This window comes from Bufo gargarizans, chromosome 2 (genome assembly GCF_014858855.1).
Source record: "Bufo gargarizans isolate SCDJY-AF-19 chromosome 2, ASM1485885v1, whole genome shotgun sequence".
NCBI lineage: Eukaryota > Metazoa > Chordata > Amphibia > Anura > Bufonidae > Bufo > Bufo gargarizans.
Window position 1 is genome coordinate 646,167,900 of NC_058081.1, and position 72,089 is coordinate 646,239,988.

General features: G+C 43.7%; 1 protein-coding gene across 3 annotated transcripts; it reads right to left on the minus strand.

Moving 5' to 3' along the window:
* Positions 1 to 24,202: 24,202 nt before the first annotated feature.
* On the minus strand, positions 24,203 to 53,723 carry ERRFI1 (ERBB receptor feedback inhibitor 1). 3 transcript variants are annotated; one of them, XM_044282183.1, is made up of 5 exons: positions 53,614 to 53,629; positions 47,047 to 47,150; positions 30,791 to 30,986; positions 29,901 to 29,971; positions 24,203 to 29,262 (listed from the first exon to the last, which is right to left on the minus strand). In XM_044282183.1, the coding sequence occupies exons 3-5, from the start codon at positions 30,904 to 30,906 to the stop codon at positions 28,097 to 28,099; spliced, it is 1,353 nt and encodes a 450-aa protein (XP_044138118.1). In that variant the 5' UTR covers positions 30,907 to 30,986; positions 47,047 to 47,150; positions 53,614 to 53,629; the 3' UTR covers positions 24,203 to 28,096. The 3 variants fall into 3 exon arrangements, with proteins under 3 accessions (XP_044138118.1, XP_044138119.1, XP_044138117.1); XM_044282184.1 differs by lacking the exon at positions 47,047 to 47,150 and having other exon boundaries at positions 53,614 to 53,723; XM_044282182.1 differs by lacking the exon at positions 53,614 to 53,629 and having other exon boundaries at positions 47,047 to 47,705.
* Between the last annotated feature and the right edge of the window lie 18,366 nt (positions 53,724 to 72,089).

The window sequence follows — 72,089 nt, forward strand, 5'->3', positions numbered from 1 at the left end:
TTTGCTGTGGGGCCCAGTGAGTTATAGTTATGCCACTTTCTATGGGCTTGCTGTGGAGTAACTCCAGGTTGAAACCTTTCATTGTATATGCTGGTGGAGCAGTCAGAGTCCATGCCATACAAGTGAAATCTAGAGCCAAAAGAATAGCCAGAGAGTGTTCTGGGCCACAGGTGACCTAGTCAGATGAGGACACAATGAAGGAATGCACACACCGAACCAGAACAATGCTATATTAAGCTACAGACATGTATTACTTTTATTTTTTTTCCCATTTTATTATGGTTTTCCAATTTGTCCACAAAAATATTGTCTGTCTAAGAATTTAGGGATAAGTTGTCTTGGAAAAAATAAAATAAAATTCTGTTTGGCAACCCTGGTGAGGGGCCAGCATTTTTCTCTACTGCTCCTTCTGTGCAGAGAGCAGTGTACGGTTCATCGATAGTGTAGCAGCGCCATCTAGTGACCAGATCTCCCCACTGCAATTCATTTCCTCACTCTCTTCAGCTAAGGGTAGGTCCTCAATATCGGTAAGGCCCCGTTCACATCTCAGTTTGGAGATGCACCAGGCTGTTCTGACACAGAGCAGCCCGCCGGATCTCCTGGATCCTCTACTTCACCTCCGGATCCCTATTGACTACATTACATTCTTTTGATAAATAGCCGGCAAAAGAAAGACAGGTGTCTAATTGAAAGCCTATAAACAGGGGAGCTTGATAAATGTGCCTTGTTACATAGCTAGAAATCGTGGGGATGTCGGGACTTGGACCCCGCTAATGTGATAATGATGACCTATCCTAAGAATGTCATCATTATTTTTCCAGGATAACCCATTTAACACCTATACATAGCTAGAGATGGCCTTGCGGTTCACCCGTCGGCTGTTTTGCGTCTAATTTTTGCTCGTTTGCAGTTCCCCGACGGGCGAACATATGGCGATGTCCGCCGGCGCCATATTCTTTTACATGGTGAAGAACTTTGACCCATGACACATCCATCAGGTGGTACAGGACAGCCAATTGAGACATTTCAGCACATGGACATACCCCCTACCTTATAAATAAACCTGATCTGGCAGCCATTTTACATTTGTGTTTTGCCAGTGTAGGGAGAGGGTGCTGTGTGGATCAGACAGACTGTTAGGGACACAAAATGCTAGCTAATAGGGCCACACAAGTCATTTTAAGGATTGGTATAGGTGTACTATCGATAGGTGCGACTTACTGAGGGGTGTAATATACTTATAATATACTTTCTAACATAGAGGGTACATTATAGTACATTTGTATTGTGCAGCAGTTGTGTGCGGTTCTGCTTTAAGACGCATAAAAATGTCCCCTGATTAAGATATATATTTTTTGTTGGAATTTTTGTCATTGATCCCCCTCTGGTATGTCACTGTCCATGTTGTGGGACTATTTGTGCACTTCTTGTAATTATTTGGTGGCTGCAAATATGACCTGAAGGTTTTTCAGGTTCGCCTGCCATTAAAGTGAATGGGGCCCGCCACAAACTTGCGGTTCACAAACATTTGGTTTTTGCGCGTTCGCGAACTGTCCAGGCTGATGTTCGTCCATCACTATTCATAGCACTGCTATTCCATTAGATGGCCATGGAGCCTGTACCCGCTATAGTTATGCCATGACTTAGATGTGCTTATATACCGTTGAGTCACATTATTATGACCACTTCCTGCTTTCAATGTGAGTCGGCTTGGTGAGTATATAAGGTGTGAGACGCTGTCATGGGTATAGGGGCGATTTAGCAGGGCTGTAACAAGGGATGATGATTGGCTTCTGGGCCAGGGGTGACAGGATTTCTGAACCTGCGCAGTTTGTGAACTGTTCTCGTGCTGCTGCGGTGAAAGAGTATGGTGAGAGGACAAATGGCACCATTGGGAATAAGCGACGTGGAAACCGCAGAACCCCATGTGCCATTGATGTGAGAGGTGAACGTTGGAAACAAAGGTGGACTGAGACTTCAGTGCAGCAGACCACCACCAAAATGAACCAGGGGGCTACCAGACATGTCTAAAACAGTTCAGCGAACCGTACTGTGTATGGGGCCCCGAAGCAGACGGATGATCCCTGCACCTCTTTTAAATGAAGTTGCATCGGCAGAAAAGGTTTCAAGTTTCGCTGCAGTATCGGAATTGGACCTCCGCTGACTAGATGGGCCAAATGGTTCTTATCTGCCGACACATTCTATGTTTCCATGATTGGCATAGGGTGGCCTTGTCCAATAAGTCATGTTTTCTTCTTCATCGAATATATGGACGTTGTGTGTCAGGCGAGAAACATCAGAGAACAAACCCCCTGCAACCATTGCTGAAAGAACACAAGCTGGTGGTGGCAGTGTTATAGTCTGGGGAATATGTTTGTGGCATTCTCTGGGCCTGCTCATCCGAAGGCTCTCCAACCAATCTGGGTATGAATCCAGGCTTGCAGTACAGACCATGTACACCCCTGTGGGTGGGGATGGGATCTTCCAGCAAGACAATGGGGCACATTTACTACAGTGTCTGTGCCTGTTTTAGGCGTAAAGATGCTGGTTTAGACTTTTTTTTTTTTTTTTTTTATATATTTATTTTTTTGTGTTGCATTTACTACTGAAAATGTGCCTGTTTTGGAGGCATTTGCACCTTGTTTGCCACTTTTAGATATTTTTTTTTTTTACCAATTCAGAAGTTTTCTAACTTTTGCACCTACTTTCTGACCTATTAATATAGGAGTACCTTATTTTTCTACTCCACTCCAGGGCATGGTGTTCTTTTCTACATCTGGTTTGAGTTGCGCCACATTTTGCCTCAAAAGTCACCTTTTCAAGGAGACATGCGCCTACTTTCAGCTCCCTTGCACCACATTGTCATGCGCGTACTAATTAGTCCAATTTTGGTGACTATGAACCTGTCATACTGATAAAGACCCACTAGAGGTCAGACTAATATGCCTAGCCTAATTTATGAAGTGCTGTGAGACTTTTGATAAATGGCCAGCATAAGAAAGACAGGTGAAGCAAATACACTTGTCTAATTGAAAGCCTAAAAACAGGCGAGCTTGAAAAATGTGCCCGATGCGTCTCGCACAGCTAAAAATGTCAGACATTGGTTGGAAGAGCATGACTAAGACTTCAAAGTACTACCCTGCCCCCTTAGGCTAGGTCTACACTACGACATTTGTCACACCAATGTCGCGCGACAGTTTTTATAATTGCAGTCTATGGTGTCGCATTGCAACATGCTGCGACCGACGCAACAGTCGCAGAAAATACATTCGAGATGGATTTTTCTGCGACTGTTGAGTCGCAGTCGCAGCATGTTGCAGTGCGACACCATAGACTGCAATTATAAAAATTGGCGTGTGACATTAGTGCAACAAAATGTTGCGCTACAACTGTTGCAGTGTAGTTGTGAAGTCGCGCGACAAATGTCGTCGTGTAGACCTAGCCTAATTCTCCTGGCTTTAAAGGGATTCTGTCACCTCCCCTCAGCCAAAAAACGATTTAAAAGCAGCCATGCAGCACAGCTTACCTGGATTAGGCTGTGCTGTTTTATCTTGAAATCCGTCCAGCAGTTACTGCAAAAAACGACTTTGATCAATAAGGAAATGCGTCCTGAAGGTGCCCAGAGGGGCGTTTTATTTCTTCTGAGAGAGCCCAGTACCGCCCCTCTTTCAGTGCCCAGCCCGCCTTCCTTGTATTTTCTAACTGCCGCCCCCAGCCTGCCACAGCCTCCCCTCCCTCTCCTCCCCCTCCCTCACGCCGAACGAAGTCTCGCACAGGCGCAGTACCCACTGAGGGCTGCGCCTGTGCGATCATCAGGAGACTGAGGGCGGCAGCTTCATCTTCGTCACTGGGCATGCGCCGAGCCCAGTGACGTCCGATGCTCGCTCTTCCCTGCTGACTGAGGGAAGAGCGAGCATCGGACGTCACTGGGCTCGGCGCATGCCCAGTGATGAAGATGAAGCTGCCGCCCTCAGTCTCCTGATGATCGCACAGGCGCAGCCCTCAGTGGGTACTGCGCCTGTGCGAGACTTCGTTCGGCGTGAGGGAGGGGGAGGAGAGGGAGGAGAGGCTGTGGCAGGCTGGGGGCGGTTAGACAGTACAAGGAAGGCGGGCTGGGCACTGAAAGAGGGGCGGTACTGGGCTCACTAGGAAGAAAAAAACGCCCCTCTGGGCACCTTCAGGACGCATTTCCTTATTGATCAAAGTCGTTTTTTGAAGTAACTGCTGGACGGATTTCAAGATAAAACAGCACAGCCTAATCCAGGTAAGCTGTGCTGCATGGCTGCTTTTAAATTGTTTTTTGGCTGAGGGGAGGTGACAGAATCCCTTTAAGGGTATTTTCACACTTGCGGCAGAGGATTCTGGCAGGCAGTTCCGTCAAAACGTATGCAAACTGATGGCATTTGTAAGACGGATCGGGATCCTGATACTTCTGACAAATGCATTGAAATGCCGGATCCGTCTCCCCGGTGTAATCCAGAAAATTGGGTCTGGCGTTTATTTTCTTCACATTTTTTTGCGGTCTGAGCATGCGCAGACCGCAAAAACGCATCCGTTTTGCTGGAATACTCGGGGCCGGATCTGGCATTAATGCATGTTAATGGAAAAAAATGCCAGATCCGGCATTCCGGCAAGTGTTCCGGAATTTTGGACGGAGATAAAACCGTAGCATGCTGTGGTATTATCTCCGTCCTAAAAAGGCAAATAGACTGAACTGAAGAGATCCTGATGCATCCTGAACGGATTGTGCTCCTTTCAGAATGCACAGGGATAAAACTGATCAGTTCTTTTCGAGTATTGAGCCCCTAGGACGGAACTCAGTGCCGGAAAAGAATAACGCTAGTGTGAAAGTACCCTAACCCAATTAAGCATCCATGGGACCACCCCGATAGTAGTGTTCACTCTATAGATCCTCCCCCACAGACGCGCCAGCAGCTGTGGGATGCACTGGTACCTGCGCCAACCTACCAGGACCTTACTGAGTCTCTCCCGGCCCATCTAGCTGCTGTCAGTGCTGCACAGGGCGGTTACTCCGGATGGTGGGGTCACTGTCAACAGATGCCAAGTGTGGAATATCTATGAAACTAGCACTCGCCGGCTCAAACTAGTTCACGTGTTGGAAAAAAAAATGCTGTAAAAATATCAGTTTCTGCAGTGGTGTAAAAATTCTAAAAGAAATAGACTAAAAGTAATAACTAACAGGTTATAGGCAGCAAGTAAAGCTAGAAGGTGACAGGGCTGCAAGGTGCGGGAGGGAAGGGACTTTATCAAGTTAATGAAAGTGAGTAATTATCTGGGAGTTGTGTGCTGCAGATAGGCCCTCATAAAGCGGCCCAATCTAGATAGCAATGAGCGCCTCCTGCTGTCATTGGATGGCGCTTATCGCGCAGTGCTAAGGTTTACCATGCCTTATCTCTGCTTTATATAAATGACGGTTTATAAAAAGATAAATCTTAGCAACTGTGATATACTGCAAACACATAATGGCCTTGTAAGGGCGGTTTCCCTCCAGGCTTTTTGGAGAAACGCCCCTGCAGTTTTTGATATGTTTTTTTTTTTTTTTTTTTTAAGCCAAAGCCAGGAGTGGATTCAAAAGGAATGGGAAACATAAGGGAAGGACTGCTACTTCTCCTTCCTGCTGGATCCGCTTCTGACTCAAAAATCTGCATTAAAAGCTTGATGCAGAGAAAATTAACATTTTCAGGAGTGGGGGAGGGGGTTGACTCCTACAGCTCCCCATCATAGTATATAGACGTTATACAGTGATCCCTCAGGATACAATATTTTCAGCATACCATGGTCTTTTCTGACTCAACATACAATGCCTCAGACTCAGAGCCAACCAATCCAGGCCTCTTCTCTGGTGAAATAGCTGCATTAGTTGCTAGTTAGCAGCTATTCCTGACTGTTATATGTAAGGACTTGTTTATCTGTCTTAGTTATTTGCTTATTTTTCTTAAATCTTCATTTGCTCTGATCTTGGGTGACATTTTACTTGATTGATTACTCAACTTACAATGATCGTCCTGGAACTAATTAATAATGCAACTCAATCCTATTCGGAGCTTTAAAAGGGCCATCCAGGGGTCGAGTGGAGGGGGAACGCATGGGAACGGCGTTCCTGCACTTTTTTCATGGCAGGAACGCCGTTCCCTTTCAGCCTCAAGCCAGGAGAACGCGGCTGAATCAGAATCAGATTCACAGGGGGAGACGGAGCGCACTGTGCAGGGCAGGCTAAGGGAGGAGGGGCGGCTTCAGTTGAGAGGAAGCTGTCTGTGCAGTGCTGCTGCCTGCGACTCCTCTCATGGCACCCCGCCCCCCTAATGACATCATCTCCTTCACTACGAGATCATTTCAAATGTCTTTCAGAAAAGTTTGTCCTGGGATTCGAACTCACAACCTCTACACATCAGAGGAAGGCATTTACCCTCACAGCCATGAAAGCTGTCTAGGTAGTTGCTTTAAAAAAAAAATAAAAAAATAAATAAAAATAAATATAAGACTTCTACTTATACCTAGTGTACTGCTACCTAGTGTACAACTATACACATGACAGCTGCCCACTGTGTATTGATGTAGCAGAGCTGGGTGTGTTGGGGCAGCTGTCATGTGTATGGTTGTACACTAGGTATCAGTACACTAGGTATAAGTAGAAGTCTTATATTTTTTTTTTTAAGCAACTACCTAGACAGCTTTTATGGCTGTGAGGATAAATGCCTTGCCTCTGATGTGTAGAGGTCATGAGTTCGAATCCCAGGACAAACTTTTCTAAAAGTGTGTTTTTTTATTTTATAAGACTTCTACTGATACCTAGTTTACTGATACCTAGTGTACAACCATACACATGACAGCTGCCCACTGTGTATGGATGTAGCAGAGCTGGGTGTGTTGGGGCAGCTGTCATGTGTATGGTTGTACACTAGGTATCAGTACACTAGGTATAAGTAGAAGTCTTATTTTATTTTTTTTTTAAGCAACTATCTAGACAGCTTTTATGGCTGTGAGGGTAAATGCCTTGCATCTAATGTGTAGAGGTCATGAGTTCGAATCCCAGGACAAACTTTTCTAAAAGTGTGTTTTTTTTTTTTTTCTGATACTTCTACTGATACCTAGTTTACTGATACCTAGTGTACAACCATACACATGACAGCTGCCCCAACACACCCAGCTCTGCTACATCCATACACAGTGGGCAAAGTTACCTACAGTAGAAGTCTTATATATTTTTTTTTTTAAAGCACCTAGCTAGACAGCTTTCATAGCTGTGAGGGCATATGCCTTGCCTCTGATGTGTAGAGGTCATGAGATTGAATCCCAGGACAAACTTTTCTGAAAGTGTTTTTTTTTTTTTTTTTTTAGTCCGCAGCGACACAAATTACAGCATGCAGATTTTCTGTGCTTTTTTATTTTTTGGGGGGGGGGGGTTGCAGTGGATCTTGGGTGAGTTCCCACACTTTTTTTCCCAGGACTTGACCCCTGGGGCCATCAGACTGATGGACAAGATGTCACCGGCTGAGGAAGAGGCCACTGTGCTTGTCTGATCCCCCCCCATCCATCTGATATTGATAACCAGAGATGAGTGAATTTCTTGAAATTGGTAAAAAGATTTGATTCGGATATGAAAAAATTCTGTCTGAATCTAAAGTGTTCCAAATGGCCTGAACATTGGTGTGTGAAATCCTGAGGTCTCCTAGAATTTTTTTTTTTTTTGAAGTTTCTCTTTCTCCTCTCCCTCCCTAAGCTCTTGAACACAATGACAGGAATAGAAAATACTGTCAGACTGACACTGACATACGTAGCTATGTTTAAAAAGCGTGTTAAAAACCACAACACGCCATCAGATTTGTTATGCCTTTTAAAATTTAAAATAATTCAAAAAATGTTCATTATTGGGGGCAGATACCTGTCCATGTTCATAAATATGGTAACAAAAAGGGGGCATTGTACAGCCTCTGGGGCCAAAACACCCAGCCATCTGGGCCGGACTGGGAACCTAAAGTGGTCCTGGAAAAAAACTAAAAGCACCATGTTGTACGTGGGTCCAAAATGGCAGAAAGCAGGACAACACAAGTAGGCAGGGTCGACAGAACTAGGTGGGGCTAGCAATAGCATAATGCTGCCCAAGCAGAACCAAATACCATAGTGCAGCACAAAATGCTGCCCAAGCAGAACCAAATACCATAGTGCAGCACAAAATACAGCCTCAGTTGCACCAAATACCACGATGCAACAGAAAATACTGCCCAAGCAGAACCAAATACCATAGTGCAGCTCAAAATACTGCCCAAGCAGAACCAAATACCATAGTGCAGCACAAAATACAGCCTCAGTTGCACCAAATACCACGATGCAACAGAAAATACTGCCACCCACGCCAAAGTATTCAACTGTATCACCGTCCTGAGGACGGCCATATAGTTGAACTCGGCAGAGCATCTGTGGATGCTGGCCAGGCGCATTAGTATCTGTTGCGCCTACATTAATAATTGCTGAGCACAACAGATCGTTATGTACCTGGCCGATGGCCATGTAGCCCTTCCCTAGCCATTGGGCCACCGGGAAACTTCCCTGTATAGTCTAGGGCCAGTCCACCACTGCCTGCCATGACCTATACCAGGCAGAATCAAGCCTTCATTGTCACTGCCATCAAGGGAATGACTGCAGGGCAGAGTTGTCATCACCCATTGCATTGGGTGTTGCGCCAGTATTAGAGCTCAATGTCTAAAGTAATCCTGTTGCCCCAGTAGAGACTTTGAGACCACTAAGCTTGTTGCCCCTATATGTGTTCAGTTAAAACGCTGTTCCAGATCACAACTGTGTCCCCCTGATTCCTTTACCACCTTCGACTGTGGAGTCACGTATACCACTCTTGGAGCTATAAGATCTTGGGTGAGGCCTGACTCCCCTTTAGGCCTCTTGCACACAACCGTGCCGTGTTTTGCGGTCCTCAAATTGCGGCTCCGCGAAACACGTATGCTGCCCGTGTTCCTTCCGCAATTTGCGGAACGGAACAGACGGCCATTATAGAAATGTCTATTCTTGTCCGCAAAACGGACAAGAATAGGACATAATCTATATTTTTTTGTGGGGCCACGGAATTAAGCAAAAGATGCGGACAGCACACTGAGTGCGGTCCGCATCTTTTGCGGCTCTATTGAAGTGAATGGGTCCGCACCCGAGCCGCAAAAAAATGCGGAACCATACCATGGTCGTGTGCAAAAGGCCTTACAAAGAGCCGCCAATACAGGAGTGATGGTGGTGGTGGGAGAGTGGATCCAACAAACCTCAAGGGGCACTGGTGTCAAAAGAACCTAGCAGCAGTACTGCATCCATGCCACTAACTTATTGGTCGGGGAGAACACTCATGACACTGCATAACCTCTTGAAATATTCATATGGTCCTGCACATCTTCATGGTAACTTGCTGTAGACAAGACAGCAAGCAGACTATATTGTATCTGATGTAAAGATTATAGGGGTTGTTCAGGAATAGAAAAACTTGGCTACTTCTTTCCAAAAGCAGTGCCACTCTTGCCCATGGGATGTGTATGGTATTACATCTCTGCTCTATTGAAATGAATGAGGGTTAGTTGAAATACCGCAAACAACCTGTGGACAAGTGGGATGCTGTTTTTGGAAGAAAGACTGGACAATTCCTTAAGGGCTCGTGCCCACAAACGTAAGGGCTCCGTGCCTGTGCTGCGGACCGCAATGCACGGACACTGACCGTAGGGAAGCCGCATGCGGATTACGGACCCATTCACTTGAATGGGGTTCGCGATCCACATACGACGTTCCGCACCGCAAAAAAGTAATGCATGCACTACTTTTTTGCGGTGCGGAGGCACGGACAGAAACGCCACAGAAGCACTTCGTAGTGCTTCCGTGGGGTTCCGATCCGTGCTTCCGCACCGCATCTCCAGATTTGCTGACCCATTCAAGTGAATGGGTCCGCATCCCCGATGCGGAATGCACACGGCTGGTGACCTGTGTATTGCAGAACCGCCTTATGCGTGCGTAGGCACGGAGCCCTTACGTTTGTGGGCATGAGCCCTTAAGCTACATGGCTGAGCTGTTGTTGCTCCTAGGGATTTCTGCTTTGTTAAATAATAATGGATTATTCACTGGAGAGGACTGCTACGTCCTATAGCCGCACCACACAGAAAGTCCTTGAACAGGACAGGAATGATGCGTCTGTACCTCTAAATTAGAATGGATGTCCACATGCAGGGAGTACGTCAGCATTACAAACCACACATTTTTCTATGGCTTGTCTCAATATATTTTAGTTAACACCTCCTATGTGATGACCTAATTCCTGGCAGCCATTAAAGTTACCACACCCAGTATAATTACTCCCAAATCCTCAGTGTGAAATTAAGCATGTTTTCCACCAGTCAATGAGGAGCAGTAATGCCTTCTTTGGCAGTTTTCGACAGTCACTTATCCCTCCTGAAGTTAGGATATTTCTCACATACAGTCTATATGGGAATATGTTTACCGTAATTACACCGTAGATATATTTATATATTACATAATTTGGGCTGAGATTTAGGACCCATATGGGTCGCACTTTTACCATGGCTCATTTTTATAGGGTATTATTCCAGTTAAACTCAGTTGACTGAGTGGGAATAGTTGAAAGAACTGCATTCGTTGCCTCAGAGCCATCTAGCATTGGGTGTTTGCACTCGGCATGTTGGGTGACACCAATGGGCCTTCATCTGCAAAGGTCTGGTGGTGGAGAAAAAAACTGACCCTCAATGCTAAATCTGTACCAGTGCCCCCACTTACGATGTGCCATTTATAATACTGGCATCTTCCCATGTAGCAGAGGGTTGGACTGTCCCACCAGAATACTAGAGGATCCTTGGATGGGCCCAGGCTCTGATATCATTGTGGGCTCCAAAGGTCCAGGAGATGATCGTTTGCCACTAGGGTCTATTTCTTTGTTTTAAAATGTATTGCACTTTATTGATGATATAGGGGTTCAGCCCCAATAATAATTTTCTCTGGTGGGCCTAAGGAACCCCAGTCTGACATTGCTAGGTACAACTGCTACTTTTGCTCTCTCTATAGATGCACCCCTGAGCAATGGTACTTGATTTTCCATCCTGTAATAATTATAGCTTTCTTAAATGCTGGGGATGTTACGTAAGAGAACCACACACCTAAGGTGAATTGCAAGACAGGTCATAAAATATGGAATTAATAAGTAGCGCCCACACCCAAAACACGAGTCCAAGGTAAAGCATAGTGTACTTTATAATCCCCACTATTCCTATGCATCTGTTTCTGGAAGAGTTTGGTGACCATGAACCTGGTGGCCATTACAGTATTTCCAGCCTTGTCTTCCATCTTGCAGTATGCAGGCATATTTGCTTTTCAGAACTCTAGGAAAGCTGTGAGACAGTCCCTGTAGTTGTCACAAACTTTCCCAGAAAGAGATAAGCTGTATAGAAATTCTAACTTAAAGGGGTTGTCCTACAACATTTATCACATACTTGCAGATAATCACTGTGTGATTGTCGAGGGTCTGACCGCTGGGACCACCAAGGAGTTCCTAAGTCCCCTGTGTGCACATGTGACTACTGTACAGAGCTTGCCTATCTCCATCTATTCCATAGAAGTGACTGGAGCGGTGATGACTCATGCACACTTCTGCTCCATTTACAAAGGGAACTCGGAGAACCCTTCTCTCTTGATTGACAGAGGTCCCATCGGTCCCTCTCTCAGGGATCATGCATTCATCATCCATTCAGGAAAACCCCTTAATGAAGCAAGGAACATATTAAACAGAGAATATATGCATTCATTAATCCACAATATTTGATAATCCAGCAGCGATCAGTAGTGTTGAGCGTGAATATTCGTATTACGAATTTCTATTGCGAATATCGGCACTTTGAGAATTCGCTGTAGTTTACTGTACATCATTAGATGGTATTAGGAAATAAAGGAGCTGTGCTGCCCTCTCGCTCATTCATTTGAATTCCTTCTTTCAGGGAGTGCACAACTTTAATTTCATGTGTGAATAAGTTCCGAGGAAACTCCACCCAATGTTAATTAAACAGAGGAACGAATAATAACAGTGATTTCAAAATGGCATCACGTAAAGGTATAGGTGTATTTCCCCTTTAAAACCTTGTAAAGTACGTTATAAAATAGAGATTATCATCATCTATCTATCTATCGTCTATCTATCTACATAGAGATGACTCGTGTACATACCAACATTCTTGTGGTCAATTCAGTGAATGATCAAACTGCATCAAGGACTGACCCTTCCTTTAATGGCCTGAGACAGCCCAAATTTTGGGATTTCTCTGTGAAAATTAAGGCCGGTCCCTGCAAAGTCAGGACTGTTAGCATTGTTAGGCATTGGCTGCAGCAGAGTATGTGACCATGCCCATGCTGCGCCAGATGTCAACACTGCAAGGACCAGAACATGGAGACATCGGAGTTAGCGTGGAGGACGGGAATGGCGGGGAACAGGTAAGTATAAATCCTTAGCTTAGTCAGGGCCGGCGCCACCAGTAAGGCGAATTAGGCAGTCGTTGCGGTTTAAAAAAAAAAAAAAGTTGATTATATAAGTTCGGGCGGCCGGCCGGTGGCGCCCCTCATGCTGCGCCGCCTGAGCGGCTGAGGCTGAGCGCTTGTCGCTCTAAAGAATCCTGCCTGCTGTGTCTGCTCTGTGCTGTTGTTAACATAGAAATGTATGGGTCCGCAATTCCGTTCCGCAAAAAGAGACAGCTACAAGAAGCTGGATTAACCCTAAGGGAAACATCGCAGTTCTTTTAATTTAAAAGCTGAGAAAGGGGTGGAACATGATATGGGCAGATCATCTGATAAGGCGGGGGGGCGGCAATTTTTTATCTTGCCTAGGGCGGCAAAAATCCTTGCACTGGCCCTGAGTGGGGCAGGCTGATGGCATTAATAAAATGTCATTATTATCGGAGAACCCCTTTAACAGGTGCTCCAGGTTGCATGTTTGGTGTTGTTAGGGGAGGTGCTGGAGCCGTGACAGAGAAAGGAGAAATGCATTATGGGTTTGGTTGGATACAACAGGAAGTGCTACATACAGGATGGAAACTAGAGCGATTTGTGTACAAAAGGGGCCAAAATTGGGAAAAAAATGAGCATGGCGAATATGTACATGAGTTGTTAAATATGTGTAAAAATAACCATAGTAATCCTGGAAAACCCCTTTAACCACTTCCAGACTGAGACACTTTTCGCCTCCCTAACCAAGCCCAATTTTGAAAATCTGACGTGCGTCACTTTATGTGGTAATAACTTTGGCACGCTTTTACTTATCCAAGCCATTCTGATATTGTACTTTTTGTTACACATTGCAATTCACTTTAGTGGTAATTTTGGGTTGAAATGTTTCTTGTTTAAAAAAAATTAAAATGTACAGAAAACTTAAATTTCTGTGTTTTTAAGACATACATGAGCTGATACCTCAAAATTATTAACATTCACCATATGTCTCCTTATACCTAAAGTTTACTTACTTATACCTATGAACATAAGACTAACACTAACATAGGACTAAGGCCTCATGCACATGACCGTTTTTCGGGTCCGCATCCGAGCCACAGTTTTTGCGGCAATTACATAGCATGTCCTATTCTTGTCCGTTTTGCGGACAAGAATAGGCATGTCTACAATGGGCCGCCCGTTCCGTTCCGTAAATTGCACGACACGGTCGTGTGCATATAGCCTAACTCCGATGCCTTCAGCTGCCAATCGCACATGCAACAGGTCAGGCAGTGTCATAGGTACAAATCTGATGACAGATGCCCTTTAAACCAAGTTAATTTTCCATACCACTATCTATATTGGGGAAAAAAATCATAAAATCCTGCAGTTTTTACACTTACCACAGAGCTTATTATTAGGCCTCATGCACACGACCGTTGTGTGTTTTGCGGTCCGCGGACCCGCAAAACACGGATGGCGTCCATGTGCATTCCGCAATTTGCGGAACGGCATGGACAGCCATCAATATAACTGCCTATTCTTGTCTGCAAAACGCAGACAAGAATAGAACAGGTTATATTTTTTGGGGCGGACCACGGAACGGAGCAACGGATGCGGACAGCACACGGAGTGCTGTCCGCATCTTTTGCGGCCTCACTGAAGTGAATGGGTCCGCATCCGAGCTGCAAAAACTGCGGCTCAGATGCGGACCAAAACAACGGCCGTGTGCTGTCCGCCTCCGTTGCTCTATTCCGTGGTCCGCAAAAAAAAATAACCTGTCCTATTCTTGTCCGCGTTTTGTGGACAAGAATAGGCAGTTATAGTAATGGCTGTCCGTGCCGTTCCACAAATTGCGGAACAGACGCCATCCGTCTTTTGCGGACCGCAAAACACACAACGGTCGTGTGCATGAGGCCTTAGGCTGACAATTCCTGTTCTGTAGATGTTAATTCTCAGCAATCATGTCACTATCTTTACAGGCAAAATTACAATGATAAAACCTACAGAATATTTACAGCATATCTACTTCCCTTCCCTGCACAATGACTTTTCTCCATAGGTCACATAGTATGCCTGTAAAACTCTCCCACAGAAGTCAAGAAACAGCTCATATACACTCACCTAAAGAATTATTAGGAACACCTGTTCTATTTCTCATTAATGCGATTATCTAGTCAACCAATCACATGGCAGTTGCTTCAGTGCATGTAGGGTTGTGGTCCTGGTCAAGACAATCTCCTGAACTCCAAACTGAATGTCAGAATGGGAAAGAAAGGTGGCTACAACAGCAGAAGACCCCACCGGGTACCACTCATCTCCACTACAGATAGGAAAAAGAGGCTACAATTTGCACGAGCTCACCAAAATTGGACTGTTGAAGACTGGAAAAATGTTGCCTGGTCTGATGAGTCTCGATTTCTGTTGAGACATTCAAATGGTAGAGTCCGAATTTGGCGTAAACAGAATGAGAACATGTATCCATCATGCCTTGTTACCACTGTGCAGGCTGGTGGTGGTGGTGTAATGGTGTGGGGGATGTTTTCTGGGCACACTTTAGGCCCCTTAGTGCCAATTGGCCATCGTTTAAATGCCACGGGCTACCTGAGCATTGTTTCTGACCATGTCCATCTCTTCATGACCACCATGTACCCATCCTCTGATGGCTACTTCCAGCAGGATAATGCACCATGTCACAAAGCTCGAATCATTTCAAATTGGTTTCTTGAACATGACAATGAGTTCACTGTACTAAAATGGCCCCCACAGTCACCAGATCTCAACCCAATAGAGCATCTTTGGGATGTGGTGGAACGGGAGCTTCGTGCCGTGGATGTGCATCCCTCAAATCTCCATCAACTGCAAGATGCTATCCTATCAATTTGGGCCAACATTTCTAAAGAATGCTATCAGCACCTTGTTGAATCAATGCCACGTAGAATTAAGGCAGTTCTGAAGGCAAAAGGGGGTCCAACACCGTATTAGTATGGTGTTCCTAATAATTCTTTAGGTGAGTGTGTATGATGTCTTTGGTCCATGCTGATAACATAGAAACATAGAATGTGTCGGCAGATAAGAACCATTTGGCCCATCTAGTCTGCCCAATATACTGAATACTATGGATAGCCCCTGGCCCTATCTTATATGAAGGATGGCCTTATGCCTATCCCATGCATGCTTAAACTCCTTCACTGTACTTGCAGCTACCACTTCTGCAGGAAGGCTATTCCATGCATCCACTACTCTCTCAGTGAAGTAATACTTCCTGATATTACTTTTAAACCTTTGCCCCTCTAATTTACAACTATGTTCTCTTGTAGCAGTTTTTCTTCTTTTAAATATTCTCTCCTCTTTTACCTTGTTGATTCCCTTTATGTATTTAAAAGTTTCTATCATATCCCCTCTGTCTTGTCTTTCTTCCAAGCTATACATGTTAAGGTCCTTTAATCTTTCCTGGTAAGTTTTATCCTGCAATCCATGTACCAGTTTAGTAGCTCTTCTCTGAACTCTCTCCAAACAGAGAACTCTCACCAACAGCAGCTCAGGAAGGATATCCACTCTCAAAATCATGTACAGAAAAAAAATACATACAATTAGAAAATAAAAACAGATTACAAATTTGGTTTTAATTAGTAAAAAGGGTTCGTTGTAAGATTCGCTGCAGATTCTCATCACCCATGAAAATAACCTACCTTTCTTGTGAAAATCCAGTCCTGTAATCATAAAAAATGCTTCTATATTTTCAGTGCACCGTGGACTGCTCCATTCACCATCACTAGCCAGCACTTCCATCTCTTGTTTGATTGCAGTGCCTGAGATTTCAGACCGGGCAGCATCGATAAAGGGGAAGCCACAGAATGGAGCAGCCCCACCCACGGCGCAGAGTCCTCAAACTCTGACCAAGTATTGGTCAGAGTTTGAGGACTGGATTTTCACAAGAAATTCTGGCTGTATATTTTGGGTCACTTGCCCTAACCGGCGATATGCTTACTTTGAAACTGATTTTGGAGGGGACAGACTCTCTTTAAAAACAAATCAAGTCCTTATTCGATTATTCATAGTATTGCTATTACTGGAGAGATGGAAGGCCTCTGCCATAGAACATGTCCATGTTACCTAATCTGCTACAACCGGTTCAGGCTGCTCCCATCCTTTCCTCCCCCTTAAAGAAAGAATATGGTCCATTATATGGAATGACAGGAAGCCAGGAATTAGTCCCAGACCCTGACCCTTAGCTGCAGCCTGGGAGGTCTCACCAGCTACAGAGAATCACTATTCTGCACATCGCCATCATCTGTCATTGTCAAACAGCCCTGGCTGGCAAAGATGGTGACAGATGCTGTCAGTTGGAGGGGCCTTTGTTGTTTCACTTGGTGCCATTTTGTGTCACAATAGTTCTTTCTCAACCGATCCAATGAAATGTCTAGGAAACTATTGACCGGGGAGGAGTCCTGAGTAGGTTTTTCTCCCAGATTACTGTGGGTAAAATGGAGGTTCAATGAGAGCTGGGACTGGCACTTGTCTCTGAACAGCAGAATGCATAGCCCCTATGAGCGGCCATCACTCATCAACAAATGTCGTCATGAAAGCCATGGTATGGTGGCACTGGTATGGTGGCACTGGCCACGTTATATGTTTAGGAACCTATATATAGCCTAAAATAAATTCAGGGCCCACCCCTGATTAAAGTATGAAAACCGACCAAAAGGAGTGAGTCAATAGAGTACAGAAAACACAGAAAGACATGATTGACACAAGTCACACAAAGACATTTAATACAGGTCACAATACATGAACAAATTTAAAAACCAAGAGGACCGATGGTGGACTGCTGGTATATATTAGTAAAGTGCACGTGCAATAATCTTGATTGGTCATCAGTATAAGGTGTGTAACACCTAACCACTATGGCTACAAATTACATAATCCAACCCATATGCAAATATAGTACAATAAATACCAACAAAAAAAATATATTTTTTTGGGGGGGGAGTGGACCGGTGGTGTTCCCGTGAGGTATACTAAGCTGCTTGGTCAGTATCTTCTATGTGCCTATTACAGCTGTAGTCACCATTTGCCTCAGCTTGCCTTTGTGGTGTTACTTCCACCCCTAAAAATGTTTTGGTATTTGTTGTACTATATTTGCATATGGGTTGGATTATGTAATTTGTAGCCATAGTGGTTAGGTGTTACACACCTTATACTGATGACCAATCAAGATGTTTGCACGTGCACTTTACTAATATATACCAGCAGTCCACCATCGGTCCTCTTGGTTTTTAATTTGTTCATGTATTGTGACCTGTATTAAATGTCTTTGTGTGACTTGTGTCAATCATGTCTTTCTGTGATTTTCTAAAAAAATGATGTTACTTTTGGATTACCTTGGTACTATAAGTGTTTTTTGTACTCTATTGACCCACTGCTTTTGGTCGGTTTTCATACTGTTATATGTTTGAAAGGGTTGTTCAACCACCACAGCAATTTTAGTTATGGCTCAGGCAAATTTTTTTTTTAAAAACTAAGCCGTTTTACCTAGTCACCGGTGCTAAAGGTCCCACCCTTGTTGTTTCCAGACCCCTGCGGACTGGAAGTGTGATTTCCTGAGCATATTCACATGTACCGCTGCAGCCATTTATTTGTCTCTGTCTCTCATACACACAACCACTGAGACCAGTGAATGGCTGCAGTGGTGCACGTGATAGCAGACAGAACATCGCCCATTCTGGTCCACAGGGGACCAAAAGCAAAGGGGACAGGACGGGACCCTCTTTGCTGGGATGCAGCACCCTGATTTAGTGAGTGGCTTTGTTTTCTTAACCTGAGCACAGGACATGACATAACTGAATATGCTGGGAGGGTCAGACAGCCATTTTAAGAGCATTCTGGTGTGTGGCCAGTATTTTAAGGGGTCTACAGATTAGATTTTATCCGTTTCCGTCCCTTTTTTTTTTTTTTGCGGCTCCGTGTTTTGCGATCTGCAAAATACATACGGTCGAGTGCATGAGCCCTAATTCAGCAATGCAACATTTCATTCCTCTTACTGGGACTTTTCTCAAACCAAAAGAAAGTCCCAGTAAAAAGGGTCCATTCACACGTCCGTGAATGTGTGCGGAACAGGTCCCATTCATTCTCTATGGGGGCAGGAATGGATGCGGACAGCACTCAGTGTGCTGTCCTCATCCGCATTTCCGGAGCGCGCCCACGATCTTCCGGTCCGCGGCTCCCGAAAAAAAATAGAACATGTTCTATTCTTGTCTGCAATTGTGGACAAGAATAGGCAGTTCTATGGGGATCCGCAATACACTACGGACGTGTGAATGGACCCTAAAATGACTAAAAGGTCACATTGGTGAATAAAGGACACCTTCGTTGACCACATTTTGGTAGTGCTGCAGAATTTTTTTAAATATATTGTTTGGACTCCGGATCGGTGTCACAGCTGCTTTCAAATTCATACAATTCTAGTTAGTAGTATTCTGCAAATGTTGGCAAAAAAATAAAACGTGTAGTTTTATAAAAAGACACATTGAGCAGAAACATTAAAAAAAACAAAAAACAAATTTGGTTTCCTCGGTCTGGAGCTGTGCCCGAGTGAGTGAGGACAGCTCATAGAGTAGAAAAGGCTCATTGCACTGCACAGGAAATGAATGGAATATCTGGAAAATGAACGTGGGCTGACACCATAGTATAAACATAGCTCACCGGACTGGGTGGAGGCTCCATTACTCGCTCACAGATCCTACACACAACAGGAGAGACTCATGCAATAACAGGTGAACACACCCGAGGTCAGGACAAAAAGTACAGACCAGTCCAGGGACATCCAGAATCTCCCCCGAACACCATAACAGAGCCACAGTCAGTGCTTGAGTAATTCTCAAGTTCTTAAAGGGGTTGTCTCACTTCAATGAATAGCATTCATCATGTAGGCAAAGGCACTTACTAATGTATTGTGATTGCCCATATTGCCTCCTTTGTTGGCTTCATTCATTTACTTTGGCCACCGCTGCCATGCAGATACGAGGCGGCCAGGACAGGAGCTGCTGCGCATGCGTGCCTATGCACACTCCTGCAGTCTCGACCACTAGAGAGAGTGCCACTTTTTCCCATAACGTGCAAGGGCGGCCACCACTGCTGGATTGTAGGTGCTCATAACCCCGGGAATAGAGTAGTGGATAATGTGATGGAAAAATGAATCAAGCCTTACCAATACATTAGTAAGTGCCTTGTATTCACTTTCTCTACATGATAAATGCCATTTGCTAAACTACAACTCCCAGCACGATTGGTACCAAAAGGCCCCTCTAAATAAGGCTACTTTCACACTGGCGTTTCTGGGTCCTCTTGTGAGATCCGTTTCAGGGCTCTCACAAGTGGTCCAAAACGGATCAGTTCAGCCCCAATGCATTCTGAGTGGACAAGGATCCGTTTAGAATGCATCAGTTTGGCTGCGTTTGGTGTCCGTTGCGCTTTTCAGGCAGTCACTAAAATGCAGCTTGCAGCGTTTTGGTGTCCGCCTGACGATGCAGAGCCAAACGGATCCGTCCTGACTTACAATGTAAGTTAATGGGGACGGATCCGTTTTCACTGACACAATATGGTGCAATTGAAAACGGATCCGTCCCCCATTGACTTTCATTGTAAGTCAGGACGGATCCGTTTTGACTTAGACTTTTTTTTTGAATGAATAATGCAAACGGATCTGTTCTGAACAGATACAAGCGTTTGCATTATCGGTGCGGATCCGTCTGTGCAGATACAAGACGGATCCGCACTGAACGCGAGTGTGAAAGTAGCCTAACTGCAACTCTCACCAACTTTGCCGGCCAGAAAGATTTGGCAATCACAAATGATAACTATATGCAGAACAGTAGCTATCTGCAGCTGATGTACCTGGAGCTAATGGATACGATGAGCTCTGGTAGCCTGATCCTCAGCAAGATCAGGCTACTGGAATTCAAATGTAACTGTGAACAGGGCCCAAGAGTCATGATCAGTTCCCCTCTGGACAGTACATGAGCCCCCGATCTTATTTCTGTATTCAGAATTTTAGGAAATGTCATGCATAGAAGTCAAGGAAATGTCATGCATAGAAGTCATTGCTCGACAACACTGGTTGCCAGGTAGCAACAAATGAACCTGATGGCTCCTAATAAGTGCTGTGTATCTGTAAAATGAGATAAAACTAATGGAACTGATTTTATTTGCCGACCATGGTAAAAATGGAATGATAAACTTGTCTCTTGTACTGATCTGAACTGTCTGGTTGCTTGGCTACTCTTCACGATTACACGCTGCTGAGCGAATTATCTCTAGCATGCTATAAAGTTATGGGCGTTGGTATCTCCAGGGACCATGCGGTCAGACTCAAGTGATGAGATACAAAGAACAATAAACCAGCTTGTTTTTTTTCTATGAACAGATGGTGCAAGACAAGGTGGGATCAAGGTTTGTAGCGGTCATGGATAAAAAAACAGGGGTAATGGTACCTTGTTCCAAACTATCATACTAATGCCAATTGAATGCCATAATGTGCCAACTAATATCATCATGTACTGCCCACACAATACGGTCATACAATGAACACATTACATAGAGTGGCTAAAGAACAGTGCTACGTTTCCATAAGTGCCATAGAGAAGACATGTGGGTACGGACTAGGAGAAAATCATGAAAATATGACCCGTTGAGGATACTTCAGTTCTGGAGTTGCTCTATAGATAAATATATAACATATGGTACTAATTATTAGCAGATGCGTTTATGTGAGTTTACAAATTCTACTATAAAGATGGTTAGACCGTGCATGGCTTGGGTGGTGAAGGCCTCTAAATAGTTGAAGAACAAGGCTAATGCCACTTTTGCTCACCCATTATGCAGAGCACCTTGAGATGTTCTCTAAACCCCCAGGACAGATCCTGAATGTCTAGCTTTGAAGCAAAAATATATTTTGGAATTGAATTAAGAGGGTTTGAATTTGTTAACATATACATTTGATAGAGCTTTTTCTCTGTTGAGCAGATGCATCTGTGTTCATAAATAGGTAGAAGTAGCTCCTGGCCCTGGTGCCCGAGGTTCTCAAGAGCTCCTCTACCATACAAAAAGACGCCTCTGAATGGTTGGACCCATAAAAATCCCATCCATAAATAATATCTGACTGTAGCCATGTTAGAGCGGACTTAATATCTCTCTGGCCTTGTTCAGGAGAGGTGTATGCTCCAACACAATTGCAGCACTTTTGGGAGGAACCAGGGGTTTGTCATAGAAGTGACACCCATTCTGGTGTAATGTCATTAAGTGTCTACACCCCTAAGTGTATAATTGTGATGACAAAATGATCCTGCTTTTGTGTAAGCATTAAGAGATGAGTGTCTTAGGTGTGTGGTTGTAAATTAGATAATGTAAATAAATTGCATCTGACTGCATTCGATTTTCAGATTTTCCATCAGAAGGACATACATGGCCAGGTGTCCGTGAGACCCATGCTTGCAATTAACTATTCAGTGATGCACTATAGGCCTAACCAATCTCTTCTATATCTATTTGACATAGATGTATCTTGTGAAGAGATTTACTGTTGTCTGTCCTATTAGGACATCTGAAATAAATAAAAAAAAAAAAAAGTATTCTATAAGCAAAATGAGACCAGAGTAGATCACCGCACTAGAGGACATCAGGGACGGTCCCTGTAAACCATCAATGACATAATGCACATTCACTATAATGGAGCCCACTAACTAGTGCAGCCATCCATTTCTAGTGTGGAACTGGAGTTCCTTGGTCCCCAAGAAGTTTGTCTGATACTCTGGTGGACAGCTGAACCCTGTCTGTGTATACATTTCCTTATAATATAGTAAGGCCTAGTTCACATTTCAGCCATTTGTTCAGTGATTGTGAGCCAAAACCAGTGCGGGTCAAAAACACAGAACAAGTGCAAAATCTTTCCATTACACCTTATCTCTGTATAGGCTCCACTTCTGGTTTTGGCTCACAATCAGTGATTTAGTGAACTAGGCTTAGGTCCCTTTCACATGGGCGAGAATCCCGTGCGGGTGCAATGCGTGAGGTGAACGCATTGCACCCGCACTGAATCCGGACCTATTAACTTCAATGGGGCTGTACAAATGAGCTGTGATTTTTACGCATCACTTGTGCGTTGCGTGAAAATCGCAGCATATTCTATATTATTATGTGTTTTTCACGCAACACCGGCCCCATAGAAATGAATGGGTCTTCGTGAAAATCGCATAGCGTCCGCAAGCAAGTGCAATTTTCACGCATGGTTGCTAGGAGAGGATGCAATTAAATTGATAAGTCAACTCACTGTATTATTTTCCCTTATAACATGGTTATAAGGGAAAATAATAGCATTCTTAATACAGAATACTTACTAAAATATGGATTTAGGGGGTTAAAAAAATAAATTATTAACTCACCTCATCCTGTTCGCGCAGCCGGCATATTCTTCTTTCAGGACCTTTGACGTAATTGCGCTCACCATGTGGTGAGTGCGGTGACGTCAGCACAGGTCCTGCTGAATGAAGATAGAAATTTTCTATCTTCATTCAGCAGGACCTGCACTGACGTCACTGCACTCACCACATGTGGTGAGCGCGATTACGTCAAAGGTCCTTTTGCGGGTCCTGAAAGAAGAAGGAGGATGCCGGCTGCGCGAACAAGTGGATGAGGAGAGTTAATTTTTAACACCTCAATCGACATTTTAGCAAGTATTCTGTATTGAGAATGCTATTTTCTCTTATAACTATGTTATAAGGGAAAACAATAAAATCTACAGGACACCTAACCCAAACCTGAACGTCAGTTAAGAAATCCAGGTTCGGGGCTGGGTACCACATTCAGTTTTTTTATCACGCGCGTGCAAAACGCATTGGAACTGAACTGAACATCGGAACGCAATCGCAGTCAAAACTGACTGTAATTGTGTACCTACTCGCACGATTTTCCCTGATCGCAGACGCAACGCATCTGGACATGCTCGTCTGCAAGGGGCCCTTAGGCCCCTTGCACACGAGTGAGTTTTCTGCACGGGTGCAATGCGTAACGTGAACGCATAGCACCCGCACTGAATCCTGACCCATTCATTTCAATGGGTCTGTGTATGTGTTTTTTTTATTTTATTTTTTTCACGCATCAGTTCTACGTTGCTTGAAAAATGCAGCATGTTCTATATTCTGCGTTTTTCATGCAGCCCCATAGAAGTGAATCGGGCTTCAGCAAAAATGCCTTGCAACCAGAAGCAAGTGCGGATGCAATGCGTTTTTCACTGATGGTTGCCAAGAGATGTTGTTTGTAAACCTTCAGCTTTTTATCACACGCGTGAAAAAAAAGGCATCAAAACGCATTGCACTCGCGTGATAAAAACTGAACGCAATCGCAGACAACACTTGCAAAATGGTGCGATTTTCACTAAATGCACCCTGAACGCATCCGGACCTAATCAGTCACGCTCGTGTGAAAGGGGCCTTAAAGTTGAGAACAAAACGGATCATTTGGAACATGTTAGAGTGTCATAATTTCTACGCTTTGGTAGGAGTTGTTCCTTTCCACCCTTTCTAAGGATGGGTTTACAACAGCTGATGGTCCCCAATGGCTTCTGATAAAATAATGTTGTATGGTGCGCAATTTTTTCAGCTTTTTAGTGGAATCTACAATGGAGCCTCCAACTGTCAATAATAAAGTGGCATCATAAGCAATGTCATAAATAAGTATATTATAGCTTTATTAATTTCAAAGACATGATAACACACAGTATTATCCAAAAATAACAAAATGAACAGAATCATTCTTTGTCAAATACTGTACATATGCCGGAATATCAGTGCATTTTATGCTAATATTTATACCTTCATTTAGTCTGTATTTAAAAAAAAAAAAATGTAACTTAAATAGTTAATTATACATCAGTTTCTAACTGTAAACAGCATGTGTATCACTGGATTATGAAGAGGCAGATACAGGGGCCGATATATAAACACTAGTGCAAAACTAAGTCGGGGGTGTTACCCTCAGCAGCCAATCAGGTTACTGCTTTCATTGTCCCTTGTGGACAAATCAGTTGTCATCCAATTGGTTGCTATGAGCAACACCACTGTTCAGTCTCGCCCTAGCTTTTATAAACCTTCCCAACAGTGTTGTATCTTTTTTTTTTTCCCCAGCAGCACCTCCTTTCCTTTATTAACATTCTAAAAACAGGGAAGTCTATCAAAAAGCGCTCATAGGGACACAACTCCTTCTGCCCTTGGGAGAGGGTGTTGCACCATTTTAGACTTGGAGCATGCCTATCCCTGTATAAGATTGACATTGAAAACTGCTAACACATCTCAGTTTTTGCTAAACATTTAAAAATTATGGAAAACAAGCCTTTAAAATAGATGAGTTAAGAATCTTTACGTATAAAAAAAAAAAAAAAAAAAAAAAAAAAGGCACAAACATAAATCTTCTGGTAGCCTGAGGGAAGATAATCCACTGTCCTACTGTGGTTTCTGAATTAATACTCCTGGTATATGTCAGTTACTGCTGGGTATCTTGGCCTAGGTCTAAGTTCCCCTTAAATGGAACACGTTGGCTATACCATAGGTAGCCAGTTCAGAAATGAAGAGCTTGAGGGTACCTAAACTTCGCTGGCCGCCTTAGAATGTCTAGAGTATATGGACCTACTAGTGGTCACCACATGATGGTCACCTCTTAATGCAGCTCTGTTAAATAGAAGCAAAATACACCACTACTTCATTGTGAAGCATTTCAGCCCCATGCACCAGTTGTAATCTTCCGTGCTAAACTCAATGTGGTCTTCCACTTGGCCACCAATATGCAGAATTGAGGAAATGTGAGGCGTCAGAGCTTCCAGCTAACTTCTAGGTTTTATTTCACCATAACAATTATTCACAGGCAGCAACATTTTGGCTTGTGTCTTTCTGCTTACCCTTGTGTTTGTCTTGGCATGAGAAGATTTTGTCTGAACAATGTTATACGACAAGATAACTACATGCAACTTTTTATCTGGTTCTTTAGGTTTCTTCAGTACCAGTACTCAATCATATCGCCTTCAGGTCCATGTATATGGATCACTCTGCTGTCTGGACAGGTTGATTTACTCCGAAATGCTGCCTACTTCACTTAGGACCAGCAATGAGGTGCCTCAGTGATATCACTGGTTCTGTGTGACTAGAATAGATTTCTTAATCTTGGTAATAGCTAATTGAATAATAAGTCAAGATGGCTGCCTCTTGTGCATGTAAAAGGTTTAGCTGAACTTTAAAGTGGATGTCCAGATTTGAATCAATTTTTAGCAGCCCCCTTCCTCAGTGGATTAATAGACGGAAGATTAAGTACCTGCTCCCCGGCGTTCGGTTTGAAACACTCCGATTCCCTGCTTGTCAACTTTGAGTTAATGAAGGTCACGAATGCCACTGCAGCCGACTTGACACAGGAGTGATGTGTCTTCCAAATGACATAACTCTGGGTCACATGCAACTTGGGCAGGCATGTCCTCACTATTGGCAGTCATTGGCTGCAGCGGCACAAGTGACCCCCGTCCACTGTGGAAGCTGAAAAGAAAAGAAACGAAGAGCAGAGAACTGAAGGAGCTTCAACTGAGTGGCAGGAAGCAGGTAAGTATACTTCCCTCCCCCCCCCCCCCCCCACAGGTTGACCAGGGAGGGAGTGGGCTGCTGAAACTTGTAACATGGAGAACCTCTTTAACATTACTTTTGGCCAAACTAAAATTTTCAGGTGCTGGAAAAAAAAAAAAAAAAAAAAAGGCAAGAGATGTATGTCATGTTCTTCTAACTGAAATATACTTTTTAGCTAAGCTTTGGAAGACTGTCAATAATTAAGAATTATGATACATAGCATTAGGGGCCCGTTGAAGATAAATGAAAAACCCAATTGCCTTTTCACTGCCCCAAATCAGGACTCCAATGCTGTTTGGTAAGGAATATTTTTGGAACTCGGATGAGTTTTCTGCCCAGGTTCGGAGAACTTAATTCCTAATCAATGCTGTGTATCTGGGGGATGGAGCGGGATGAAAAGTGACAACTATAATGGGCACATTTCAGTTGTCACAGTTTGTAGCTCACCAAGCCATTACCAGGGGCCTGCGCTGTTGAAATTATAGCCCAGTGTAATAAATCAGAACCAAAATACAGTAGTCCGTTTTCCAGACTTGTTCATTGGACCTCAATTGGACACCCTGTATGGCACACCTGATGTAAAGCATTGTTGACGAGTGCCATTGGCCTGCTCAATGGTAAATTTGTTTTCTGTCCTCTACACAACATATCAATTATATGCTCATACAATTTTTAGCTCTCCGCTTGTCTGAAACAAAGAGTCCTTCGGATCAGGAAAAAAAAATAAAAAATCCATACATGTGTACACACAGACTGTACATACTACCACGCACTCTGACTCCTCTATTGACCTTGGCAAAAAGTTTGATGCCATGTCACTCACTCCCGGTAAGTTTGTGCATAACTTCCTGCAGAGCGATTGTGCCATGTACTACCTATTAGGATATTTGTTATAGATTTATTCAACGCACAAGGAAAAAAAAATTAAAAATACTGAATAGATAGCATTAACACAAGGCCAGCTCGTGCTTCAGATCTATTAATATATTAGAAAAGTGAAAAAGAACAAACAGAAAGAACTTACTGGCAATCTAGAATAAAACACTTCACTAGAACTACAAAGAACACTGGGTTTTCTTCATTTCACTCTTTGGAACATAAGAGGAAGGCAAAGCACAATCTGACAAAATGAATCCAAGTATATGAACAAAGGTTATTCGTTCCAGTCATTCTACATAGTAGAGGCAGCCATTTTGTCAATCACTTGCCTTGAGAATCTAGCCCATGAAAACCAGTGACAGACACACAAGGCACTCAGTGGACCTTAGTGGCGTCATAGGTTTTACTGACGGTTTTGGTCCCACTAGAGGTTGGTATGGACAACCCCATCTCAAATTGGTTGCCTCCACTACCTTTAGCTTGGTTGACAAGTCAATAGGAAGATTTCTCATTCAGAACATCTCAGAAATTACATTTGTTTGTGCTTTTTTTTTTACTATCTAGAAATCAATAAAATGAAAAAGGTGTCCTAATCTAACAGAACACACAGCTAGCAGCTTGTTGCGCTTCAGCCTATGTTTAAGTCCAGAAGTTAAGAGGCAAACTTTTGAGGAAGGTAAAAAGTAGGATACACAAATACTGCACTATTCTTCCTAAAACCATTCAATTTTCATACAATATCAGCAGTAGACAGTCACAAGGTCATCTTCTCAAATGTAACTGCTCAAACTTTTTTTACTATGGTCTACAGTACAGGACTGTTCAGCAGTGACTAAGGCCTCGCCCACCCATCACATTGACACAATTACAAAATTATACCTCACATTTTAATAAGGAGATCATTCATAGACTCCATAGGTGTTCAGTTTTTGCTTCATGGCAAATGGAAAGGATCACTTAGAACTGAGAAAGTAACCTTAGTCTTTGTTTCTTTAGTTCAGTTTGTCCTACCTCTGAACCAGCCATATAGGCATAAAGTAACATCCCGCAGTATGCTAATGACCTACTCATTCCATACGTTACAGAGAAACTACATCCTGAAAGTTTTTACGCTTGGTATGGCTATTGTCCAATTTAGCCTTGGCATCTGGCTTTGTAGAAGCTGAAGATAGGCTACTGTCACTAGACCATGATTCAGAGCAAGCGTCTTTAGATTCTGTGAAATACTTTTCATATCGATAAAGGTATGGGGGCTTTTCTGGTAAAAGATAATAATGTGTTGAACTGGCCTTCTTTCCGTTTTCTATAATAGGCAAAATACAAGGGATCTTATTGGTAGAGCCTTCACTGTTTTGTCTTTGAAGAGCTTTACTGCTAACATATTTTGGGTCTGGTGCAAAACTCTGAGTTGGGGGCATTACACCATTGAGGTATGAAGGCAGACTCTTTGGGCTTGGTGTACGAGAGTTGCTCCTGGACAAAGGTTCCCTTGGTGGTACCTTTGGAGGTCGGTCCTCATCACTATATGTGTTTGAGGAAACTTCTGCTGACCACCTTCTGTAATCTGGCTTTATTGGCCTAGGGGGTATTGGAATCCTAGGTGGAACTTCAGGTTTGTCGTCATCTGAATTAGGAGAAGTCCTGTTTGCATGTATCCGAATAGTAGGTTTATTATATGATCCAGCTGGCCCAGAATGGGACCTTCTTAGTCTCCTGTGACACTGTTCAGGTTTCTGAGGTTTTAAGTTTTGTACACATCCATTCTCTTGACATGTTGGGATTTCATCTGCTTTTTTGGGTGTAGATACCGACTCAAAATAGGCATAATTGATCTGCCCACATCCCCTGAAGCTTCGTCTGCTTGGAACACCATATTTAAATGCCAAAGGTCTTCCATCTTGTATGAGCAAGTCAGTCTCGGAACTTGTAATAAATTCAACTTCACTATCTGCCTCATCTAAAGAATGATCTTCCGAAATTGGTAGAGGTGGTAAAGGCCTAGAGCTCCGATCACTAGGAGGAATTGCATAAAATTGTGGTGGCCCACTTTTGACAGGCGTTAAAGGAGGGGTCCTTTCCACCACGCCATTCATTGACAGTTTCTTAAAGGAGGGAACAACTTGGTCATCTTCACAGTTTGTAGAATGTTCTATGATAGGCATTCCAAGATGAAGAAAGTTAGATTTCTTCATGCAGTTTTCAGAGCAGCAATGTCCATTCACGGTGGCCGACCTAGAATGTTGACCTGGAAAAGACAACCATAAAATTTACTGTCTTGTCTACATCTACAAGCAATATGTGCTAACATTATTGAGAATTGTTGCATGGGCTTCAATTACAGAACAGCTAATCCATATGCAAATTATGTTATATAAAAGGAGTCTTAGAAGATTCAAGATACTGTATTATTTGCCCTATAAAAGGGGGGGCCGAGGGGGGGGGAGAATGTCAGTGCATCTTATGGGGCGAATACTAATGAGCGCTTCCATTACAGAAGTGCTCATTAGTACAGGAGGACTGGGAAGCAGTGAACACTGCGCGTTGGGTCACAGCACAGCTCGCGGCAGGAAGAAAGCTGGATGTGAGGAGCGGCCACAGTCTTCCGGAGCAGGAGAGGTAAGTTGATCTTTTTTTTCCCATCTGATCTGAGAATGATTTGAGTTCTGATTGCAGAACTTAAGTTCTGATCTGAGGTCTGAATAGGGGGTCAGAGCCGAGATCTGATGAAAGTTTTTTTTTTTTATTCTCCTCTTCTAAAACTTAGTAGCATCTTATAGGGTGAAAAATACGGTAGTTATAGTAATACTTTCACTTTGTCTACAGCTAGATAAGAGGCCTATATATTTTTGAATACACTTCCTGGATTTCTAAGACACTACTTACCAATAGAGGAAGTTTGCTGTTGAGCAGAAGATTTTATAACATAGGGCATAGAATCCATCCCATAGAATGTACTGCAACAGAAAAAAAAAATATTATTAACACCAGAGTTAAAATTATGATAGGCCATATTAATACTGCCACAATTATACATGTAAGCTAGCCCTTTAGGGGAAACCAACTTGTCTACAGAACTTCTAAAATGGATAGTGCCTATAGTCCGATTCACACATTTATGCCATTACAGCCGTCATCTAGTCTTGAATGGAAAAATTGCCATGTTATGTGGCTATAGAGAATAGTTATGTCGTTTCTTTCAGGAATAGCACAAGATTAGTCTATAGGTTGTGTCTGGTCGCTTGTAGCTCAGCTGCAACTAGGTGAATGCAATTACAGACACAACCTGTAGACAGCCCCTTTAAGGGTCAAGGAATACTGGTTGACAACACCTGTGGGAGCTAAAATAGTGTCTATACTGGTTTTACCTAGCCTTTACAAAAGTAGGTATAACTAAGAAATGCCGTAACAGAATTTTGAGCAGCACATGTTCTCTTACTGGGTAAATTTTGATTTAAAAAAGGCACCAACAGTATTTTATAGTTAAAAAAAAAACAAAAAAACTGTGGAAACCAACTGGACACAATCAGAAGTAAAAGACATGAGTCACGATACGTTCAAATGTAAACTGGAATTGTGGTCATGACGCCATTATGAATGGCCGCCATGATGCTAATATGATCAGAGCCTTGAAGGAACCAAAGACTAGTCTAAAAAAACTCGGTCACCCAACCCCAGTTTTTTGTTTGTTTTTTACCTAGGCTGAACATTACACCCGATTTTAACTGGAAGATTTGGCTTTAATGTGTGGAAGGTTATCAGATCCCATTACTTACTTTTCATACTCGTTATGATTTGCCCAACATGATTTGCCGCACATTAAACCCTGTGCACTGTGCATAAAGCTGTTTTTCAATGAAACGTCTTGAGATGCAAGCCCAGCTGTTGTCATTGTGTCTTGTTCCTTGTATACATCAGCTATTCACAAAGAGCTCCAGACATGGGATCTATGAGCAGCTGTCATTCCTTTAACTGCAAGAAAGAAAAAAGAAAAAGAAAATGATTATTCAAAGATATAAGAGTCTAAACACATGGCGGATATAGGATGGGTGTGATATCACCGCGCCAACATACTTATGCAATTTTATGCAGATTTCTAAGTCACACAAGCCTAGTATTCTTCATTATCAAGAAGTGCCTGGCACTTAAATTACATATAATTAGAGCTGGTTGCACATCCAAGGACATTTCTCATGAAGATGATCATGCCTAGGAATATTACTGATCTACATTAGATACACTATGGCCTGGATCTGAATTCCAGTTGTTAACAACCTGATATGGCCCACAGATGGAGGACATTAGGAGGCCCATTGTTGGAGGACATTAAGAAGCACTGTCCAATATGTTCTCAAACTGCTCTGCAAGCCCTACAGACATCTGAAGTGTGTCAGACACCTACTCAGTATTTAGACATAACACAGCTAGACAAACAGATGGCCGCTGTAGATTTGTGTATAACCAGTCCCTTCAATAAGAAGCAGAACTGGAGGAGGATTGAATTTTCCTGGTCAATCTTGGCAGCTACATAACATTACATCTTCCTGAATGCAACCTTGTTCCCCCGTCCATCAACCTGATAGACAACATCCAAACAGAGCAATCTGATTCAAGATGAATAAATGAAGCTTAGCGTTTACATACATTGCTTAGAAATTTTTGTATCATACGGGTCATATATTCAAAATGGTTTCTAGAAACTCTTTGAACCCAAGGTAAAATAGGCCATTTAAAATACCAGGGAACTTATGTGGAAAAGGGGACAACGGCCCTCCTCAGGCACCAGGGTTTGATAGCGACTGCTACCTCTGTATCCCCTAAAGTTACATCCCATGCTTGGACAGTGAAATTATTGCTATTATTCCTTTTGAGGACATCATGGTAAGGACTGAAATGCTTTTGAATAAGCTGTGTGGTAGCTTGTTAGAAAGGGCAGCAGATTGGGGAACCTGTTGCTGGGATCCCTAGTGATCGGCAAGTGTTCCATTCCCCTATAGCACCACCACAGGGGAAATTAAACATTACATAGTTTTCATCGAAATCCCATTGTTGTAGTCCCTTGACGTCATAGGTCCTCCAGAGCATGAGACACTCTTGTTACTGTAGTTGCTCCATGCTCTGTCCAATAGGTGGGGGGTCCTCAGAATAGGAACCCCCACCCCCTGTTATTAACTCTTGAGTTCCTCAATAGAATATTTCAAAATAGGCTTTTTAAAGTTACATGAAACTAATTGGGCAAAGTGGTCATTCATTCTGCTACCAAGCTTCCCCAATGTGACCACATTAGTTGCTGTGTAGCAGTACGACATTGCAATATTATATCGCCCTGCTGCAAGTCGCCATGTAGTCCTAGCCTTAGGCTGCTTTCACACTAGCGTTTGGGGCGGATCCGTCATGGATCTGCACAGACGGATCCGTTCAGATAATACAAACGTCTGCATCCGTTCAGAACGGATCAGTTTGTATCATCTTTAACATAGCCAAGACGGATCCGTCTTCAATACCATTGAAAGTCAATGGAGGACGGATCCGTTTTCTATTGTGCCAGATTGTGTCAGTGATCCGTTTGGCTCCAGCAGTGTTTTGGTGTCCGCCTCCAGAGCGGAATGGAGACTGATCGGAGGCAAACTGATGCATTCTGAGCGGATCCTTTTCCATTCAGAATGCATTAGGGCAGGCATGCTCAACCTGCGGCCCTCCAGCTGTTGTAAAACTACAACTCCCACAATGCTCTGCTGTAGGCTGATAGCTGTAGGCTGTTTGGGCATGCTGGGAGTTGTAGTTTTGCAACAGCTGGAGGGCCGCAGGTTGAGCATGCCTGCATTAGGGCAAAACTGATCCGTTTCGGACAGATTGTGAGAGCCCTGAATGGATCTCAAACGGAAATCCAAAAAGCCAGTGTGAAAGTAGCCTTACTTGCTTCAAGGCATAAATCAAAGAGCTCAACTTCTGTCTATTATATCCTGCTCCAGATAGTGTGCACAAATCGCCCCAGAGGTTCACTTTTATACTTTATTTGGACATTTTAGAAGATGCAAAAAAAAAGTTTGCACTTGATCCACTGCATTAGGCCAGATTTTTATTTTGAAGGGGAATTGCCATTAAAAATACCAGAGTGCTGTTCCAGTGTGTACAGGCGTTTCTAGGAGACTCTGATGGAAAGCATAATTGGTTCTGACCATTTATCATCAAGTCTCTTGTTTTGACTGCTGGCATCAGACTTCATCTGCGTTTTCTTCCATGTATGGGCTTCTAAGACCATGGTTTGTTTTTGTGACAAGCACAGAGTCCTGAGCACAAAATGTTCTATTCATCATCCTAATGGTGAAGCTGATGCTCAAGATAACATTCTATATGTAGAACCAGTAGATAGAAAGATCTGTTCACACTTTGTGAATTACTATGAGTGTATGCGCCAAAAGAGCTGCCAGCGCAAACACCGAACATATCCCTACAGCCCCAATTACGGCATGATGTTTTTGGATACATTTTTCCTTCTAGGAAATAGTGTTGTAAACTACTATGGGGTCACTGCATGCCTCTATAATGGTGTACATTGCATTCTTGCATTAGGAGGTGCACTTCTAGCTCTAAAGGAGGTCTCAAGTGAAAGCCCTAGTCATTGAGTGGTCCTCTTCTGCCACGTAGCTCTGGGAAAGCTAGGTAAGCTGATCACCAAGCTTGAAAAAGGGGGCAGAATACGGCATATACAGAAAGATTGGCCATGCGGTAATGGCCATTTAGCTTGCCAAAGCAGATCAAAGCTTGACAATAGGCAACATGTCATGGAGATGTTTTTTTTTTGTTGAGGTGTAAGTCCCTGTTAACCTTATTAAACCCGGCAGGTTCTAGCCTACTACCAGGCTTTTTGGTGATGGAAAGGTTTGGTAACCTAACCTGTTTTCAGGAGAAACGAGTCCAAATTACATGTGTCCACCCCTCCCTAGTCTAGGAGGCTGACCAGAGTCCATGCCTGCATGAATCATCATGCTGCTGTAAAGACTGGAGGAAATAATATTTTGTCTTCAGTGTTATAATATGGGAATGTGTAACTCTGGAGCGTTAACGTTTCACATTGTAGGTTGTAAAGTCCAACCGGTGAAGTCTCTTTGGAAAGCCTTGAGAGTACACATAGGTTATGAATTAAAGGGGCTATATGGTCCTGAAACAGTGCCCCCCCCCCCCCCTTGCCCATGGGCTGTCCCGGCTATTGCAGCACCAGACAGTCCATGGACAAGGTTCTCTTTCCAGAAGAAAAAAAAAAAAACATTTATTTCAGTACCCAATTTTCTAAACCAAAGCTTTGCTTGTACATTAGGGATTATGACTTTATAGCAATTCCCTGCAATATCTCTATTATCAGAAACATTCGAGAGACCAATATAAATGTCCAGGTCTTCTGTGGTAGCTCACAGTAGATTTCAGTACTGCCGCTTAATATATTTTGTATAATCACATACCTAACCCTAGTCTTAGGGGCAATAAAAAGGCATTTTTTGGATGATCTGCATTCACTACGGCCTAGAAGATCCATGTTCGCCCCTCATTGTCTGAAGAAAGGAACATAGCACTTAGTGGTCCATGGCTGGTGTATGCTGGTTGATCCAGCAACACCGGCCCCATGTTATATGATCCGTATTACCCACCAATATATTTATCACCTGGGAAACCATACTACTACACATTCCTGCATCCTGCGATATCCACAGAAGATCCTGGTAGATGTTACTGGAAGTCTACACTAAGCTGCGCTTTCTATACCTTATACTAAGTGGATTATAAAGCACCGGATATAATAAAACAATATAAACACGGAGGATTTTCCATCTACTCCTCCCCGCTATGCACAGCCAGACACCAGGAATTTACTGTGATGACAAAGTGGTCACTTACATTCCCAGCTATGTACTCACAGGTTACCACACACACAAAAAAGCCGCATCATGGATGGAAGTGTCTGCTGCAAAAAGCCCGCCACCGCCATATTCAGACCGGGACAGAAAAACAGATGTGTGAATGGAGAATAAAGTCCTTAAATGAGTCAGACATGCATTAGTGTTCTAGCTGCACTTAGATGAGCCAAGAAAGGAAGTCAGATAAGAAGTATTGGTAAGTGCTTAATGCCTAGTAACTGACGGGTCTCACGGGAAGTCTAGAAGACGTCCATTAGTGAGCATGAAGAGTCTTGGCTGGAAGATCAGGAAAGCCTAAAGACATGGGTGAGTGCGCTGATCCTTAAGTCTAGACCCATGCTCTCAAACCAGTGGTAAAAATACAACTTCTTGCAGGTCCTGTTGGCCAAAGACATGCTGGTTGATGTAGTTTTTAAACATATGGAGAAAGAGGTCACATCAGGTTGGAGACCACTAATGTAAGTGATGCTAGGAATCACATGAGTTGTAGTTCAATAGCTGGGGGGGGGGGGGGGGGGGGTATTCTCAAATCGTGACCGGCAGGTGGGCACTGAGGACTGGAGTTGAGGAACACTGATGCAGAAGGCCTAATGAGGACCTAGGTGTGTGCGCAATAGGTTGGAGGCCACTTCTAGAGCTCAAAGCTGGTCACATCAGGCTGGAGACTACTACTGTAGACAGAGTCCCTCCCTCCACAGTTATGTGCAATGCTTGGCTAAAAAGCTGCTCATGATTGGCAGACAAGGACCAAATATATTTTTGGTCCCAAGTATGCTTATTTGTCCCACCAGTCACAAGACAAATCAGTGGGATAGCTGTAGTCTCTTGGAACCTTACACAAAGATTATACTTGAGTTTAACACTTAAAGGGGCTGTCCAGGATTTACTATATTGTTGGCCTATCCTCAGGCTGTTTGAAGAGGCCATGGTGTTTTGGGGAGTGCTGTGGCCTCCTTAAAGCTGACCCAGTACAGTGCCGTACATTGTATAGTGGTTGTGCTCGGTATTGCTGCTCAGGCCCATTCATTCGAATAGGACTGAGCTGCATATAGGCCCTGTGACCAATGAACGCAACGCCACTGGTCTAGAAGAGGCTGCAGCACTCACCGGAGAGCCAAGGCCTCTTCAAACCGCTGATCAGGGAAGGTGCCGGCAGTAGGAACCCCCTGGTCAGATATTAATGTGCTATCCTAAAGGATAGATCAACAGTAAATTCTCGGACAATCCCTTTAACCACCAATGTCTTGCTTTTGTGTTGTACCTGTATACACTAAAATGAAACATTCTTTTATGTAGCTAGTTAGGTTCATACAGACATCGTATTATTGCATACTGAGCCTACCCCTTCACTGTGCCCCCATGAAATAATAGTCGGGTTGCAACTTTTGAACACCTGCATTTGTGTTTCGATCTCAATACCGGGATTTTTTATATTTTTTACTTTGTGAAAATATTTATTCAATTAGACACTTTGCACCACACTGTCATTTGCCCACTAGGTGGCACTGTTCCACTGTTATCTACTGAAGTAATAATGCATGTCGCTACTCCCAATCAAATGAAAGAGTGAAAGACAATATAAGATATGTCTTATTATATATTATATAATATTTTAATGTTATGTCTTATTATATATTCTATAATATTTTAATGTTATGTCGTATTAAGCAGTCCCCATAGCCTCATACGATAGGCCTTTCTCCATAAAAAGATATGTTGCCATGTACCAGCAGCGGCCTTATGGGTCTTCGATGTGTCCCAACCCCCCACCTGCACCACTGCTTTGAGGCCCCCACTCATAATCAGTACACAGATCTCAGTAAAGCTCATCTGTCAGCGATTGTGTAACTCGGGTCTGCTCCAAATTCACTGTGGAATTCCAAAGTTTTAATGAACACTTAAAATATTTATACTTGCTCTAAAAAAAAAGATTATTTTTGTTACTCTTTTAAAAATTTTGCTTGCTTCCAAGCGTAGGGGGGAGAAACATCTCCAGCCTTGCCTATGACAGACAAACGAAGCCTTTGTGTCAAACGAGGTGACCTGCCTTGAGTTTCTGCGGAGAATTGTGAATGGCCGGTATTATGAATGTGGGGAACGCTGCATGGACAGGAAAGAAAAGAGAGGGGCGGGCGGGGGAGAGGATACAAAGTAATTATATACTGTTGACAAATCAACATGAGAAGATTCGTGGGAAGCAAAATAAAAGCCCTAAAAACGCGTTAATACATCTCAGTTAGGTGGTCGTGTGTGAAATGCGGGATCGAATACGAGTAGCTGCTGAAGACTATCCGGTCGCTGAAACCCCTGCGGCATAGTACAGGTCAAATAACGTAAATACGCCATGTCAAAGGCAGCCAATCAATATGGGTTTGGACGCCGGGAGCTGAGCCATGAATGGAAGTGCCTATTGGGTTGCAGGATGCTTGTGTCAGTTGTGCAATGGTAGTAAATAGACAATACGGCACCACTGGTAACTATAGGGATTGGGGAGGTAGAAACACTCTGGAAAACATATATGATGATAATAAAAAAGGAGTATAAATACTGTAGATTTTCTGTAATATCACGGAAAAGTGAGGCGCTAAAACTAATAAACTTTATTAAAGCTATTAAAAACAAGGGATTGTGTTAACACGTATACACAGATACACACAAGACACTTGGTGCCCAATGTATCGACTCAACTTGTGATTGTGAGGTCGAATACAAAGTGCAACATTGAAACAATTGTTACAGGGTGTGTATCTGTGTATACGGGTTGACACAATCCCTTGTTTGTAATAGCTTTAATAAAGTTTTATTAGTTTTAGCGCCTCACTTTTCCGTGATATTAGCAATTGTAGAGACGTTTACCTAACAAATTTCAACATTTTTGTTTTTAGATTTTCTGTAATAGTTTAATACAGCAATAATTGCCAATTATTTATTCCCATCGCCCCCTTCTTACATTGTAACTTCTATGGGCCAGATTTATCATTAGCTCAAGTCAGAATAATGGAGTGAAAAAGTTGCAAATTTTTGGCGCAATCGCTTAGACTGCGCAAAAATTAGCGACTTATTGGCTCTGCACTACGCTCGCCAGTTTTCTGAAAGTGGGCGTGTTTTCTTATTTAAATTAATCTCTAGACAGATTTACTATTGCGACTATTTAAAAAGTCGCAAAAAAATGCGCAATTTCACTCCAGTGAGGACCATGCTTATCTTATGAGACTTTTTAATAGAACATGCGACTTTTTCATAAAGACGCGCAACTTTTGTAAAGCTGCTTACTGACGGATAAACTGCTACAGTCAAACCACATGTATTACAGTCTTAAAGGGCCGGTCATAAATCTGACTTGGCTAAAACTGACTTATGCCATATGTGAAAGTGGAGTGAGCTGTCAGAGTCGTGATAAATCTGGCCCTATATCTGTAACATCTTATACGTGTTCCGCCTTTCTCACAGTCATTCACGTGTATGCGACGAAGGAGCCTCTGTGCTCTGAAAGCTTGCAAACAGAATTTTTTGGGTTAGCCAATAAAGGTATCACCGCTACAATACTTTTATGCCTTTTTTAACACAAAAGTATTTAATAATCACAATATCCACAATGAATACATGTCATACCACGATACAGCTTTATTCCATCTCATCACAGCATTTGGCAACTTTAGATTCTCTCTTCTCCAAGGGTGTACATAACATAGAAACAGGGGTCCCAGCCCTGGTCGACCCTCTTTGCTACAGTGTGCGCAGGAGTCCTCTCTTCAGAGGAATCGTGTCATTAGCAAATTAGCCCTCTTTCCGAGCCTCTAATGCCACCAGATGTAAGGTGACAATCCTATAAGTTAATGTTAAATCTTTTGAACAGGCCTTGAGACATAATTTAGGATTATAGCTAAGCCAGTACCCCATCTTCAGACAGCTGTTTCGGGGGTAATTGGTCCTCATTAGTGCAGAGCGAACTGGCCTACCTGGGCGAGAGTGATTTGTAAGGATTTTTCCTAATGAAAAGTGCCCTGTAGGTGTTCTTAGCAGGCACAGGGGTAAGTAGTTGGGCCAAGGGTCATGGAACAGTATGGGGGAGGAAACTAAGACCAGATACTTCAGGTTTAGGTGGCAACAATCAAGCTTGGGGCTTCATCTTCTGTGCATGTCACTGTATTGGTTAGAAAGACATACCGATACGTCAGACGGCGGTGGGCTCCATAAAGCTAGACCCTGCATGGACATGATGTCAATAAATCTTCAAACATGGTTACAAATTGCAAAAACCAAAATGTTTAGCTTGCATTTTTCCCCCCAGACACGGTCACCCCTAAGCTTACTTTCGTCATATAGCCACGATGAAGGGAAGGATCCATAATTAAAAGGTATCACCTTGTCCTAGGTCGCTGGCATATTATTAATGAAAGACAGTAGTCAATTTAAGGAGGAGCAGCACAATTCTGTGACACACATATCATTATCATGCACTGCCCTTCTTAAGCGTCATCTCACTGCAGGCAGTTCTTAAAGGGGAAACCACAATTCTGCAATGCACACTCGCATATGAAGGGAATACAATACTAAGCACAGTTACAAGGTAACAGGTTTTAAAAAATAAATAAAAAAATGTATGCATTTACAATATATTTGGCAGAAACCCACAAATACAAAGAAGGAGAAAATATATGCTCATCTATACAAGTTGAGTAATATTGTTAGAATGACAATGTATTGTATCCTGTCCTTCACTAGTAACCAGTAAATGGGAGGTGTTATATGAATACAGTTGCCATATTAATCAATAAGTCATTATATAGTGCTAAACAGTGACAAAATTGAATAAGGGTTGGGTAATCTGGCATTGGTGGGGGCTCAGTTAGCCCCATGGCAGTGCCCAGTGATTTACAATGATCACTTCATTCCTGATCCTAAACAAGATTCCTCAAGTATCAACGTATAAAAAAACCAGAAGGGTTACAAACCAGAAAACCTTAGTTCCTAGTGGAAATCAAGCCAAACCACTCCAAGAACTCCATACAGTAATTGCCCTGGTTGAGACTTATGGATCTAAAGCCACAAGCCTCCAGGAATTCACCTTTTTTCTGGGTGCCCACTTCCAGTTTACAAATAGAGCCTCATTTTTATGTGTGCCCCAGATGGCGCTAACCACCAAAATGCCCCATCATGTGTTATTTTGGAATACATACAGAACAAGCCCCCAACCAGATATTTGTTTCTACAAAAAGACACTTTTTTTTTTTTGGGCTTTTTTCAGTTTTATATGAAACTAGCTGAAGGACCCGGCTTTGCTCGGGTATATTTAATCCATTTCATTTAATGTTTGTGTGTGTCGTTAAAAGATAAACACTATGCACTAAAACAGTGACATCTACAGCCCCCCCTTAACACTGACCCCCCCACAGTTCCCCGTCCCTTAAAATTGGACCTCCACAGCAGCCCACCCCCTTAACTTTGACCTTTACAGCAGCCGTCCCCTTTAACAGTGTTTTTTATAGCATACCACCCCCTTGACAGTAATCTCCACAGGGGCCCGCCCCCTTAACAGTGGCCTTTACTGGATCGGTGGCGTGTCCATTTGAAAGGCTCACTCTAAGACAGCAGCACTGTACTGTCTGAGTGTGAGCTGCAGGGACAAATGGTGAATTTGTCCCTCCCACCTCTGCAGCTGACAAGTTGATTTTTACCTTCTTTTTTTATCCCTGTCGGTTGAGGAGTTGGAGGGGGCGGATCAGGGTGTGGCTTAGTGGAACCTGGGGCGGGGTTTTAAGTATTTTGAGGGTGGACACATTGTGGCAGGGGGCGAGTTTGGGCTCCTTCCTGCAAGAGTGACGCCCCTCTGGGCACCTTACTGGATTTTCAGAGGATAAAAACATCTATTGCTGGAACAAAGACACATCTGGAAATAAGGTACTAAGTGCTATTAGGCCATGGCTTTACTTCAATAGCGATTATCCTGGTGACAGATTTCCTTTAAAGCTCTCCTACAGCAGTGAAGAAAAATGGCTGGGTTGTTATGGAAACTTAGAGTAAAACTATATGTGGAGGATGGAGGACTTGCGAGATTCTATTGGCTGATAATGGTCATGTGACCACGCTTCTATGGGCTAATACAATTTTTGGGAATCTCTCAGAAACAGTACGTCGAAGAGAGCCGAGACCTGGTCTAAAACCTTCCCGGACACCTGATGTACCTGTGCCAAATTTCATGATTGTAAATGCAACGGTGCAGATTCCTTTAGCGGACATACACACAGCTTTATAGATAAGATTCAGCAGTGCCATCTTCTAATCCAGGCATCTCAAACTCGCGGCCCTCCAGCTGTTGTAAAACTACAACTCCCACAATGCCCTGCTGTAGGCTGATACCTGTAGGCTGTCCGGGCATGCTGGGAGTTGTAGTTTTGCAACAGCTGGAGGGCCGCGAGTTTGAGATGCCTGTAAAAATATCACTTTGCTGCCGTTCCTACAACTCTGCATTAGTTTCATTATTACTAAATGGGAGAACTGGAGATGAAGGCAGCAGAAAATTGGAAAGAGTTGCCAAACTAAGATTCCCTGGATTAAAATAAATAAATTGTATATGGTCAATATTAGCAGACAGAAATAGAAGCTGTCAGTCTCGTGGTAGGTTTTGAGGTGCCTTGGAGGGACCTCCATAACATGCTCAATCTTTGTTAAGCCAAGGGTGAGGAACAGTAGATATGGAATATTATGGTCTTGAGTAGCTAGGATTTGTAGTATTGTCCCAAACAAACTGTCTAGTTAAATTGGAAAAAAAGGCGGCAGGACCTTTAAATGAGCTATAAATTTGATTGGTTGCTATGGACAAGCAAGAAAGGCGGTCATCTTTCCCATAGCAACTAGAGTTCCTGTTTCACTATTCCAGTACAGCCCAGCTCTGATTGGTTGCTATGGGTAACAAGGCCTTCATTTCTTTTGAGTGGTTTAGGGGCCCAGTGTTGTCCTCAGCGACCAATCAGATGGCAGCTCTCATTTCTGTCACCAACAACTCCTCCACTTTCCTTCATGTTTTCTTGAGGGTCTGCCCAGCACTTGATCAATTCAAGCAGGAATTTCATTGAGCTTTAGCCGTTCTGAGATAAAAGACGGATACTCGGGGCTGCGTGCAGGAAGGACAGCAAAAATAAAGAGAAACAGTGACATTGGGAGATCGGAAAACACATCTTTTTTGTTATTCTGCAGACAGGGGCACTTGGCAGCCTCAAGTCGCTGAAAAGTCAAAACATGACATTTTCTTTTGGAACGCAATGTACTTGGCTTTAGAATTTCACCCACCTCACATACAATTCTGACTATAGCCTGGCACCACATCTTACCCAGAGCCGTGGTATATGTATTCAAGGCAAGCAAATCCTTTCCTCCCCAGATTCATGATCTGCCCTCCATTCAGCAAACTGATTCATGGTCTCGTCACCCACTTTCATCAGTCTGTCAGCTCATGTGTCCATTGTATTCTAGGGGCTGGGAAACTGGCAGAAATCTTTGCCTCTAATTCACGTTTTTTTCCTGGAGACTTTGAGGTCTGAAGGTTTCATACACCATAGAGCAGCTCTTAAAAGCATATTTTTAGCTCACCTATATCACCCTGTTTAAACACACCCAGGACTTGCTGTAGTATTTTTATGACTAATGGGGAGGAAATACTGTACTAAATGAATGAGCAAGGGGTTATTTCGACTATTTGAATCTAATGGACGTGAAGGTAGAAAACAATGACACAATAGACTCCGATGATGCATGCATCCTCCTGCAAACTTGTTTTTGCGGTCGGAGTTATGTGACCTATTTGCACGCAGTTAATGTAGCAGGCATACTATAGTAATATACAGGTGAGCCACGAGGGCAAAATGGGGAAACAGAGGTGGAAGTCAATGGCCCAGAACCCAAAAACTACAGCTGTGCCCATCAGTCAGCGGTGGCATGAAACAACCTGTAGGACCTATAGGCGCTATAAAATGTATACAATATCATCGCTCTGTCTAACAGTATTACATGAGGAGTTGTCCGCACAACTTCATTTTCAACATGGCTAGTAGTAGGAAATCTGTAGGACATTACATTCTCTTTTGGTGGTAGGGAGCATGTGGGACCCCATTGCAGTTCTTGAGGCTGTTAAAATTGTTGGTATGAGACCTGTAGGTTTCTGCTGTTACTTTATGTGTCAGGTGCTAATGGGACCCCACTACTATTATGTGACAAAGGCCATAAGGTGGCCACACAGTGCTCTTTTTTATAACAGGGGGTATGAGAGACCCCATTGCTGTTCTCTAATGTAGCAGGAGGCTCGTTCTGATATAGCATTCCTTCCTGTATCAATTTTGCTATGCTGCTGTACATGAAGGGTATTAATTCTTTGCGTCTATGGAAATTGACATTTTCTTGGCTTTTGCCAGAAGAAGAATCATCTTCATTCATTTATCAGCGGTTATGCAATCGCTGCTTACAGTATTCCAACACACCAGTACAGTGTTGTGCCCTTGGTATGAATCCAACCAGGCTGCTGCTATGTGCAAGTTGATTGTATGGTCTTATCAAGTTCAGATGGGTTTCCTTGACTAGTCTCAAACCAAAGTGATAGCTTATATTTAAAAGCTCTGTTGTGTGATGGCAACAGGAGGAAATGTGATCGTAAGCTCTTGTGTGACAATTAATAGGGATCAGATTGTAGGGGACTGCGGAGTACTACTGGGGTAATAATAGGGCTATTGTACAAGTCTGGAGCCATCAGTCACATCCAGGAGCCATCAACTGCTTGCGCTTACAGGACATTTCTAAGGTGCATTCATCGCATCTCACTTATAAAAAAAACTCATTTTTGGGGTTATGGCAGAAGAAAAAACCTAAAGTATAAAATGTGCAAATTATAGTTCTATCTAATCTATTTCCAGAATCTTCATGGAAACTCCACATCCAACCAAAAATTAAATCAGAAAGTAACGTAATAGTGAGTAGTCCGTGGCCTCGCATTTTTAGGTGCTACTGGTGGAGTCTTGATCCTGTAATACATATCCTAATTGGAGACCAATTTGGGTTCAGAACCAGGATCTGACCTTCTAAGAGGGTTGTTATGGATATACACAGATGTTTATGGATTTTACATGAAGCCTATTAGTCTCTACTTTCTTAGGAAATGAAGATACTGGGACAGAAGTTCCACAGAACCTTCAAAAATTCTTCCAGGTCTACAGTATTAGTAGCTGAAAACTTGAAGATGCCTCTGCCACTTGTTATTGTAGATGTCTTAACATTCAACCAAACTTAAATTTACCCGCGTCTCAAAGATGATGCAACACATGCCCATCAGCTGATGGACAAATCGAAGGAACTAGGTGCATGGCAGCACCTACAGTAGGCAACCAAGTGCCCATTCTCTCACCACCACACAAAGGACCCAATCCTTCTCTTTTAGAGCATACTAGCAATGAGTTTCAACTGCATTATTCAGTTCATTCAATCTCACACATCACTAGAGGACTACCCTATTAAGCACCAGCTCGAAGACAGGTAGCGTTTTAAGACGTTCTGGATAAGTACTCGAGGATGGTCTACTATTAAGAACTACTAAGAACCTCAACACTTTGCATGCCATTTACTGAATGAATAAATTAGCAATGACAACATGACTAGGTCCAAGCCTCCAAGATTACGACACATTTACAATCTCCACCACCAGCAAGATAATGATCAGTGAGTCACCATTATGGCTAACCTATGTTCCAGTCCTATCATGCGAACACGGCTCCGCTATCAATTTTATAAGCGGTCAGAATGGGGGGGGGGGGGGGGAAATAAAAAAATCTCAGTCCTAAATGGGACCTAAAAAAACAGAGTTAGATTTACATTTCTCTAACTACTACTCCCGCCACGCACAGGAGTTAAAAGTTGGACAGGTATTTTGCTGGCGGGTGCAGTCATGACCACAGTGGGTTAAACCAATGACATCAGACTCTTAACATAAGGGGAACCTGTACATAATATCAGTGTGTGTATACAGCGCCGGGCAGGATCATAGTCCAGGTCCTATGTTTGCAGTGCTGATTACTTTAGAATACGTCCTGAAATAAACAGGGTTGTCGCCTGTAAAAAAAAAAAAAACCCAACCTCACCTTTCTTCACCCCTGACAGTTGCCTCGCAACCGTTCCTGTCATACCTGTGTGGCAGGTGCACCTCTCGCCAGTGACACACCTCCTTAAAGTGACACTTCCAGCCCTAAATCTACCCGATATTTGGAATTCATTACAGATCATATTGCTGTCCTTGCACAACGGCCTCCATAGAGTAGTGAAGCAAATATGCGGCGTTCATTGGGTTCTGCTACCTGTATCTTTACATCACACATATCCCGACACTGGACTGCGGCGGCAGAGTAGTTGGTATGCGTTGTCTGCAGGCCCTCTTCCCACCAGGGCATAATCCAGAATTTCTGTTTTTCCAGATTAGTGGAATTGTATTGCATATTGTCTCTCTATGGATATACCCTAATCCCTATAATCACTCTATATACATACTCCATATGTAGTAGTATATAGGTGCCAGCGGCATGCTGGGAACTCTAGTCCCCCAACATCTGAAGAAGGCCAGGTTGTACACCTTTAGACCCACGTACTGCAGAACCATGAACGGTTATTATACATACTGTCCATACCCATAGGGTGGAGTTGTAACCCGATTATAGGGCCATTTATTGAACTCTGCATAGGGAACAAGTACAGGAAAATCTCTTAGAATTTGTACCCCTAGAAAGATCCAGAAGGATTGTAATAGTTCTAAATGGTAATAACATCAGATAACGGCAGCAACAACCCCTGCAAGACTAGAGCTACCATAGAACCAAATGTATACTATGTGTAGGGTATCAGACAGTGTGTGTACCTATGTGTAGGGTATCAGACAGTGTGTGTACCTATGTGTAGGGTATCAGACAGTGTGTGTGTATACCTATGTGTAGGGGGGTATCAGACAGTGTGTGTGTGTGTGTGTGTGTGTGTGTGTGTATATACCTATGTGTAGGGGGGTATCAGACAGTGTGTGTGTGTATATACCTATGTGTAGGGGGGTATCAGACAGTGTGTGTGTGTATACACCTATGTGTAGGGTATCAGACAGTGTGTGTGTGTATATACCTATGTGTAGGGGGGTATCAGACTCTGTGTGTGTGTGTGTATATACCTATGTGTAGGGGGGTATCAGACAGTGTGTGTGTGTATATACACCTATGTGTAGGGGGGTATCAGACAGTGTGTGTGTATATACCTATGTGTAGGGGGGTATCAGACAGTGTGTGTGTGTGTGTGTATATACCCATGTGTAGGGGGGTATCAGACAGTGTGTGTGTATATACCTATGTGTAGGGGGGTATCAGACAGTGTGTGTATATACACCTATGTGTAGGGGGGTATCAGACAGTGTGTGTGTGTGTGTGTATATACACCTATGTGTAGGGGGGTATTAGACAGTGTGTGAGTGTGTGTATATACCTATGTGTAGGGGGGTATCAGACAGTGTGTGTGTGTGTATATACACCTATGTGTAGGGGGGTATTAGACAGTGTGTGTGTGTGTGTGTGTATATATACCTATGTGTAGGGGGGTATCAGACAGTGTGTGTATACACCTATGTGTAGGGGGGTATCAGACAGTGTGTGTATACACCTATGTGTAGGGTATCAGACAGTGTCTAGAACTATGTGTAGGGTGTAGGGGGTATCAGACAGTGTGTGTGTATATATCTCTATCCACACATACAGAGGTGCCCCTGGCCCTTTGGCTGCCCCCTCTCTGGTGCTGCCTGAGGCCTCATTGGTGGTGCCCCCTGTATATATACATATACACACACAGCATATATCATCAGCTATAGTGTCAGTTGATATTCTGTGAGTGCTCCTTCAGCTGTAAAGCACTGTGGTGGTGGTAATATCACACCAGGGAAATACATGCATATATAGCATGCTCTTGTACATACAACTGCAGGTAAAACCTACAGTGTAATCTCAAAGTAACACTTCAATGACAAACTCAGCTCTGCTACATCTGTTAGTATGTACATGCTCTAGTGCACATGTACAGTGTTATTGACTGTCCATCTGCAGTGTCCGGGGTCCTACCTGTGCACGCAGGGTGGGCTCAGCTCATCTTCAGTTCTCCGGGGGGATACACGCGTTTCCTGGGGGCTCCGGTTCTAGAGTCCTGATCATTCCAGGCGGTTCTCCTGCGGTACAGAGCGCTGCTCGTTATGTCCTGTGCGTGCCGGGCGCCACATCCACCAGGCAGTGTGTAATTCCTCCAGCCTGCAAGCCGGAGCTCGGTTATATGAATGGGCTGGGCGGTGACGTCACACAGGACGCCTACCACTAGGCTGAGCCTCTTAAAAGGGCAACATCCTGGGCAGGGGAGGGGGTGGGTCCGAGAAAGAACACACTGTGTATGTGCTATATCGTGTCAGAGTGTCTGCAGACCCCGACACAGCAAGAAGTGTCATCTATGTATCCAAATAGAAAAGAAGAACTTTCTTTCCTTTCTTCTTTTTCTTTATTCCTTCCCAATCTTTCTTTCTTTCTCCTTCCTTTCATACATTCATTTATCCTTCTTTCCAACCATTCATCTTATTCTTTCTTCAATTCATTCTTCCTTCCTTCCATTTATCGTTCCTTCCATTTATCTTTCCTTTCTACCATTTATTGTTATGTTTGTCATTCCTACCTTCCATTTATCCTTCCTTCAGTTTATCCTTCCTTGCTTCTTCTCCTTCCTTCCATGTATCCCTCCTTCCTTTCATCCTTCCTCTCTTCTTCTCCTTCCTTCCATTTATCCTTTCTTCCTACCTTCCATTTATCCACCTCCCTTCTTCCCTTTCCATCCATTCATCCTTCCTCTCTTCTTCTTCTTCCTTCCATTTATCGTTCCTCTCTTCTTCTCCTTCCTTCCATTTATCCTTTCTTCCTACCTTCCATTTATCCACCGCCCTGCTTCCCTTTCCATCCATTCATCCTTCCTTTCTTCTTCTCCTTCCTTCCATCTATCCTTCCTCTCTTCTTCTCCTTCCTTCCATTTATCTATCCTTCCATTTATCCTTTCTTCCTACCTTCCATTTATCCACCTCCCTTCTTCCCTTTCCATCCATTCGTCCTTCCTTTCTTCTTCCCCTTCCTTCCATTTATCCTTCCTCTCTTCTTCTCCTTCCTTCCATTTATCCTTTCTTCCTACCTTCCATTTATCCACCTCCCTTCTTCCCTTTCCATCCATTCATCCTTTCTTCCTTCTTCTCCTTCCTTCCATTTATCCTTCCTCTCTTCTTCTCCTTCCTTCCATTTATCCTTCCTCTCTTCTTCTCCTTCCTTCCATTTATCTATCCTTCCATTTAACCACCTCCCTTCTTCCCTTTCCATCCATTCATCCTACCTTCTTCTCCTTCCTTCCATTTATCCTTCCTCTCTTCTTCTCCTTCCTTCCATTTATATATCCTTCCATTTATCCTTTCTTCCTACCTTCCATTTATCCACCTCCCTTCTTCCATCCATTCATCCTTCCTTGCTGGGTAGCCTGTGTCTCAGTGAATGGCTGCCCATGTGATGCTCAGGAGAACTGACATGTATGGTGGTTGATGGGCTCTTTTCAGATCTGACAGCCGCTTCTAGTGAATGGTGGGGATCTGACAGGAGCTGATGCCCGCTTCTAGTGAATGGTGGGGATCTGACAGGAGCTGATGCCCGCTTCTAGTGAATGGTGGGGATCTGACAGGAGCTGATGCCCGCTTCTAGTGAATGGTGGGGATCTGACAGGAGCTGATGCCCGCTTCTAGTGAATGGTGGGGATCTGACAGGAGCTGATGCCCGCTTCTAGTGAATGGTGGGGATCTGACAGGAGCTGATGCCTGCTTCTAGTGAATGGTGGGGATCTGACAGGAGCTGATGCCCGCTTCTAGTGAATGGTGGGGATCTGACAGGAGCTGATGCCCGCTTCTAGTGAATGGTGGGGATCTGACAGGAGCTGATGCCCGCTTCTAGTGAATGGTGGGGATCTGACAGGAGCTGATGCCCGCTTCTAGTGAATGGTGGGGATCTGACAGGAGCTGATGCCCGCTTCTAGTGAATGGTGGGGATCTGACAGGAGCTGATGCCCGCTTCTAGTGAATGGTGGGGATCTGACAGGAGCTGATGCCCGCTTCTAGTGAATGGTGGGGATCTGACAGGAGCTGATGCCCGCTTCTAGTAAATGGTGGGGATCTGACAGGAGCTGATGCCCGCTTCTAGTGAATGGTGGGGATCTGACAGCCGCTACCCCACTTCTCAGATGTCTCTGCAGATTTGTCACCCCATTGAGCTGGTAAGAAGTGCTGTCAGCAGGCCCCAGGAGGGTGGAATCCATGGTGAGTTTGCTATTAGCCCCTCGGTCCTAGGCCGCTGGAGCAATGGAGGTCCCAGAATAATGCTGTGGATGGCCTCGGCAGAGATGCCGGCCGGCTCCCATCACTGGAGACATGACCTCACAGCACTTGACGCTTTTGTTTGAAATTCATCAGGGAACATTCATCTCCCTAGGACTTGTTTACCAGCACTGGCATCATGGCTTAAAGGGATTGTTGATTCTTAAGTGTCTCACAAGGGAAGCCCTTAAGGTTATATCAGGTGAAGCTCAGCAGGTCTGCTTTACATCTTCTCCAGTCAGGCCGAGCCGTTGGCACCGCTGAACCGCTTCATGTAAAGTAAAAATACGGTAAATGACTCCCTTGCAGGTTTGATGGGGTCAGCGCAGGAGTGTTTGTGTACTGCACGGTTATCACACAAAAAGATGGAGACAAAAGGCTACAAGTCACAGTACACACGGCGGCATGGATCAAGTCACGCGGGAGGTTACCAGAGCGGAGGCAAATACATAATGTACACACAGGGCGCAGGCCGGATGTATGGAGCCGACATCACATGGGCCCCACCGCTCCTCTGTCACACCAGACACCAGTATCAGAAATGGCACATGGTAGGTGGAGACCGGATACATGTTCTGCACTGGGGCCTAATAACATACCGTTTAAATATATAGATGAGTATTATAAAACTCAACTGACTCATCCATCTCATATCTATCTATCCATCCATCCATCCAATATATATGTGTTTTTCTATCTATGATGTTAATTATTGAAGATCTTTGCTCTCTTTATGTCTGTGTTTATAAATAGGGTCGGACCGAGTGGCATGCCTAGGTTGTTTGGCACCCAGGGCGGGTCCTTTCTCTGGCAATCCCCCACCCCCCCAAAACTTAAAAAAAAAATTGTACCCCCTTAGAGTAGTATTGCCCTCGGTGTACAACCTTCACAGTAGTTTTATACAGATGTGTGCCCCCTAACAGTAGTTATGCCCATATTGTGCCCTCTTAAAGTACTTATCCCTTTATTATGCCCCCTCACAGTAGTTATGCCCTCATTGTGTCCCCCTTAGAGTAGTAATGCCCTATCTGTGCCCCTTCACAGTTACAATGCCCTCTTTGTGCCCCTTTCACAGTAATAATCCTTATTGTGCCCCCTTCACAGCAATAATCCCCATTGCGCTCTCTTCACATTAGCAATGCCCATTGTGCCTCCTTTACATTAGTAAAATGCCCATTTGCCCCCTCCAGAGTAGAAATTCCCATTGTGCCCCCTCTGTGTTAAAAAAAAAAAACACAGTAACTACTCACCTTGTCCCGTTCCTGAAGATCACAGTCCTCTCTCCACTGCAGACACAGATCGCTCTGCAGTTCGGTGTGGGCGGAGTTTATGCAGATTTCCAGGCTGCAGGCTCCACCCACACAGGCCGACACGATCTGTGCCTGCTTCACCATTCAGAGCGCCGCCGGCCTGAAGGAGGGGAGGAGTGCGGGGAGCTGAGCGGTGAGTGGCAGGACCGCAGCTCCCAGAGCTCCAGCAATGAGCGCTTACTAAAGTTACTATTATTTTTCTCAGCTCTTCAGGTCTACTATCTATCTATCTATCTATCTATTTATCTATCATACTATCTATCATACTATCTATCTATCTATCTATCTATCTATCGTACTATCTATCTATCATACTATCTATCTATCTATCTATCTATCGTACTATCTATCTATCATACTATCTATCTATCTATCTATCTATCTATCTATCTATCATACTATCTATCTATCTATCTATCTATTTATCTATCATACTATCTATCTATCTATCTATCTATCTATCGTACTATCTATCGAACTATCTATCGTACTATCTATCGTACTATCGTACTATCTATCTATCTATCGAACTATCTATCGTACTATCTATCGTACTATCTATCGTACTATCTATCGTACTATCTATCTATCGTACTATCTATCTATCGTACTATCTATCTATCGTACTATCTATCGTACTATCTATCTTACTATCTATCGTACTATCTATCGTACTATCGTACTATCTATCTATCGTACTATCTATCGTACTATCTATCGTACTATCTATCGTACTATCTATCGTACTATCTATCTTACTATCTATCGTACTATCTATCGTACTATCTATCGTACTATTTATCTATCTAATAGCTCTCTCTCAGTCTGTCTATCTCTCTATTATCGATCAATCTATCTAATCTATTACCTATGCCTCATATCTATCTATCTATCTATCTATCTATCAATCATACTATAGATTGTAAGCTCTTGTCAGCAGGGCCCCAGACTCCTAGTATTTTAGCTGTTTATTACTATGTTATTTTGTGATGTCTTGTGACTTGTACATGAACCCTCTGTATTGTAAAGCGCTACGGAATATGGTGGCTCCATAGAAATAAAGCTTAATATTATCGTTATTAAATAACTATCTACATATAATCTATCTATTTATTTACGTATAATCTATTATCCATATATCTAGCTCTCTGTCACGTGGTAGCTCAGGGATTAGCACTTAGGTCCTGTATTCAAATCCAACCGAGTCCTGCATGGAGTTTGCATGTTCTCCTTGTGTTTGCATAGGTTTTCCCCACACACTCCAAAACCGCCAGCCGCTCTGGTGGCCAAAACCGCCGGAGTGCACATGGGCTGGTGCTTTCTCCTATAGTATGCAAGTACAGCCACCACTACTGGATTTCAGGGTGGTCGTAACCCCTGGAAACGAGCAGTGTATAATGTGATGGAAAAATGAATCCAGCCAGCAAAGGAAGCAATATGGACAATCAGAATACATTAGTAACTGCCTTGTATTAACTTTCTATACATAATAAATGCCACTTGCTGAAGTGAGACAACCCCTTTAATGGTTAATGCTGAGCTCAGCCATTTTCAGGTCACCATCAGTCCTGGGAGGGCTATCTGTGAACTCACTGCTCCGTGTTACACCAGTCCCCGGGACTTGCTTCATTCTAGCACAAATATTACTTGGCTCCGGTGGCAGACTGGGTTGTCACGTACCACACTAACTGGTACATGTGATTCCAAATGTGGGCTGTTTGCATAAACTTAATCAACTGCTGCATTGCATTCCTTTCCAAAAATGTGCACACTTCTTCACCTCTCCCCACGTCCTTCCTGCTTCCCTGCCTGAGTATTCCTAGCAAAGAGGAGCTTATTGCATGAACCTGTCGCCCACAAACAGCACAACTGTTCCACTGTCTTGCTGAGAAGGTTGGTAGGGTAACTATAAAGAAATAAAAATCTTAAAAAAGTTACTATTATTTTTCTCAGCTCTTCAGGTCAAGGGGACAAGTAGTGAACTGAATACGAATTGGGCCACAGATAATTTTAAAGGGGTTTTCCAGGATTTTTATATTGATAACCTAGCCTTAGGCTAGGCCGTCAGCAGTTCCAGTGCTGGTAATGGAACCGCCGCTGATCTGATATTGATGATACCGTATATATCCTAAGGATAGACTATAAGTCCTGGAAACCCCTGGACAATAGGTCACGTCACTGGGGTGAATTATACTAGTGAGCTCATCAAGGTACCACAGAAATCCCCACCCACCTATTCTAGATGACGGAATTAGGCTAACTTACTCCCCTAGATTCTAACACCCCAATATTTTCTTTCACAATAGCTGCCACCACCTATACTATAAGGCAATAGGGGCCTATACTCAGATATTCTCTCAACCCAAATTTAACACCGTAACACAGGTTATCTATATGGGACCTAAAATCCCCTGAAACACTACTGGTAACGTTATTCCCTCCGAAAGAGCAAGTTCTATAACCCTGGGTTCAGACCTGAGCGTTCTGAAACGAGCGCTCTGTATGCGCGATTGTACGGGCGTTTACAATCGCGCATACAGAGACAGGTGTGCACACATTGTCGCGCGTTCCCGAATATCTATGTGCGGGAACGCGCGACAAACGCCCCAAAAAAAGCTCAAGAACTTGTTTGAGCGTCGGGCGTTTTACAGCGCGATCGTATGCGCTGTAAAACGCCCAGGTGAGAACCATTCCCATAGGGAAGCATTGGTTTCTCCTTGTTGAGCGTTTTACAGCGCGTAGGAATGCGCTGTAAAACGCTCAGGTGTGAACTTAGGGTTAGACCACAAGGAAGGGACTTATTCATGTTTAAATTTAATACACAATAGTGCAGTGCAATACAAAAAGAAAGGGTCAGATAAAAGATTAAAATATACATACAATAACAATGCAATAAAACAGATAAAATAAAAGAGGTAAAATACAGAAGATTGGCTTACTGAGATGCAGCAGTTATGTGGGGACAGCTGAAGATATGGGCAGTCACTCCAAACGATGTGGATCCCCAAAATGACAATTACCTGTTCCCAAACATCCATTTTTATCCCCCCTCAGCCGAGGGGTGGGCTGTGAGGGAACCTCCCTCCTTTCGGTCCGGCCTTCTGGGACGTCTGATATTATTCAGGTTTCTGCCCCACCTTCCCAGAAGACTGACCGATGTGGCAATATGAATCACGGCGATTCCTCGCTGTATGACAGGGACTGCGGGTCCAGGTATGATCCCATAATCTGAGTTGCTTTGTCCCGGTCATACAGACACCAAATATGATCGAGTTATGATTTCCAGAAGGCCAGATCCTGAATACCGAGAAATGCCTCCTGCCCAGTATGGCGTGTATAGACTCTGCCCGAAGACCATGCCAGGCTGAACAACATTATTAGGGTTCTGAGGCTGTGGGTGCCATGAGGTCGGAGTTATGGCTTCTGATATTATTTCATTCATCTACTCAATGGCTTATTTCACCCCAAATCTTACATATATCCACCCAAAAAAGGAATGTATGTTTCCGTATTTTGCGGCTCCGCAAAGAAATTTAAGGAATCATTTTAATAAAGATTCAAAGATGACATGGCAAGTTATTAAAGTTTGCGGACACGGATCCGCAAAATACAGATTGCATGCAGAACGCATTCTGTGTGCAATCCGCATTTTTGCAGAACCATAGACTTCAATGCGGCCATGGCCAAGTATAGGACATGTTCTAGCTTTTATTCACATGGAACGGACATACAGAAGTGGATAGCACCCATTAATTCAAATATGGGCGGCGAGTGCTGGCGGCAGAATCACATAACCGGCACCCGACCTCTATGACAGGGCGCTGCGATCCGCGGCAATTAACTCCTCAGGTGCGAGGGGTTAACTGCCGCGGATCGCAGCACCCTTTCATAGAGGGTGGGTGCCGGCTATGTGATTCTGCTGCCGACACCTGCCTCCTGTATTTGTATTTAAAGGTTACTTATCTTCATTCCCCCACTACTAAAAACATTGGTGGTGCAGTGCATCCCCCCCAACCCCCCCAGTATTATAAACATTGGTGGCAGTGGCAGCTTCTGATCGGAGCCCCAGCTGCTCGAGCCCTGGCTGCCATGGTCAGCTCCCTGCTGCTGTGTGCACTATGCACAGGGCAGCAGGGAGAGTGTGAAGTCCTATTCACCCTAATAGAGCTCTATCAGGGTGAATAGGACAAGGGGGTAAAATATCCCAGGTTCTAGCCCCTAAGTGGGCTAATAGTTATTAAATAAAAAGTAAAGAAAAAAACCAAAACCAAAATATTAAGTTTAAATCACCTCCTTTCCCAATTTTACATATAAAATATATAAACAATGAATAAATAAACATATTACATATCCCCACACCCAGAAATGTGCAAACTATTAAAATATACAAAAAAATATCTCCTATGCGGTGAACGCCGTAACAGAAAAAATAAAAACCGCACAATTCGCCATTTTTTAGTCTTGTCCCCCCAAAAAATAGGATCGAACTGTTCAATTATGGGCAGGAAGTTCCATAAAATGCAGAACGCACGCTGCTTTTTTGGTGTTTTATTTTTTTCGCGTTGTATCAAGTATCACAATACTTTTTTATGGTATCGAAATCGAATCAAAATTTTGGTATCGAAACAACCCTAAATCTATGGCCATTTTGAGTGGAAATTCTCCTTAAAGGGGTTTTCCGGGATTAACAGATATGCTTATATAGTTGTTTATTATCTTATGTACATCTTCCCCCATGGATTTCTTTTTCATTTCGACTTTCCTGACCCCTTTTTGACATGTAAACCATGTGCTGTCCGCATCCGTAGTTCCGTTCCGCGGACAAGCAAAAAAATTAGTGCATGTCTTATTCTTGTCCGCAATTGTGGACAGGAATTGGCATGTTCTATGATAGTGGCGGCAAATTAGGGAACGCACATAGGCCAGGATCCGTGTTTTATGAATCCGCCAAACACTATGGTCACGTGAATGTAGCCTAATGGAGTTTGCCAGGGAAGTCACTGTCAGATGTTAACGGCTATTCAGATAAATGGCGACCGGTATAAAACGGATGGCTTGTGTCCGCCAGTGCAGGAGCTGCTCAAGGGGTTCCTCACCTTCATGAAACAACCCCTAAAGCATAAGATGTTCCTGGGAAATTCCCCTTTAAAACTTTCAAGTCAAGCCCATTAGGGCAATTAGCGCGGATTTTCTTTAAAACGCAGTCTCCATAAAAAATGAAAAAAAAGAAAAACATTATGCAAGTTATTTCTTTCTTATCATGTGATCTGCTCGCTAATGCTTGCAGTGGCTCGCAGATTGTCGACAGGTCATGTTACTCATTAACTGTACCTGCTATTTACCCAAACCATTCGTATCCCCTAAGTTATGAACATCTGCTTAGAAAGTAGAGCTTGTTATGTTCCAATTTGGAGGACAAAATCTACCAGGTATCTCGTTAACCCCTGCGTGTCTGCAGCGCATGACGGCTGGTATTCCTGGGTTAAACTCTGACTTTGTCTCCTCTAATCCCTTCATCTTCATACTACATTTTTTTTAAATAAATATAAAAATTCCTGCCCCCCCACCCCTTCCTCACATTATAAAATGGAACCCTTGACTGAGTTTGGGTGTTTATAAAAAATTAGGAATGTGAGCGGGAGGAGGCTGACAATCTAACAGGAAATTCCAAGCCCAGTTCCTCTATTCACACTTTCTTGAAGTCACCCACTCGGTGAAGGTTAATACTATTTACTTTTGCCCACTCTGAGGACAGGGGAGTCTTCTCCCCAGAGGTAGGAGAGACCTGGAGCTGATAAAGCCTGCTGTTTGCTTCTATACTAGTTAATCTCTAGTTAAACTGCTAGACCAGTCTATGGAGGTCACACACATTAACTCTTCATGCCCCAAACATAACTACTAAACCAGGCATGCTCAACCTGCGGCCCTACAGCTGTTGCAAAACTACAACTCCCAGCATGCCCGAACAGCCTACAACTATCAGCCTACAGCAGGGCATGGTGGGAGTTGTAGTTTTACAACAGCTGGAAGGGCCGCAGGTTGAGCATGCCTGTACTAAACTAATATTTTACTTCCATTTTTCCCCTTATGTATATGTTTGCTATATTGTACATTCTCACAGAATAAAATTTAAAGGGACACTATCCTCAAAAATCTTCTATCACATCTTTGTACTTTTAGCACAGTAAATAGCCCCACATCACTCATTAAGACCATTCACGGCAACCAGAGGGGACGAGTGACTCAAATAAAGCATCACACATTACACTGATAAGCGCAGTGCTCTCCTGTGGGCATCAAGAGAACAATACAGCTGTCTTAACAGTGTATTAGACGGGCAGATTTTCGGCCCAATGATCGCTAACGAGAATTTGTATGAGCGCTCATCAGCGATCATCTTGCAGTGTAATACTGCCCCCAATTGCACGATGAATGAGCAAAAGCTCGTTCATCAGGCAATCTAGATCTTTCAGCATGCTGAAATTTCAGGATTTGCCGGATTTTGCTGTCTAATTATCATCTTGCCACCAGCAAACCACTGTCCAGGATGGGGACAAGCGATGGCGTAGCGATCGCTCCTCCCCATGTTACTGAGGAGATTGCTGGATGTAATAGTAGCTGTTTCCTCAGCAAGCGAGTAGGCAATTGCCGGGAGGGAAGGCATAATTGGGGTGTTTAATACACCCTTTACTTTTATCCTAATTCTACTAATCTAGTATTATGCTAACAGATAACATATCACAGCAACAGTAAGCTGGAATAGTACTGCTGAAATGAAAAACAGCCAAAAATTCTAAATTCTTTTCTAGGGACATTTAGAAAGCTCTTTAAGCCACAACTGTAGCATAAAAAAGTTGCAAATTATAGCACACGGCATATGTGGATCATAATTTGCAACTTTGTAAGCTTCTTGACACTTTTCAAAAGGAGCGGTGCCTTGTGGGATGGGCGGGGCTTAGTTCTGCCCACTGGATTTACCATAACTTACACTAGAAACTGGCATGTTGTAGCTGAAGTCTGCGCCAACCCCCTGCCTAGTTTCTGGCGTGCGGAGTGCGAGATGTGCCTAATTTATTGTGAGACATCTGCTTTTCACTCCAACTCAAACAGGATCAAGACTGGTTTGTTGGAACACCAATCTTGATAAATGTCTCACACTGAGTTTAAAAAATACCACTTTCTGATGAACGTCACCCTTTATGGTGTACCTGTTGTTTCAGGTGACATTTTACAATAAACTGTCGTCTGTGTACACGAGGAATACCAATACATCTGGCCATTATACTGCATTTGTCAGCAGGTTTCGCCTCTGAAGGCTCTATATCTAATGGGCAGACACTAGCCACTATAATGTCTATAAAGACTAAGCGAACATAGAGAAGAGGAGATCCTGCTTCCCTGTCTCTCTCATACATAATCAGAAGCAGCAGCTTGGAGGACATTATATCATAGTACTGAGCAGTGTTGCTGTGAATCCAGCACTGGGGTGAGATAAAAAACTTACTAGTAGCAGCCTTTGTGTGTGTCTCTGTTTATCTCTAGCTTTGCCTCCTCCTCGCCTTCTCCCAGGATTTATATAGACAGCAGCTGTACCATGATCCCCCAGTAAGCAGCTGACCTGTCTTCACTGAAGGCAGATTTTAGAGTGTGTGATCAGTGCAGGGGGGAGAGGAGGGGGAGAGGAGGGAGAGAGGGGGAGGAAAGGAGACATCAGTGAAGAAAGAGGAATTTTTCTGTAATACATTTTCATTGCTACTACAAAAAAAAATTGAAACAATAATTAGTCTTTAAATTGTAACTCCCATTTCAAGTTTAAAAAAAATATTCTGTAGGGACAGGGATGTGAAACATTTTTGTAATATATTTATTAAAGACTTTGTAGTTTCTTTATACTAGAAAGCAAGGTGTAATGAATCTTCTTAGCAAAGCTCTGAAAGCATTACTGAGGAGAGTCTACTGAGCACTGAAGACACCTGTGTGTAACATATAGAGCAGGGATGGCCAACCTGCGGCTCTCCAGCTGTTGCAAAACTACAACTCACAGCATGCCCAGACTGCCTACAGCTATCAGCCTAAAGCAGGGCATGGTGGGAGTTGTAGTTTTACAACAGCTGGAGAGCCGCAGGTTGGCCATGCCTAATATAGAGGCTTCCAGCCGCCTCTTGTCACTACCCCAGTCCTATGTACATCTGGCCTAACTATCACTGCCCATCACCCTGCCTACCTGACCTGTGACACACAGGAGCCCTCAGCACTTAGTAGAACGCTGAAGACTGAAGACAGACTCTCCTTAGCTACTCTCAGTTCCTAAGAAGACATTTTACATCCGGTTTTCTAGTACAAAGAAACATCTTTCCCTAATGAAGTATATTACAAAAATGTTTCACATCCCTGTCCTTACAAAATTTTTAAAAAATAAAGTGAAACGACAACTATATATTCAACTGTGTTATAACTCATCAAGACTTAAAGAGGACCTTTCACCAAAATAAAACTTCTAAACTAACTATACAGGCATGTAGAGCGGCGCCCAGGGATCTCCCTGCACTTACTGTTATACCTGGGCGCCGCTCCGTTCTCCCGGTATAGCCTCCGGTATCTTCACAGTTAGGCTCCACCCAGGGGAACCTGCCGGCGTCTCCTTCTCCCATGCTGTAGCGCTGGCCAATCACAGCGCTCAGCTCATAGCCTGAGAGGCTTTTTTCTCTCTCAGGCTATGAGCTGAGTGCTGCGATTGGCCAGCGCTGCAGCATGAGAGAAGGAGGCGCCGGCAGGTTCCCCTGGGTGGAGCCTAACTATGAAGATACCGGAGGCTATACCGGGAGAACGGAGCGGCGCCCAGGTATAACAGTAAGTGCAGGGAGATCCCTGGGCGCCGCTCTACATGCCTGTATAGTTACTTTAGAAGTTTTATTCTGGTGAAAGGTCCTCTTTAATCTCAATATTTTACTAATATGTCGTTTTTTTTAGGTCCAACATTCTACGCTGATTCATTTTTTAATATATCTTTTAGCCTTAGAGGTGCACTTTAAAAAATGCCATCAAAGACTGAACTTCATGAAAAGACATTTAAAATTTGATATCTATACCTGGAATACATGGGGGCAAATGACATACTCTAATACTAACTTGGTCACTAAATAAATAACTAACCCCAACAACATAGTGGAGGAAATGGCCGCTGTGCTTTATTAAGGGTCACTTAAAAACATTTTACAACTATAAGTTAAATAAAAGAAATTTAAAAATACCATCATAACCGATACCAGAAGACCAATAATAAACTAACCATATAAAGACCAAGATCCACTGAGCTGAGCGACACTACCCCTCTAATAAAGCCCAGCGACAGGTGACACAGTGAAAAAATAGGGGAGCCAGCTCCGCCGAACCTGGAAATATAAAGGGGAACAGATTCCCGCCGCTAATCCAGCAACAAATCAGGGAGCTGGAAATCTCTCCCAGCAACAGGCAGCAACCAATCAGCTACACTCTTGACTCGCAGCAGCTGGAATCTTCCAGAATGCAGGTAAGACGTTTTCTGAGGTGATTTTAAAATGGCGGGAAAAGAGAGACAGGGAAGAGAAACAAGGCCCCTAGACAACCCCTAAATTTAAGACTACCTAAGATGTCATTGCCCCCATGTTTCCCCCCCAAGCTAAATGCTCTGGTGGGGTTAATACATTGGCTAAAGACTCAGTTCTTAATATCCGCTTGAGGGGTTCGCCAGTGTTGTCAGTTGCATATCATTGTGCTGCACCTTTCGCTGTGATTTATGTATTTTTATATTTGCATCCACACATTACCCCATCTTGTGTAGGATGCCATTGTGGTGCATGTGGTCCGCTGCCGACATCCTCCATTGTATGCATTTTTGCTGGGAATTGCCTTTAGCAACGGATCACATGCGGAGGAATTGCTCCCCCGGTTATACACACGCCACGGTGTTTGGGGTTTTTGCGTACTTGGCATAATCCAAATGTATGATGTGCTGTAGACACATTGTAAATAGCCTGGACGAAGAAACCCTGCATTCCTGACGTAAATCCTGCCACTTGGGGCACTGTCGCCCTGGCATCTGTAAGTAGTTGCTCACGGGCCTAGCAGAGAGATTGTCTAGTAGCTTTGTGTAAATCAGGTTTATTCATTGTATAATAAAATGATGCAACTTTATTTTCGACTTTGTGTACCAGTTCCAAACCATATTCAAGATCTTTTGCAGTCAGTGAATGGACGGTTTCCATTCTGCAAGAGATCCTGAATATTATGAGGATTCGTTACACAAAGTATTAAAAGAAATTCGAATTCCAGGTAATAAATGAAAACGTGATGAGGACAGGCTGAGGCTGTAAACAAGAACGCCTTTACAAGCTGCAGACAGCATTACACGTCTCTTCAGCGGCCACTGCAGGGGAAATATAGTATTACACGCTGACCTTGTATAATACATGGACATGGAGATGCTCTTCTCAGTCCTGAATAGTAAAAGGGGAGCCCCTCATTACAATGCCCATATACCTTTCCAATATGTTCTTGCAATGTTGTTTTCTGCAGTTGATTGAAAGTTTGTAGAGACTCATGCATGACCCCAGGTGGTGACCCCGCCATAACGTAATTGAAGGCAGCTGTTACCCAGCACATTTTGTGTTGTCCCGAGCCACGACCTCACTGACCTACACCCTCCTCAAAACCCTATTTCTTAAACTAATGATCCTGCTGAGCTGAACGGCACTGAATGACAGACTATATATTATACTGTTGTAATTGTGCATAAAATGACCTCAGTGCTGCCTTTGTCTACACAGACTACATGAAAACATGTCTTTATAAAGTTCTAGGAAAAGACATTCCCTGGTTGATCCACCTTTGGCATACATATAAAGCAAAGGTCCTCATATCTAAGTTGACCCTCTATTATGGCGGCAGATTTTGCTACCAGGAATAGTTGGGCCTGGTGTTTGTTTTCCTTCTCCTTGACCCCTTGGCCATTTTTCCACCCTAAGCCTTTTAATAATGCAGTTACTCGATAGACGGGAGTACTGGACAAGTTCTTCACCAGACTTGTAGGTAGGCTTTAAAGGAGACTGGGAACTTCTTTTAGTATTGCCAGTCAGGGTGCAGGGATTAAGACAAAAATACTCACCTGTCACTGGTGCTCAGGTTCCAGTGCCAAGTTCTCTTCTCATTGCTGGACCAAGAGGCTGTCTGCAATGACGTCAACCTGGCAAGTCAATCAGCAGCCTCAGAGGCGACAACTGCCACTGCTGAGGCCACTGATTGGCCAGCCATGGTGACACGGGTGTAGAATTCACATCACCTTCTGGTCCAACTTGGAGAGGAAGTTGAAGAAAAGGTACATTGGAGCTGAAAGTGTTTGTGACAGGTAAGAGAGAGTTCACATGTCCGCCTCTTTTTCCATTGTTCTGATCCTTCAGAAGAAAAAAAAAAAAAAGATCCTGTAACAAAAAAAAACGGCATTTGGCATCCGTTTGAACCATTTCCGCTGAGATCCATTTTTTTTGACTGAAAAAAAAAAGCCCTCATGCAGTATTTTTTATTTTTATTTTTTCCTGTTCTTCTGACGATCACAAGAACAGGAAATGAAAGGGAGATGTGAACTCTCCCTAAGACCTCTTGGACAGAGACTTTTTTTTTCCCGTTTACATTCCGTTTTTTGCGTTCCGTATACGGAACAATTCATTTCAGTGGGTCCGCAAAAAAAAACTGAATGTACTCCGTATGCATTCCGTTTCCGTATTTCCGTTTTTCCGTTCCGTTCAAAGATAGAACATTTCCTATTATTGTCCGCATAACGGACAAGGATACTACTGTTCTATCAGGGGCCAGCTGTTCCGTTCCGCAAAAAACGGAATGGACACGGACGTCATCCGTATTTTTTGCGGATCAGTTTTTTGCGGACCGCAAAATACTTTATAAAACATACGGTCGTGTGCAATAGGCCTAAGGGTCCATTCACACGCCGTAGAATGGGTCCGGATCCGTTCCGCAATGTTGCGGAATGAATCTGGACCCATTCATTCTCTATGGAGCCATAAGAGATGCGGACTGCACACAGTGTGCTGTCCACATCCGCATTTCTGTAGCGCCGCCCCCGATTTTCCGGTCTGCGGCTCCCGAAAAAAATAGAACATGTTCTATTCTTGTCCGCAATTGCGGACAAGAATAGGCAGTTTCATGGGGGTGCCGGCCTGTTGTGTTGCGGATATGCAATTTGCGGATCCGCAATACACTACGGACGGGTAAGTCTTCTTGTAATTCCTGCACCCTGCATGGTAATATTATGTGGAGTTTCTGGTCTCTGAGATGCCCTTTAATTCACCCAGAGCAAAGAGTAATTTTGGTACCTTAGTCCTGTATGTACAGTAGCCACACTGGCAAAGGAGTCTTTGTGTTGCCTGCCCGGGCACCTAGCCACTCCTGTAGTTACACCTCAGCTTATCACCCAGTAACAGTGGGGATGGGACCAGCCAAAACCGGTCCTCCGAGGGCCCCACAATAGCTTCATGGGCTACCCCTATGGCACACACACAATTTCAATTAATCAATGGAACTGCTTTTGGAAAACATTCAGAGAATACGAAACCCAAATATAAGAAATCAACATACTTGAGAATGCAATAATAGTGACATAGGATAATATGGGGGAATGTTGGTCAATTAGTCTTGACTTTATTATGTAAAAAAATAAAATGTACCCTGGACAGTTTTGTGGGGTTAGGAGAAATAGCTGCAGCCAAACACTCATGTATATGGACATCTTATAAGGTTTGGCTGGATCTGTGTGGGATTCGGTTGAATCCTTAGGGTTTTTGTTATATGTGTGCGTTGTTTGCTCTGATTTATATAGTTATATGTGGTAAGATTAACTTGACCTGTGAGTGGTTTGGTCTGATCTACAAGTGGTTTGGCTAGAACTGCAAGTGGTTTCTAATGATTGGTTAGAACCTGGTTTTATATGTTTTTGGTTGATCCTTGAGGGGTTTAGCTGAACCCGTGAGTCTGTTTGGATTTCCTGAATGGTTTGGTTTCATCCGTGATTGGATTCGTTGGTACTGCCAATGGGTCTGTGAGCAGTGGGGTTGGGGGATGGAAAGTATTACTTGACTTGTCTGAAAGAAGGAGAAGACAAAGGTGTAGATATAGAATGGGAATAAGATATTTAAAAAAAAATGTTTACATTTTTTAGTGTATCAGCCACCATTTTTCTTTCTTTTCTCAGTTAAAATTAAAAAGGGTTTTCCGAGATTTTAGCACCGATGCCCTTTCCTCTGGATAGGATATCAGTATCTGGTCGGTGGGGGTCCAACACATGGGACCCCCGCCAATTTGCTGTTTGAGAAGGCACCTGTGTTCCTGTGAGCGCCGCAGCCTTCTCAGTGCTTATCAAGCACAGAGCCGTACATTGTATAGCGGTTGTGCTTGGTGTTGCAGCTCAGCCCTATTCACTTCTATGAGGCTGAGCTGCGCCTAGGCCACGTGACCGATGAACGTGTCATCACTGGCCTAGAAGAAGCTAAGAGACGGCTGAGGTGCTACTGCGAGCGCTGCTGCCCTCTTAAACAGCTGATCCGCGCGTGGTGGGGGGGGGGGGTTCCTGGGTGTCGGGCCCCCCAGATCAGATCCAGATCAGATCCTGATGACCTTAATATCTCAGAAAACCCCTTTAATATTACAATATATTTACATAAAAAGTCTAGCAGAGCCAATCACAGCTGAAGGGACACAGCACTCAGAACTTATGCTTGTTTATTTTTCCGGATGCTTTATAGTTTTTATTTGGTACCATTTTGGACTGCATAAAATATACTGAATCATTTTTAGACTTTTTTTTGGGTAGACAATGGGGAAAAAGGGCAAATTCACTATTTTGTGTTGTTTTTTTACACCATGAGATATAAAGATTGACGTCTACAGGGTGTTATGTTTGTGGTGGTGCCCTATACCATGTTTTGTTTTTTGTTTTTTCTATTTTTATAAATGATAAAATCATGAAAAATAGAGTTATTTATTTATCTATTGAGGTGGTACTTTTTTATATATAAAACTTTATTTTACTGTATTCTTAAAAACCCCTCCGGTGTTTACGATGCTGGAATCATTCAATTGCATATGGATTTCTTTGGAATACTTAGTATATCAGAGCATTGTAATGTGTCAATGTAATACTTTTTGATCAATAACATATATTATTAGACAGAAGTGAATGGGAGAGGTCACATCTGGTAGAAGAAGCTGCTGCAGTCATTCTGACAGTAGATACAACAGTTCGCCACGGCTTTCAGACTTCCGTTTCCATCCAGTGGTAGTATGGAGGGGGTGGTAGCGTGACTGTGCTGATGCCTACCATGGGAATATAGTGGGTGGGCACAAGTGAGTACAACTCTTTTCTTTTTTATATGCAAAAACGAAGTCTTACCTTGGGATAATATAAATTCAGTGTCAGACTGGGGTGCCTGGGGCCAGCAGTAAAATGAATGGTAAATATCACCCGCTAACACAGCGGCAGCAGCAAGGTGCTACAAGATGGTTATGGGGGCCCCTGTAGTGACTTTTACAGGGCAGGTTCCCGGGGAAAGAGGATACTGGCCGGCCTGCCACCAGATGCATCTATAGTGATAACCTAGGTACTTTGTTAAATAACTTACCCACTTTTTAATATGCACATAGGTTGAGTGAGATGCACGCTGCCTATGTATATGTAGTGTAGTCAGTGCTATATTCCTCTTGTGCAGAGGGTGGGGAACTAGGTGCCCTCCTTGCTCTGGGGCCCTCCAGGGAATTCACCTGTTCCTCTGTGGGCCCGTCCAAGCCTGCATAGATGTCATCTAACAAAACACATCATTTTAATTTATAACTTATATAGATTACTTACACCGGTGCTTATATTTGATATAATTGTATTGTATTTTGTCATGTTACAAGCACTTTTGTTTCGACTTTGCGCCCCCCTGATATTTTCATTATTGTCCTCTTCCTACACAAGGTTATGATTGAAGATGATGTAGAAAACATAGCTTGTTCTATAGCGGAGGGGATTTCTAAATGATTTTGATAGTAAAATAAAACGTGTGGGAAAATTAGTGGGAAGCCAGGTCTTAATCTTGGTCCCTGGAGAGGCGATCTTATTTGTGTGTTAGGACAGGCAGATTGTAGTCTACTTACAGGGAGAACAATGTATCTATTGTATATTGGAGTGCAAAAGTTATTTGCTTAGAAAATACAGTAAATGGTTATATCCGTGAATCTTGTGGCCATAATGATGCCAGATTATTGTCTTTTCTTCACTTTTGTATCTATCTATCTATTATCTATCTATTATCTATCTATCTATCTATCTATCTATCATCTATCTATATATTATCTATCTATTATCTATCTATCTATCTATCTATATATTATCTATCTATTATCTTTCTATTATCTATCTATCTATCTATCTATCTATCTATCTATCTATCTGTCTATCTCTCCCATCGCTTCTATCTATCATCTATTATCTATCATCTATTATCTATCTATCTATCTATCCCCACACACATATAGAGACAGGAGATTTTGCTCTCTAAAGGGCCCTTTACATGGCCACATTCTCTGCCAGATGACCGCAAACAAGTGTTCACAGGAACGCTCCTTATCTGGCGGTGTAAAGGGGCCGCCGATTCATGCGGTCATAAAAATCGTAGTATGCCAAAGGCAGATCGTGTTGTGTGAACAGCATCTGCAGCTGGAAAACGAGTCTGTATGGGGACGAGTGATGGCATTGGTGATGGCTCCTCCCCATACTGTGGAGGAGATCCCTGCATGTAAATGTAGCGATCTCCTTCACTGATGAGCAGGCGCTTCCTTCCCGAAAAGCGTCAGCAAAATTTGCCCGTGTAAAGGGGCCTTAAGGGTACGACCACATGGTCAGGTTTCCTGATGCAGTTTTGGAAGCCCAAACTAGGGGTGAATTTTAAAAAAAGGGCAGATGCCGTATCTGTACAGTATACATTCTCACTCCTAATTGTGCATGCAGAAACCTGACCGTGTGGCCAAACCCTGACTCTCTTTTGCTTCCTTAGAATCCCTCAAACGTTGTATACAGGACATTAACCCCCAGAGGGCATCCTTCAGGCATGGATCCTGACATGGAAATTTTCCATTTTGGCAATTTTGTTTTTCACCTCCAGCCTTCCCGGGGTCATAACTTTTTTATTTTTCTGTTCACATAGACATTTGTGGGCTTGTTCTTTGTGGGGCAATTTGTACTTTCTAATGGCATCATTTTATATTGCATACAATGTAATGAGAGGGTGAAAAAAATTCCAAAGGCCTGGCATGAGTGGTTCCAGCTGGTTCTCTCCGGTCCAGAAGCGGAAAGGTTTGAGTGTTGTGATTAGTGCTGAGTGCTAATGGCGGGAAGATTACCCTTTATAATGCAGTGTTCCGTTGGGGTCCAAGCCCGTTTGAAGAACCATAAAGACCAGCGCCCCAACCACCCACCGTCTCTTATTTATGAACTATCGCAATGTTTACTAATGGGAGTTTGTCTTCCAGCTAATGCTGGGTGGACTGGTGGATATGAGAACTGATGTTTTAATCCATTATTTTAATATCTGATGGTTTAATTAATTTTATCTGAATTTTTTTATTATGCTAATGTATTAATATAATCTACTTGTTATCCTCAAAAAACATTGCGGCCTAATATTTTCCAACCAACTTGGTGTTATGTGCATTTATTTTATTATTTAGGGGGTACTCTCTCTCTTTGGGCTGAAAGCGCCTTAGTCAGTGTGAGGAGACTTATAGGCCATACATGCTCCTTTGGAGTTCTGAGAAGAATTGGATGCAAATGAGCGCTTAACAAGCTCTGCCTCTAATTCCATCAGATGTAAGGCAGCTATCCTATAAGTCAATGTTCGACCCTTTAAATAGGCCTTGAGACATGACTCAGATATTAAATAGGCCAGTACCTCATCTGAAAACAGCTGTTTCTGGGTGATTGCCCCTCATCAGTGCAGAGTAGAGACTACTGCCTTAACTCGGTAAGAGGCCTTAGTCAGGATTTTGGGAGTACTATTTCTCCTTGGGGAGAGAGCACTTTAGTTGTGTGAGGAGACTCTGGAATTCTGGGAAGAAATGGATGCAAATGAGCTCTTAACTTAGGCCTCTCACCCGGTTAAGTCTGCAGATGAGGTGCTGGCTTATTTAATATCTGAGTCATGTCTCAAGGCTTTTTTAAAGGGTCAAACCAGGGACGGACTATCAACTTAAAGTGGCCCTGGAATAAAATTAAAAAAGGCTCCAATATTATAGGTGGGGTCACATTGACAAAAGGCAGAGCAACACAAGAAGATTGGGCCAATGCAAGTTGGAAGGGTCAGTAATACCACAGTGCAACCCAGAATACCATCCCACAGAACCAAATACCACAGGCCAGCATAAAACACATCACCAGAAGCTGCCCCTCTGTAGTGGCTATCAATAGCTGCCACATTCTGTCCTCCTCCTCCTCTGATTGTCTCTAATATGGATATAGAGGTAAGATGTGGGATACAGCACCAAGCCAGTCCTACCTTCAGCATTCTGCCTGGACTTTCTCTTCCCTTATAGTTCCTCCAGTAGTATGTACCAGTCCAGTGATGGTGAGGGGGGCTCAGGTGGCCCTATGGGAAGATTTCCTGTAGGGTCTATGGCCAGTCCACCACTGGGTCAAACATTGACGTATAGGATAGCTGCCTTACATCTGGTGGCTTTAGAGGCAGAGCTTGTAAGATATCATTCGCATCCCTTTCTTCCCTTTATTTTATTAGGTATGAGGTTCATTTTAACCACCTCCGGACCGCCTAACGCACATGTGCGTTCCGGAGGTGGCAGCGCTGCGCACAGTCACGCATATACGCGTCATCTCGCGAGACGCGAGATGACGCGAGTATGCGCCCGCGCGTGCGCAGTTCGCGCCGGCATTTCATCGAGAGGTATTTCGTCAGCAACCTGCCAGCCAATGATCGTCGGCTGGCAGGTTGCTGATTTTTAAAAAATCCAATCAAAGTGCCAGATAGCAGATCATATTTGTAAATATGATCTGTTATATGGCTGCCTGCTCCTCTGCTGGTTCTTTTCGTCGGTTGGATCCAGCAGAGGAGCAGGCTTCACAGTGAGTACACCAAACACTACACTATAGCCCCTGATCACCCCCCTGAACCCCAATTAACCCTTTGATCACCCCTTTGATCACCCCTGTCAATCACAAGTGAAAAGAAAAAAGTGATCAGTGTAAACTGTCACTTTTTTTTTTCACTGTTATTGACCGTTAGGTTTTAGGTATAGTTTAGGTCCCTTGGTTAGGTAGTTAGCGATCAGTTAGCGCCCAGCCCACCGCACCGCAGTCCGTTATTCGCTGATTAGCGTATCGCTAATCAGCATTTGTACTTTTATAGTATCTGGAAGTGATCAAAACTGATCACGGTCAGATCTATAATTGTATTAGTGTCACTTTAGTTCGCCCTCCACCCAAAACGCAGTGTTTGCCCGATCAGGCCTGATCGGTCGCCCACACGTGCGTTCGCCCACACCCGCCCCACCGCAGTGACAAAAAAAAATTTTTTTTTTGATCACTGCACATTCACTTTACACGCACTGCGGCGATAAAAAAATCAGTTTTGATATTTTTTATCAACCGCAGCGGCCTCCGGTACTTCGCTAGGCCTCCCCTTTGTAAGACAGGCTTGCTTTTTTTTTCTTGGGTAGTCTCAGGGAATACCCCTAAATTTAGTTGCCCACATGTCTAACAGGGGGTATTCCTCTGAAGAGGCCTACAGGCTTCTGACCCAGTCGGATGAGGAGTGGGAGCCCTCATCTGATGAATCCAGCGGGTCAGAATACGAACCTGTAGAAAGCAGTGGCTCTCTGACCCAAAGTTCGGACGAGGAGGCTGAGGTCCCTGATACCACCAGGCGTACCCGGCCCCGTGTCGCTAGACCGCAGGTTGCGCAGGATCCGCTTCAAGAGCAGCAGAGTGGGGCTGGTGCTGTCGGATTACGTGGTGAGGCATACACCAGCAGCCCAGCCCTCCCTGGACCTAGTACCAGCACTGCCGTACAACCTGGTGAAGTAGCGAGCACCAGAAGGGCAGTTGAAGCTGGTACGGTGGCACGTGCAGTAGTGACCCCGTCGCAGCCACCGCAAAGACGTGCCCGTAGAGCCCCTAGAATCCCAGAGGTGCTGGCAAACCCTGATTGGCAGTCCCCAACTTCAGCCGCACCTGTAGTTTTCCCTTTCACTGCCCAGTCTGGAGTTCGGGTTGAGACGGCTCAGATCGGTTCGGCCCTGGGATTTTTTGAGCTGTTCTTGACTGCGGAGCTTTTAGACATAGTTGTGGCCGAAACAAACAGGTATGCCACACAATTTATCACCGCTAACCCGGGAAGCTTTTATGCCCAGCCTTTCCGGTGGAAACCAGTCCAAGTTTCCGAACTTAAAACTTTTCTGGGCCTCCTCCTCAACATGGGCCTGACAAAAAAACATGAATTGCGGTCATATTGGTCCACGAACCCGATTCATCACATGCCCATGTTCTCTGCTGCCATGTCCAGGGCACGTTTTGAGGCCATCCTGCGGTTCCTGCACTTTAGTGACAACACCGCCTCCCGTCCCAGGGGCCACCCTGCTTTTGACCGGCTCCACAAAATTCGGCCCCTCATAGACCATTTCAACCAGAAATTTGCAGATATTTATACCCCAGAGCAAAACATCTGCATAGACGAGTCCCTGATACATTTTACCGGGCGCCTTGGCTTCAAACAATACATCCCAAGCAAGCGCGCCCGGTATGGGGTCAAATTGTATAAGCTCTGTGAAAGGGCCACAGGCTATACCCACAAATTTCGGGTCTATGAGGGAAAAGATCAGACCCTGGAGCCGGTCGGTTGCCCTGACTACCTGGGGAGCAGTGGGAAGACAGTTTGGGACTTGGTGTCACCCTTATTCGGCAAGGGGTACCATCTTTATGTGGACAATTTTTACACAAGTGTGGCCCTCTTTAGGCATTTGTTTCTAGAACGGATTGGCGCCTGTGGTACCGCGCGAACTAGTCGCGCGGGCTTCCCCCAACGGCTCGTTAGCACCCGTCTTGCAAGGGGGCAGAGGGCCGCACTGTGTAACGAAGAACTGCTCGCGGTGAAATGGAGAGACAAGCGTGACGTTTACATGCTCTCCTCCATTCACGCAGACACGACAATACTAATTGAGCGAGCAACCCGTGTCATTGAAAAGCCCCTCTCAGTCCACGACTATAACCTCCACATGGGAGGGGTCGACTTCAATGACCAGATGTTGTCTCCGTATTTAGTTTCCCGACGCACCAGACGCTGGTATAAGAAGGTGTCTGTATATTTAATTCAATTGGCTCTGTACAATAGTTTTGTTCTCTACAGTAAGGCTGGGAGAACTGGATCCTTCCTCAAATTTCAGGAAGAGATCATCGAGAACCTCCTGTATCCAGGAGGTTCCGTGGCCCCAACCACCAGTGTAGTTAGCCGTCTACACGAGCGACATTTCCCCAATGTCGTTCCTGGTACCTCAACCCAACCGTCACCCCGAAAAAGATGTCGTGTCTGTAGCAGGAGTGGAATAAGGCGTGACACCCGCTATTTCTGTCCTGACTGTCCGGACCACCCTGCCCTATGCTTTGGAGAGTGTTTCCGGAAGTACCACTCACAGGTACACTATTAGCATAGGGATCATCTCACCAGGACAGGCACACAGGGCTATTAGGGCCCATTCACTCACTGCTGCTGCAAACGTCTCCTTTCACATGGGACAAAGTGCATAACGCACTTCGCCACATCTTTGGGCGATTTGCGCTTTGCACATTGACCCATGGGGAAGGAGAGGTTTGTTCTATAAAGGTAAAAAAAAAAAAAAAAAAAAAAAAAAAAAACAGGTAAGCAAACAGGTTAATGTTTAGTTCCAAAAGTTAAAGTTACACGTTCTGTTCCAAAGTTAATAAAATTATTGCGTTGTGGCCTGGTTTTTTCTTTTTTTTTTTTTTTTGTCTTTTTACCTTCCAGGTGGACCAACCGATCGACCAGCTGCAGCACCGATGTGCATTCTGACAGAAGCATTGCGCTGCTGTCAGATTACACGCAAGTCGGTGTATGCGGCGCTGCAAGACGGGATTTTCTCCTCTGCAGTGACAGATACGTTTGCCAAGGCATACGAGCTGAGGAGGAGGCGGCGTTCCTATGCTTTGGCAAACACTTTGTGTATATATATATATAAAAAAAAAAAATCCCGGCAATGATTTATTCATCCACATCGATTGATGCGAATGGAGAAATCTGGTTTGCCAGGGCATACGAGCTAAGTGGGTATGGATGTAGGGCGGAGCTCCTATGTCCTGGCAGACGCC

What these genes read in the sequence shown, in the direction of transcription:
- ERRFI1 (XM_044282184.1), bottom strand. Translation starts at nt 30,906, where the DNA reads ATGACAACAGCTGGGCTTGCATCTCAAGACGTTTCATTGAAAAACAGC. An exon ending in AATCATAACGAGTATGAAAA is followed by an intron (nt 29,972 to 30,790) that starts GTAAGTAATGGG and finishes TTTCTGTTGCAG; the next exon opens with TACATTCTATGGGATGGATT. An exon ending in ACAGCAAACTTCCTCTATTG is followed by an intron (nt 29,263 to 29,900) that starts GTAAGTAGTGTC and finishes TGTCTTTTCCAG; the next exon opens with GTCAACATTCTAGGTCGGCC.